This window comes from Schistocerca cancellata, chromosome 1, assembly GCF_023864275.1.
Source record: "Schistocerca cancellata isolate TAMUIC-IGC-003103 chromosome 1, iqSchCanc2.1, whole genome shotgun sequence".
Classification (NCBI taxonomy): Eukaryota; Metazoa; Arthropoda; class Insecta; order Orthoptera; family Acrididae; genus Schistocerca; species Schistocerca cancellata.
In genome coordinates, this window is record NC_064626.1 from 335,588,614 (window position 1) to 335,660,702 (window position 72,089).

The window sequence follows — 72,089 nt, forward strand, 5'->3', positions numbered from 1 at the left end:
GAGCGTATTAGTAACTATATTGAACAAATAAGTTCTCACATTCTGCACCACAAATAACTCCAAGGGCAATGTGGAAAGAGCGCCATGCACCTTGACGTGAGTCGCATAATTGTGTTTAAGACAACAGAGTAGCGTGTGTAAATGAGAACGTCATAATAAATAACATTGTCATCTCGGCCATAAATTTTGTTTTACAACCTATCCCCATTCACATCCACGATGTGCAGTCACATAATGTCAGGGACAATGTACGAATTGGCGTTACATTTAGAGAAGAGCGAACCTGTGGAGAGTTTAGGTCCAATTCAGTCATTTTCGCTTGGACCAACTGCTGTTGTGGGGAGACCTTATTTAAATGCCAACTTCAAAAAACATCATTTTATTCACTTTTTTTACTTACACAAATTGTGTTTTTCTGATCGGAAACCATTTTCTAAATTCTTTCTTTGACCACAGACAACCCATTGCAATGATGGTAAAAGTAAACATGCATTCACAGTGCACTTGACTGGGTGCGCTGTTTCTGACATCGTGAATGGGACAGTACAGCTTCTGTGCGTCGTTGAGTCCATCAGCATGTCTCGAAGAGGCATTTTGTTACTGCACAGCAGGAAGGGTTGCAAGGCGCATTAGCGTACACCACAGAAAGGTCACTAGAACGTTCAGCCGCCGTTGTGAGATTAAAACACTCAAGATCTGGCAAGTGGGCTCATCTGTGGTCAACACTAGCTGACGACCTCTATGTGCGAATTACGGCTCGTAGGCAGCCAGAGGAGACTAAGACGATTGCGCTCCGCGTTTTGGAGGCCAGTAGGAGGGCTGTGGGCCGAGACATTCCGTAACCGTGTCCTCACGATTAGCTGGGCTCCTAACCATCCATTCCAAACTACGGCAGAAACTTCCCAGCGCTGTGTAGAGTGAAGAACGGCGGTAATTCTCCTCCCTGACGATTCAGATTTCTCAGTGCCCGATCAGAGAAGGGTGTTGGAGACCAGGTACAAATGCATGCCTCACACTTGCCATCCGACGACTTCAAGAGGCAGGAAGATGAGTCATGGCCAGCCGCTGTGGCCGAGTGGTTCTAGGCGCTTCAGTCTGGAACCGCGCTGCTGCTACGGTGGCAGGTTCTAATCCTGCCTCGGCCATGGATGTGTGTGATGTCCTTACGTTAGTTAGGTTTAAGTAGTTCTACGTTCTAGGGGACTGTTGACTTCAGATGTTAAGTCCCATAGCGTTCAGAGCCATTTCAACCATTTGATGAGTCCTGTTTGAGGCCAGTATCATCAGTCTGCTGACTGGTTTCATGTCGCCAGCTACGGATTCCTCTCCTGCGTTGACAGCTTCATCTTAGAGAGCTCTTGCGCCCTACTTCCTCAATATTTGCTGCAGCTGCATCTACAGCTGCACCTACAGCTGCATCTACACAGTTACTACACAATCTACAGTACGTCGCGTTGCAGAGGTATTTTATACCAGTACTAGTCATTTCCTTTCATGTTCCACTTGCAAATAGAGAGAGGAGAGAATAAGGACTGTCTACATGCCTCCGTATGAGCCCTAATTTCTCGTATCTTATCTTCGTGGTCCTTACGCGCAATATATGTCGGAGGCAGTAGAAACGTTCTGCAGTCAGCTTCAAATGCCGGTTTTCTAAATTTTCTTAATAGGCTTCCTCAAAAAGGATGTCGCCTTCCCTCCAGGGATTCCCATTTGAGTTCCTGAAGCATGTCTGTAACACTTAAGTGTTGTTTGAACCTACTAGTAACAAATTTAGCAGTCCACCTCTGAATTGCCCCGATGTCTTCATTTAACCCGGCCCAGTACTCAAGAACAGATTACACTAGCGTTCTATGTAGGATCTCCCTTAGGGATGAACCACACTTTCCTAGAATTCTCCCAATAAAGCGTAGTTGACCATTCGCCTTCCCCACATGGTCCTCCCTTTTCATATCGTTTTGCAACTTTTAAACACGTGAATGTGTCAAGCAGGTCCATAATAATGTTATTTCTACATGTAAAGCTAACTGTAAAACATAACAACTGGAAATTTTGTCTAAGTCATCTTCTATCCTCATACATTCAACCTCGAAATGTTACCGCACATCGTGGCGTCATCAACAGAAGATTGCTGCCCACCCTGTCTGCCAAATCGATTATATATATGGAGAATAACAACAGTGTTATCACAGTTTCCTGGGTCACTCCTGAAGGTATCGTTGTCTCTGATGAACACTCGCCGTCGAGGACAACATATTGGGTTCTATAACTTAAGAAGCTTTGGAGCCTCTCTGTATCTGTGAATCTATTCCACATGCTCGTACCCTCTTTTCTTTAACAGCCTGAAATGGGGCACCGTATCAAACGCTTTCCGGATTCCTAGAAATACAGATACCTGCCTGTGGCCATTCATCCACGGTCCGCAGTATACCATGTGAGAAAAGGCAAGCTGAGTTTCGCACTAGCGATGCTTTCTAATATCATGCTGGTTCGTAGACGTAAGATTCTTGGTCTCAAAAAAAAAAAAAAAAAAAAAAAAAATTATATTCGAACGAGAATGTGTTCAAAGATTCTGCAGCAAACCGATGTTAAGGATATTCGTATTTAATTTTGAGGGTCCGTTCTTTTACCTTTCTTATAGACAAGAGTCACCTAAATGTTTATTTCAGTCGCTTCGGCTTTTGCGCTGGGCGACAGATTCGCGGTAAATACAAGCTAGGTAAGGGGCTAATGCTGTACAGTACTTTTTGAAAAATAGAATCGTCATTCCTTCTGGACCTGGTGCCTTATCTGTTTCCAACTCTTTTAGTTGTTTCTCTACGCAAGAGATGCTTAGCTCTAGCACCACTAAGCTCGGATCTGTCGCATGGATGTCTAAGGGGGGCAAAAATTGCCCTCACTTTCTTTTCACTTTTTAACATTTTTTTGTTTGTTTTGTTTGGATTATTTAATGAACTAGGAATCTCTTTCATAGGTTGGAACACAGTTTTCATAGTCATCAGGAACATAATAACATATACAAATGCAATAAATAAATTAATGAATATGAGATATATTATCATATTTTTATCATGAAACTAACACTTTCATATACATCAGACTTATATTATGAAATCATAAAAGAACGTACAATAGCAAACCACAAATAAGAAAACAGAAAATCAAAGTCATAAATTACAATTGAGTTTTTCATTTCTACTCACTTTCACTTTCAATTTCACACCTTTGTAAATGATTGTTTATGCAGAACACCTGCAGCAAACTGTAGACGGTTTAGGCTTTTGTAAACCCATGATATTCTTTGCTCTCTCTTCCACAGCTGGCCTAACGGGCTATTGACCTAATTCTAGCAGATACAGCCTTCTTATATTATGCTTCTTCTTATTCCAGTTTGGGTTGTTTATCATGAAAATTGTTCCAACAATAAGACAAGCAATGTCTATCAAGGTGAAAAAGAGAGATAATGGCCACCTTCTCATCCCTCGTTTTACTGAATGGTGTCGCGTCATTTGATCAACAATGTCTAAGCCCTGTTTGGTTTCATTGTAGTAGAGATTCATGTTTCTCTTTTTTTCTCTGTCAACTCATCCACCTTGTTATCATTGTGTTGTGTGGAAAGAAGTACAAGATTCTTAGTAGGCTTCAGTTTGGAGATGTATGAAACCAAGGTAACTGGTGCGTTGCCTGTTTTCGAATCTGTGAATAAGAACTTAGAGGAATGTAGCTTTCGAACCAGCGTCTTCTTTAGATGTTCTAGTTTGTGTTTTCTGTTACTCTTCAATGTTCCCACCAAAGCTAACTTGTCATTATTGTAAAGCTCCTCGGCTAGGTCTATGGATGTATAATAACGGTCTGTTGTTATATTTCTTCCCATCCTGCCAGCGGATTCACTAGGCGTCTAACCACTGCCTTTGTGCTCCGTTCCTCGGCAGGTCGTACATCCATCCCTGCATAGACCTCCATTTTTAGAACATATTGGGTGTGTGCATGTGATAATATCCTAATCAATATGCCATATTTTCCAGGATTGTCTTTCATAAAGACCTTAAAGGGACATCTTCCTCAAAATAGAGAGAGCATTTTCATCGGCACTTGGTATGTAGTACTTCACAAACATTTCGTCAATTTTGTATAAAACTTCACAACGGGGCAAAACGTACCCCGATTTCGTCATTCGATTCTTGTTTCTTTATCATCAAATCTAATCAGGGACCCAAGTTCTCCACATCGAATACAACTCCTTACAGCTATGTAGATATTCTTTCCCAGCACTTTCCCCCGTAAGTCCTCAAGAGGCAGTCTAGTATCATTATTTGTGCCCACGAGTATCAAAATCCCAATGAAGACGTACATTTCTTCTATGGTTGTAAGGTTTAAGTTGTTATTATAAGCGTCTTGGTTTGTATAATCCACGATAATCTTCATTATTTCTGGAGTTATAAACTTTTTAAAAGATTCTGACACACTAAAGTCAAACCTTCATAAGTCAAACCATCACGAAAATTCACTGTATTTTGTACTGACGTGCGTACTTGCCTTGTAGGTGCAGTAATATGTTCCCTACCGCTTTTTGCTGTAACAATGATGCTGGAAGCAGCTGCATGCTGTTCATCAGGGGATGAACTCCGTGAACTTGACTCATTTTCAATTGCTGTGTCATTATCGTGTGTCACAACTGTATCATCTTCTTCTGGATCACTTTCGTCACCTTCTCTTGCTCCATTTACTACAGCTGACACGTCTTTATCTGTGAGAAACCGCTGATACTGACGAGACATTTTATTAGAACTATGAGTAATGTACACTGCTCGGACAGCTAAGGAGGTTTATTTCAAAACAACAATGGCAGCACAATACAGCAGTACCGACAGTCAGAAACTGCATTTTCTTTTGCCGTATTGAGAATAATTTTAATGACAAAAGTTGACTCACCGATGTCTAAGGGGGGCCAGAAACTGCTCGCATTTAAATCAGATATAATAGGCAGAATTAGATAATTCACAAAAATTATAAAAATATGGCAGCATATACTCTAGATATTTTTTACAACTACCTAAATTCTGGCTTCTTCACTCCAACAAATAGATATATTAGACAAATAAAACAAATAATGCGGGCAATTTTGTCCCCCCTTAGTGGTGCTAGGGTTAATACTATATCGTCTAAGCGGGGATCTGTTCGATGATCAAACGACGGTATGTTTGTATGATTCTCCTGCGTGAACGATTACTTAAACGTGGAACCTAAAACTTCGACTTTCGTCTGAATATTTTCAATTGCCACACCACATTGTTTAACAAGTGACAGGATGGAAGCCTTAGACCCACTTAACGATTTTACGTAGGACTAGAATTTTCTTAGGTTCTCTGCCAAAGTTCTGCTTTGCTCATAGATCTTTTCACAGATGCACGGATCTCTACCAACCTCTGCGTGTCGTCATATGAGCGTTTTCTCTTGAGTCGAGAGTGTAACAGCATCCGCTTTGTCAGCATTTTCCGAATCTCGTTATTAAACCATAAAGAGCCTTTTCCGACCTTAATTCACTTACTAGGCTCAAAATTATCCAGAGCACAATTTATAGTCTTCTTAAACTTTTGGGTCTATTCATATCTCTGTCCATCCCTACCGTTTATACCTTCCGGAACTCCCTCTAGTACCGTGGAGGCTTTTCCCTTATGTCAGATCTCCTATCATCCTGTCCCCTCTCTTTTCCAGTGTTTTCCATATGTTATTTTGGTCACCAGTCCTGCGGTGAACCCCCTCATTCTTCTGTAACACCACGACTGAAACACTTCGATTATCTTCTGAACCTTTTTTTGCATTGTCCAAGTTTCACTACCAGACGTTGCTGTGCTTCAGTCTCAGAAATTTCTTTTTAGATCTAGGAATGTATTTTACAACATTAGACTTCTCTTGATCTTCGTCTGTGATAATCTACTTTTTATATTCTCCTTGCTGAGCCCCTGATGGGTTATTTCGCTCCAAGGTAGTAGAATTCCTTAAATCATCCGCTTCGTGATGGTTAATTTGGATGTTACGTCTTTACATTATCTTTTCCCGATTTACTCTGAATCCATTTGCTGCACTCATTAAACTGTTCATTCCTTTCAACATATACTGTAATATTATGCTTTATTTTCACTAAGAATAGCATGTCATCGGCGAATCTTATCACTGAGTATCTTTTAATTCCATCACTATTTCTTCTATGAACAGTAGGGGCCGAAGACTGCATCCCTGACTTACAAACTTTTTAATCCAGGCGCTTCGTCCTTGGTCTTGCAGTCTTATTGTTCCCTATCTGTTCTTGTACGAGTTGCATATTACTTGTTTCTCCCTATAGGCTACCCCCATTTTTATGAGAATTTTGAGCACGTTCCACCATTTCACATTGTCCACCACTTTTTACAGGACTAAAAATCCTATGAGTGTGTCTTGATTTGTTTTCAACTTGCTTTCGTTATCAACCGCAACGTCGGAACTACCTCTCTGGCGTTTTTACGTATCCTGAAGCAAAACCGATCGTCGTCTGATAGATCCTCAGTTTTCTTTTCCACTCTATTGTATATTATTACCTTCAGAAACATGGATGCATGAGACGTTCAGCTGATTTTGTGATAGTTCCCGCCTTTACCTCTCCCTGCTGTCTCCGGAATTTTGTAGAAGTAATGTTTTCGAAAGTCTGATGGTACACCGCCAGTTTCACATATTTTACACACCATCTTGAACAGTCGTTTGGTTGCCATTTCCCTTAACGGTTTTAGAAATTCTGGTGTAATGCCTCGATTAATCTTACGTTTTCCAAAGCTCTTTTACTTTCTGACTCTTATTGGATTTTCAATGTCTTCAATATCGACTCCAATTTATTCTTCTATATGTCATCAGATGAGTACTTTTACTCGTAGAGACCTTCAATATACTCTTTCCATACATCCGCTCTCTCGTCCACGCTTAGCAGCCTAATTCCAATTGCACTCTTTATGTTATCAAACTTGCTTTTAATTTTCCCGAAGGTTTTTTGGCTTTCCTATATGGTGAGTCAGCCCTCTCGACGGTCATTTCTTTCTAAATTTCTTCGCATCTTTCCTGCAGCCATTTCCCATTGGGTGCCCTACGCTTCAAGGAATTCAGAAGTCTTTAGTTGGAATAGGGTACTTTTTCTAGTCTTCTGAGTTTTTATTTCAGCAAGAAGGCCTCTGTAATCGGTGCTGCCTCTGGAACTGCGGCTTCTCTTTCCAGTGGAACTGTTCTCCTCGAAAAACGGCTGTCTAATTTAAGGAGTAAGCTTGTTTTAAAGTGGTTGCACAGGGTCTGGACAAAAATGTGGGTACACCGAGAGAAATGCATGGTTGCACATCAGTCCAGTCACTAGCCAAACCTACAAGTTGCGCTGTTGTTTTTTTACCAAGAACGGCGCTTGTGCCATGTCCGTATTTCGAATCAAGCGTCAATCTTGGTCAGAACAGTGTTTTGCGTAGTTCCGAGTTCATAATGTTGGCGATAAATAAAGTGTAATGTGGGCAACTGCTTGTTCTGTCAGTGAGGATGGTTTTATGAACAAGGTGTTTTGTGTTTCAAGAAGCACCATATCGAAGATTTGTATGGATAATGGAAAAAAATCATCCACTAAGTCACAGCCTGGACGAAAGTGTGTGTTGAATGAAGAGGTCTATGATGAAACATAAGACAGCATCTGAAAAAGTCGCTGCAAAACTGAATGTTGCATTTGTGATCCCGGCCTGGACGAAAGCAACACGAAGGGTGCTCCATAAACAGGGCATTGCAGGGCTAGCTGGAATTCCAAAACCACTCACCAGTGATGAAAATGGCCGCAACAAGATAACGTGGTGCTTAAACCGTACAACCTGCACTATGCAGCAATGAAAGACAGAAATTTAGTTCGATGAGTTCACACTAACCAAGTTTATGCCGCAAAAGTGAAACATGGCGGAGGTTCGGTGATGATTCTGGTAGCCAATAGTGGTATTCCATGGGCCTCATGGTTACTGCGTAAGGTCGTATTGTTTCGAAGGACAGTGTGACCATATTCGCTGATCAGATCAAATTCATGGTACAGTGTTTGTTCTCCAGTGGGGATGATGTGATCCAAGACGACAGGGTACTTCCTCACGCAACTCGCGTCGTGCAGGGCTGGTTTTGCGTGCACTAAAGTGCGCGTCATTTACGATTGTGGCCGAGTTTAGGTTCGTTCTGCGCATCTGACGTCACAAAACACAGTCAGCAAATGAACAGAGAACGACGTTGCCAGAGCTCGACTGCAGTGCAGAGCACAGACGAGTGTCTTCAGTTTTAGAAATGTTCAGTCATAAATAAAGTAATTGAACAAAAGCAATGTCTTGAGAGCAGACTTCCTTTTATAGAAAGCTTAGAAAAAGCATTCTTTATACCAATTGCTTCATATTCTAGTAATTAATTAAACCAAACAAGCAATAAGCCTCCTAATTCAGGCAATAGCAAGGAAAGGTGTTTCTATCATTCTCACTAAGCACTTTTTCACAATAAAGAACAGCGGTAATTGTTTATTTGCTATTATACGTCGACAAAACATGAGTAACTCATAGTCATACCAACAGTGTTTGTCGGTATTGTGCGTGATATGTTAAAGCCCTCTGGGAGAACTACTGAATGATGAGCTGCATTAGTGTAATGGTTGAAGTATTTGTCTGCTAAGTGAAAGGTTCTGAGTTTAAACCTTGTTTGGTGTTTAATATCTTCTTTATTTAAAAACAATATCGAAGTGTCTTAGTTCATGAATTTTATTCGTTTGAAAGTAATTTTTTGAAATTTGTAGTCGCAACTAAAATCGACCATATGGAAAGTATACGCTATGGACTTTTACCTCTGCAAACTCTTTAAAATTTCGTGCAATGGTTTACTACATCTAATGCTGCACAATAATTGCGTTGAACATCGAAACAAATTTAAGTCATTTATGGGGGGAAGGTATCAGTCAAGAAGATGTGTAAAAATCAAAGTTTTGGGCCAAATAGTTTTTGTGAAATCGAATGATAAAGTGTGTTAAAGCAGTCGAAACACCGTGTGTCTGCACAGGCGAGCAGTGCAGTGATGACAAAATCGCGCACAGTGCAGAATGCGAAGAGCACGTCTCTGTAGCAGCGGAGGAGTTAATGCGGCCGAGATGGCTTTACTTCATGAACTGCGCGCTCCCCCCTAAACGTAAGTTTGCGAACTATACTATGGCGCTGCTTCTCTTGGCGCGTACAACTGGCAACGCAGCGATATCCCGCGTCTGGGCGGGCATGCACGAACCGCCAAGATAAAAGAATTGAACTATAGAATGAATTGTCGCATATCTCATGTCCACCGAAGTCACCAGGTCTGAGCATTTGTGTACTGTTGAGCATTTGTGGTTTTCTGTGGGAAGAAAGGCGTGTGATCGCTATCCTCTTCCATCATCGTTATCTGATCTTGCCGGTATTTTCCACGAAGTTTAGTGTATGATTGCCTTGAAAACAGTACATGGCCTGTATTTTCAGAGACGACTAGAAGCTGTTTCGAATATCAACAGGTTTCCTATACCCTACACCGTATTAGGCATGGAGATGTGTTGTGCAACTGGTGTTTCCATATTTTTTCCAAACCGTGTAGGTTAGACGTTTATCCTCCTCTGCCTCTTCTGCCGCAGTGTAACGGATTGATGGACGTGTGATGTATCTACGGATCTGCACAAAATCGGGATCTTCAGTGTATATTTGTAATGAGTTTTCCTAAATTCGCTTTTCGTGTACAAGATCGCAAAGCCTCAATAGTGGATGCTGGAGGAGAGCGACGAACAAGTAGGTGATCTGTTTCTCTAAACATGAGGATCAGATTAATATTTAGGACTAGTTGTTCCCATCGTTCTTGGAAAAAGAGCTTGATTGTTTTGAGGTTCATCTCTCTCAAAGTGGTTTGGTTGCTCACGGTGCCCTCGGCAAGTGCCCATAGCATACTAAGAAACCTACACAGTCTGATGCATGCTGAAACAGCAGGCGATAGCAGGTGGCATCGCACTGCAAGCGCATGAATTCCTGTTTACACAACTTGAAGTTTTCCAACTGGGAGTCTGTACTGTGGACGAACCACTACGGACCGGCTAATGGTGGTTATTCCGTGCTGTAGTCGCATTATGTGGTTCACTACCTTTAATCGCTGCGTATATCCCTATGGTTGTAATTCAGCCACTTCTGGAGCAATCTGCAGTATGACTTCTTGAATCTTTCTATCGGCTATCTACGCAGTTTGTGTATCTTTGGCAGGGGACCAAGGATTAAATTCGTCAAATGAGATCTTATGTTGTTATTCTGTTTGCTCAGTTATAGTTTTATCTTGTTCAGGTTAACTTTGAACAGTTTCAGAGAAGACTGTAAACATCTGACGAAAATTTCTGTACCTTTTGTGGGAAACCAGTATACACCTGCTTTGTTGCGGCTATTGCCTCTATTAATTCTTTAACAGTGGCACCTTGTTTCAGTACAAGTTCAACAGTTCTGGATGCGATACAATCTTGCTGCTTTTTTAGCTAAGTCAGAAGTGACCACTTCATTCTTTCCCTCCGTTACTTCCAACTTTGCTAATAAAAAAAAACAAAAAAAAAAACAGGAACTAGCGTGTGACTCGACGGCACTACATTGGCTTCACCTCATAAATTGTTCCAGTTGACTGCTTTGTCTGAGACTGTATCTTCGCCATTTGTGAAAGGTTCTCTACCATCACCAAAAACTCTTAAATAAATTTAAAGAAATCTGATTTCCACCAAATAAAAATCAATATTAACGCTGATTAACACTACGTTTTGTATCAAGCAATAATGTTGCTGATGTCTCAATCTATATGCATTTAAAAAAGCAGTCCCATAGTGTTTCTGTAATTATTGCACCCCAGGACAATAAATTAACAATTTACTGAAATTAAACTTTATAGCAGCTGTAGAAGTTGAAACACACTGCTACTGCGACTTATCCTATTGATTGATACAAAAATTCTCTCTGAAAGACTGTAAATGTACTTACGTGATATAGGTGTTCCAACGATGCTTGCCTAATTGGGTCCTTGTGGATTATCTTCGTTAATATACAAGAATTACGGTTATACACAGGTTTTAAGCGTCCTATCATGGTCGCCAAATTAAAGCAACCCTTGTCTTGTGTTACAAATGGAAATGTAAGTGATATATTCTGCCCATCTGGTCTGGTGTTGGGGGTAACTGAATATGAATCTCTATGTACAAAAGTACTAAGACGACGGCTGTCGGAGTAAAAATATAAAGAATTTTATGTGCAGGTACTAACTGTGTCGCCAATTATTATGAAAATTGGAGTTCATTATTAAAATTCGCATCAGACATGGTAATACAAAGTACCCACTTTAATAATTACATACCACAGAAAATACTTCGTTAGGTATTTCACTCATACAATAATCAGAATTGTTTTGTTTCGTAAGTAACTGATTAGTTTGCATAGGATCCCAGGAATTTTTTACTATCTACTAGAATAAAAGCAGAAATTGTATGATATGATATTTATTACAGCATATCATTACATCATACCGTTTATAACAACCATTAGAACAAGACGAAGACCATAAAAGATATATAGAGGAAAAGAGGAAGTGCAAAGAAATAGTGGAAACAGCAAAGAAAAAGGCATGGGAAGAGTTTACAAAAAAACTTGAAGAAGATGTGAAGAGCAATAAGAAAATGTTCTATAAAATGATGAAAAATAAAAGGAAGGCTTCTGAAGTACCAGTAAAGATGGAAACAGAGGACGGTACCATTATTGAAGATCCAGGGAATATAAAATATCTCTGGAAAGAACATTTTAAGAAGCTGTTAAACGCTGAGGATCAGGTACATGAGGAAACAACAAATAATGGAGAAATTGAGAGAAGTTGGGAAGCAGAATTAGGACAAATTACACAGGAAGAATTGGAAAAGCTGTGAATAAGATGAATGGGGGGAAAGCCCCAGGACCTGATGAAGTATCAGTGGACATGATAAGAGTAGCAGGTCCAGTGGGAATGCAGTGGCTGTATAGAGAACTATCAAGCGTGTGGAGAAATAGTAAAATACCTGGCGACAGGAGAACAGGAGACATTGTTCCCATCTTCAAGAAAGGCAATAAAAGACTTTGTAAAAACTACAGAGGAATAACCCTCATGAGTCATACAGCCAAGATTTTTGAAAGAATTTTACTAAATCGAATAGGTGAAAAGATAGAAAACGAGCTGAGTGAAGAACAGCATGGGTTTAGGAAAGGAAGGAGCACAATCGACCTGATATTTTATATCCGTCAACTGATGGAAAAAAGTTGGGAGTATAACAAAAGGGTGATAATGGTTTTTATAGACATAGAAAAGGCATATGACTCAGTTGACAAGGAAAGACTCTGGGAAGAACTGAAGAAGATAGACATAGAAGATGGATACATTAATGTTATAAAGACAATGTACAGAGGCCACAATTGTAGAATTAGAACACCATTGGGGAACTCTGAATACTTCGAAATAAGACAAGGACTTAAGCAAGGAAGTATTCTATCTCCTGCGCTTTTTAATGTTGTGATGGAGGGAATGAATAGGGCAGTTAAAGATATAGTAAAAGAAAAAGACAAAAAGATGATTTTTGCAGATGATATGGCAATATGGGGTGATAAAGAGGTAGATGTACAGTTACAGCTTGATGCGTGGAAGGAAATAATGAAAAGGTATGGATTAAAAATAAATAAAGATAAGAGTGAAGTAATGGTATTTGGAAGAGAGAAAGGAATCAATGGAAATATTACCTTGAATGGAGAACCCCTCAAAGTGGTAGAAAGTTTCACTTATTTAGGGAGTGAAATATCTAGGGATGGAAGAATAACTAACGAAATTAATAGGAGGTTACAGAAGGGAGGCAATTTCTACCAAACAATAAAACATCTGATTTGGAATAATGAAGTTTCAGAAAGAGCAAAACTCCTGATGTATAAGAATTATTACTTCCCTATTGTCACCTATGGTGGAGAAACATGGACAATGAAAGAAAGGGGCTGGAGCAGACTGCAAGCAGGGGAAATGAAATTTCTCAGAGCAGTCAAGGGAAAAACAAGAATGGACAGAGTAAGGACCTCAAACAAGAAAGTATGAGAGAAGAAATTGAAAGAAAGAGATTAAGATGGTATGGGCATGTTAAGAGGATGCATGGGCAGAGACTCCCCAAAATTATGGAAGAACTAAAGATGGATGGGAAAAGACCTAGAGGGCGCCCAAGAACACGGTGGAAAATCGGAGTGAGAATATCTGTTGAAAGGAGAGGTGTGACCTGGCAGCAAGTGGAGGAAGAAAAGTGGTGGGAGGACCGAGCCAAATGGAGAGGACTCGTCAGCACCCAGACGCGGCAGTAGCTGGAGCGGGATTCGGATATAGATAGATTAGAACAAGAGTGAATATTTTACCATACATATCATTATATTATATCTTATGAGAATACAAAGAGTTATTACAAAATCCCACCTAATCGTTCCGTGATTGATTGTCGTATATGGCAAAGGTCATAATTATTGCATACAGTTGTAAGCTTATCAGTCCGTCGCTGACATAGAAGACTGCAAACCTTCTTTCCTTCCCGTCTGGGCAAGCTGTGCAGTGACTAGAGTACATGTACAGCTTACTGGGACAGGGTAAATGCTAGTTACAATGAAGTCGATAATTCGATCGTAATATTGGCATTTTAATTTGCTATTACCCACAACTGACAAAATTTACAAATAAAAGTGAATCTCTTTGTCCACCCACACACGCCTGAGAATGGCACATTAACGATTTGCAATTACGCGCCCCTATTACCGGCAGCTGCGTTAATAAATACTAGGCACCTCGCAAGGATAGCTTCTGGATCGAGAATATTAGGTAAGTTGTTGGAAGTGGTTAGGCGTTGGTGAAAATCTCGCTTCTGAGTGCTCAAAGAGCTCTAACCGCAGAACTCTGCACGGAACACGCGTTGGTGCAATGCTGCAATACAGACCATATATCTCCCTTCGAAGACGATGGCCAAGACGCCGTCTCCAAGTCTGTACCGCTCGATGGCTGAAGGCGATGTTCTTCCACAATTCTCTCGTCTCCCACGCGTACGAAAACGTGGCGGAAGAATACTCAGTTTCGGCCAATGTCGAACGCTCTATCATCGCCGAAATCCCTCCACTGAGATCTACCCAATGATCGAGTACGTCATAACGACCCTAGGCAAACGAAATCCCAGTCTTCGCCACACGTTGCCCAGCGCAGGTGGCACCGGATGCCGGGCTATTCCCAAAAGCTCCGTATTGTCCCGCGTTTTCGGTGACCGCTACCTGCCGCCCACGGCGGCCCGGCGAGCTACGGCCATCTGCAGTCTTTACATTGCACCATCCTCAACTTCCGATACTTTTCACCAACGCTTTAAGTTAGTGGCTCAATCTTGCAGACATGCAGGGAGTACTGCTCGAGAGTGCCTCATATTTGTCATAATTCAATAGATTCATGATCTGATGCCCCTGCGAGTCCCTTTATTATTGATACTAATGTTAGTAAGCTAACGTGTAAGTGCTCATGTCCCGGCACCTTACACAGTGCATGTCTCTCTGTCTTTCTGTCTCTCTCCCTCCCTCTCTCTCTCTCTCTCTCTGTCTCTGTCTCTCTCTCTCTCTTTCTTCTGCACACACACACACTAACACTAACACACTCCATATTATTATCACACATTCACAAATTCTTCTGTAGAGTAGAATGACGACGTGAATTGGACTTTTTTTTTATTTCAGTTTTGTGTTTTTTGCAGTTAAACGGAGTATTCATCTAGTACTATATTTATGAATATTATTGTTGTTTTTGAACTGTGATTGATTGTTGCCAGAAAATTTCATGAGGTAGTGTTCGTACTGTGCGGCTAGTCGGACTGTTTAAAGAGCTACCTACAACAGGTTACAGAGTGGATACAACACATCATTCATTGTGATGAGTTACCTCAAAATATAATGCTACATGAAACTTTCAGTTTTCAGATTTTAATGTTCGTCCTCTGAGTCTAAGATTATGTATAGCGCAAAAGTTACAGAGCCTGGATGGTTAAGATCTATAACAAGTGACACTCAAGTTAACGTTTTCACCAATTTAAAACCAAGTAAATAACATATGATATCACTGCTGCCCAGTACTACACTGTAAGATTTTTTTCCTTTCAGAAGTGGAGTTACCTCAGGAACATGAGGCTACGGAATGCCTCCCTGTAAACGCGGGAAAGTGCGCCTCATTGCGCGCTGGCAGCCGAGTGCTCTGCTGGCCCCTTGGCCTGGCTTGGCTCCCCTGCCCGCTCGCAGCACGTGTATGGCCGCGGGCGGCGGCTGATGGCCGCCACTCAGCCGGCCACGTGTTGCTGCCGCCATTGTGCGCTGCTGAATAAACAATGGCGCGCCAGCAGGCCGCTGCCGTGCCGGTACAGGTGGTCTGACGTCACAGCCGCGACCGCTCTCGTCTCCACGTCTGCGTGCAACATGGCTTGCTGGTTATTACCTTCATCTAAAGCTGAACTACCAATTTTTAGATTCCTGGTCAGTGCGAGTTGTTGTTATACTTCTTGAAATAGAAGTGTAAATAAGAACTCCCAATCCTATGTTGCGGCTCTGAAATGCTGATACTTTTCTTGGTAGAGAGTATTAACTATATTTATATTAGTAAACGTTTTGTCTGTTCTTACTAATTTTGACTTCTGTATCACCAAGCTCTTTGACCTAACATCCATTCGAGTGTTTTATTCATTGTGTATGTCCATTTATGTCGATGTAATTAATCTGCGGACGTAAATTTAAAAGTAATGGTCTGTAAAAGAATGGAAATAATAAGAATTTGCTTGTAATACCGATTCAGGCACAGGACAGTTGGTTTTATAATCATGTAAAACATGGAGAGACGTTCTTCTGCAATTAAACCCGCATAGCGGTAATAGAAAAGGCGATACGGTGGTCGACCTGTAAGGCTGTTCGAGGCAAGAGTTAGTTCGTGGCGAGCATGTACAGTGTGCTGAAGACGGAAGGTGATTAATATAGCCTCGGATGTGAAAGAAGTTTGGCTCATTTTGGTTTGGCATATGTTGGTTAGCTCTGTACTATGAAAATCCGCCGCTAAGCAGAAAATTTTCCGAGCTTGTTATACAGTAAGAGCCATCAATATTTTTGCTACCAGTTCAGCACTGTAAAACGACATGAACAATTTATTTGGTGTCATATCCAAATAGTAATATTGTTTTCTTTAATCTTGGCGTTGAAGACCCATGTTATATCCTTAGCCATTTACCTAGGAATGGTATTATTCCAAACGCTGCGATATTCCCAGGTACCCTATTTTACTGAACTAAAATTAATTGATTTCTTTAACAACATTTAATAACTTTTGTGGAACACTACCATTTAGTGAGTTTCCTTTCTGAAGTATGCCACATACAGCATGGAACTGTAATCAGTCAAAATAGTGACTGTCTAGTCAACTTGAAGGGTCAGCTGAAGGAATAATTAATGTACAGATTTGTGATAATATGTAAATTTCGATGTGCGCTATAATAAGTAACCGGAAATACTATTCAATTTACTGCAGATTCAGGGACCACATGTCTTATTTGCGCTCCATTGAGTATGCAGAAGTAAGATAAGACAAAGAATAATCTGAACAGATTACATAAAGATTTGCATGCAATTTGAAAAACAGTATTTCCCAGTAATTAAACTAATAAATTAATAGTGCTTTAAGCTAGCAGTGCTCCACCGTTAACAACAATTTACTTGTATTTATCCTTAGCTTTTCGATCTAATATACAAAGAGTAAGTGATAGTGAGAGCCAGTTATTGTCGGAAGGTTTTAATACTCCTTCTGTGTTACTCATGGCATACCAGTGTGATGTTGCTTGCAAAATTGTATTAGTGTCTCGTGCTCTACACACAAAAATAGTATTTCAGTATCACGGAAAGTAAATACGAATAGTTACCTTTCTTCACGAACAGTACTAGTAACTGATACAGATCTAATTACGTAGGTGACCGTTTCCTTTTGCGTGATTACATTTTACTTTACTAATAATAGACCATTGTTTCAAGCAAGTCTTGTTTTTTTTCCTTACTTTTTTCAGTAGATATCTTTGGAGAAACGAAATTCAGTCCAAAGAATAATTTGAACCCTCAGGTGCCGGCAGGTGTTGTTGTTATACCTCGATGGGGGCAGTTGAAAATGTGTGCCCCGACCAGGTCTCGAACCCGGGATCTCCTGCTTTGTCAGACGCTCTATCCATCGTTTAAAAAAAATCTTATTTTGTACTATACTGTTCGTCGAATTTGTTAGTGGCGGACGTTTGATGAGACTCGTTCAGGTTGTTCGTTGTTTTGTGCACTCAGTTTTTCTATTACAGAGGATAGCTATGCCCTCCGACCGAACACGCTGAGCTACCCTGCCGGCGTCCATCTGAGCCACCGAGGACACAGATGAATAGCGTGACTGCAGGGACTTATCCCTTGCACGTTTTCCGTGAGACCCACATTCCCATCTGTCCACAATCTACATACGTAATGTACCTAATATATATTTGCCCATCCACTCATTACTCGTGCACACTAAGGTTACGATTCCCGTGAGAGTTCGGGCAACCTGTGCACATTCGCACAGACGAAGGTTAATGGCCGGATAGCCTTTAACTATGTATGAGGATAGTAACTGCTCTCGAAAGAATAGATACCATTGATGACCGAGCAGGATCTCTAGAATAAATGATAATTAATTGGACCCTCAGCTGCCGACAGGTGTTGTTGATATACCTCGATGGGGCGGGCTGAAAATGTGTACCCCGCCCGGGAATCGAACCGGGGATCTCCTGCTTACATGACATTATAATTTGTTCTAGAGAAACTGCACGGTCATCAGTGGTATCTGTTCTTTCGAGAGCAGTTACTGTCTTCATGTAGAAATTCAGTCCGATACCTTATCCATTAAGCACAACCGCGGTCATTTCCAAAACCTTTCACAGGCGTAACATTATGAGTGAACTGACAATTTAGTACTAGCCGGCAGTGCTATATTTGGCTTTTCGCGTGACATGACTATTAGTGATGATGAGGGAGACTGTTATAAGTTTTCGAACTGGTTTAATGCGATAAGCTAGGAAGTCCTCTCTTGTGGCAAGCCGTTCACCTCAGAGAGCCACTTGCACACTACATTCTCAGTTATTTGTTCCCTGCATTTGTCCCCTCTACAGCTCCTTCTGTACCATGGAAGTTAAACCTTGAAGTTTTAACGAATGTCCTGTCTAACATGTACGTATCGATTTCTTCCCTAGCTCGGTTTCAATGACGTAAGCAGTTGTGTCCCGCTCATAACGAGAGGGCGCGGACCGCAAACTGCGAAAACGAGGTCTGATTTTGACTTTTGGTAAGAAAGCGGAACATGCGCTGGTCGGTGACGGAAGCCTGCACTTGTCGGGGCAAGTGCTGGTTTCCACGCCCGAGACAGACCGACAATGGGGCAGGCCACTGCTGACAGAACACACACACACACACTCACACACACCACACACACGAGACTGCAGTGTACTGCTGCTGGTGATTTCCAAAAGAATGTTTGCCTATCGAAGCCGCGGGTGCAAACGGCGTATATCGAACGTGCGATTCTAAATCGATCACGTGACTATGGTGCTGGCGCGATGAGCATGTTTATAATGGTTACTACAGCAATGACGAAAGAGCGTTACTAAAATAGTTGTAATTACAAAGGAAACGACTTATCTCACTCGTCGTCGACGTTGTCGTCATGAGAAAGTGCATTTGATGTGTATGCTGCGGGAAGCATTCCCTTTTTGCCGTAACCTGGGTAGACTCTGCCAATGTCACGCAAAAATATGGATAGAATGTCACATTCCCGACAAAAATTGAAACAATTTTCTACATTGCGTAAGTATGGAATTAAATTCTTCGATGTGAGGCAATCGGCTCGAAGAAACGTTTACAATAAGAAATGGTTCACATGGCTCTGAGCACTATGGGACTTAACTTCTGAGGTCATCAGTCCCCTAGAACTTAGAACTACTTAAACCCAACTAATCTAAGGACACCACACACATACATGCCCGAGGCAGGATTCGAACCTGCGACCGTAGCGGTCGTACGGTTCTAGACTGGAGCGGCTAGAACCGCTCGGCCACGACGGCCGACCGTCTACAATACCAGACATCCCACTCACTACCATCATAAGTCGTTTGGGTTTTGCTAACATCTCACAGATAATTTATCATAACCAAAATCTCCTGATCGATTTAGAATCTCACGTACGATATAAATCGTTTGTAGTCTGCGGCTTCGATATAGCAAACATTTTTGGAAAATACATTGCTGCTGTCCCAACGGGCAGTGGTGCCGGCCATGTAAGACGAACCGTGCTGAGGATTGTAGCCTTGCTTTCATTTCCGCCGTCTGCTTAGCGGTGCGAAGTCTCGGATACTTTGTGTCGAGTAAGGTTTCTCAAGGTCGACTGAACTCTTAAATTCACGTGGCGGTTCGGGTGTCAAAAGTCAATAACTATAGGCTGTTATTTTGAGCTTAGCGTTTTGAACTAAGTTGTTGTTGTTGTGGTCTTCAGTCCTGAGACTGGTCTGATGCAGCTCTCCATGCCACTCTATCCTGTGCAAGCTTCTTCATCTCCCAGTACCTACCGCAACCTACATCCTTCTGAACCTGCTTAGTGTATTGATCTCTTGGTCTCCCTCTACGATTTTTACCCTCCACGCTGCCCTCCAATGCTAAATTTGTGATCCCTCGATGCCTCAGAACATGTCCTACCAACCGATCCCTTCTTCTAGTCAAGTTGTGCCACAAACTTCTCTTCTCCCCAATCCTATTCAATACCTCCTCATTAGTTACGTGATCTACCCACCTTATCTTCAGCATTCTTCTGTAGCACCACATTTCGAAAGCTTCTATTCTCTTCTTGTCCAAACTAGTTATCGTCCATGTCTCACTTCCATACATGGCTACACTCCATACAAATACTTTCAGAAACGACTTCCTGACACCTAAATCTATATTCGATGTTAACAAATTTCTCTTCTTGAGAAACGCTTTCCTTGCCATTGCCAGTCTACATTTTATATCCTCTCTACTTCGACCATCATCGGTTATTTTACTCCCTAAATAGCAAAACTCCTTTACTACTTTAAGTGTCTCATTTCCTAATCTAATTCCATCAGCATCACCCGACTTCATTTGACTACATTCCATTATCCTCGTTTTGCTTTTGTTGATGTTCATCTTATATCCTCCTTTCAAGACACTGTCCATTCCGTTCAACTGCTCTTCCAAGTCCTTTGCTTTCTCTGACAGAATTACAATGTCATCGGCGAACCTCAAAGTTTTTACTTCTTCTCCATGAATTTTAATACCTACTCCGAATTTTTCTTTTGTTTCCTTTACTGCTTGCTCAATATACAGATTGAATAACATCGGGGAGAGGCTACAACCCTGTCTCACTCCTTTCCCAACCACTGCTTCCCTTTCATGCCCCTCGACTCTTATAACTGCCATCTGGTTTCTGTACAAATTGTAAATAGCCTTTCGCTCCCTGTATTTTACCCCTGCCACCTTTAGAATTTGAAAGAGAGTATTCCAGTCAACATTGTCAAAAGCTTTCTCTAAGTCTACAAATGCTAGAAACGTAGGTTTGCCTTGTGGAATTGCATGTTGCGCTTATCGAATACATGGATACGAGCTTGAGCTCTCTGAGCACAGAACTGTAAGTACTCGTTTCCTCTCTCTATGGATTGGGCGTTAAACAATGCGGTGATGATTTTATGAAGAATTAACATTTCTCGCTGCTCGCTTCAGCCATTTGCCTCCCTGACCTAGGCAATACTGTGAATACTTGTGTAAATGATTTGGCTTATTGTAAAATGTAAATTAGTTTTGCTTCTTTTTCTGTTGTAGAATCCTGTCGTTAAGGTGGTCTGTCCCTGGCCGTGGCCACATTAGCGCATTGTACAAGTGGCTCTCTGAGAATGTTTCCTTCAGCCAGGTGTAACACAGTAGACGCTGTTTTCCTTAATGTCTGCCAATCAACCATTGTCTGTACAGCTGGGTAAGAAGCAGCCGTCAGATTTATTTTCAGAAGACCATTGCGTATATTAAAATTGCTGTTCTTCTGCGTGTTTGTTTTTTATTCATTTCTGTTAATTAATGAGAGATTAGTATTTTTTTGAACTGGTAAAAAAAATGGTTCAAATGGCTCTGAGCACTATGGGACTTAACAGCTGTGGTCATCAGTCCCCTAGAACTTAGAACTACTTAAACCTAACTAACCTAAGGACATCACACACATCCATGCCCGAGGCAGGATTCGAACCTGCGACCGTAGCAGTCGCGCGGTTCCGGACTGCGCGCCTAGAACCGCGAGATCACCGCGGCCGGCAAACTGATAAAACTTGATCAGACAGAGTAAAGTAAATTGTGAATGCAAGCCGTGCTTTACACTTATGAGTTTCTTACGTAGTGGGGTGCTAGTTACAGTTCAGGTTTCAAAATTTTGAGTAACTGGATCTTCACCTTAGATAATTTGGCTTAATTTTCTCACTGAAAGCCTACAATATATGTGTCTAGTTCTTTTATAAGAACAAGTATTTTCGTGACTGCTTCAATGCTTAACTATTTTCAGGCCCAAAGCCCATTGTTCCTTGTTAAGATTCGTTTGAAAATTTTTCTTACTATCTAAATTATCACTTGTTTGAGGGCCAAAGTCCGTTGCCCTGTCGCAGGATTTGTTTGAAAACATTAATGATACAATGGAATTATTTGTTCAGTTACCAACGTATGCATAATTTTAACCTTGCTTCTTTGACAATGTTCGGGGTATTACTGCTCAAGGATCCCTGCATCTACACTAACCTGCTCCATAGTTAAGTACCGTCATTCTACTAATCATCCAGTCCTATCTTCTTGACGGTGTTTTCCATTTCTTCCTTTCTTACGTCTTCGGCCTTATGTGAGCCCAACTAGTTTCTAGCGTGTTCTGAAGTTTGCAAGTAATATTAAAAATTTCTCCCGTACTCAGAAACATCGCCTCAATTTCTGCTACAACTTAGCGAAACACCCATGTCAAAACATTTACTCGTTATCGATGTACTTCGGGTGACCAATCTTGACTGTCTCGTCCTGTTTAGGATAACTATAATGAGATACCAACTGGCAAGTACAGAAATACACTACTGGCCATTAAATTTGCTACACTACGAAGATGACGTGCTACAGACGCGAAATTTAACCGACAGCAAGAAGATGCTGTGATATGCAAATTATTAGCTTTTTAGAGCATTCACACAAGCTTGGCGCCGATGGCGACACCTACACCGTGCTGACATGAGGAAAGTTTCCAAGCGATTTCTCATACACAAACAGCACTTGACCGGCGTTGCCTGGTGAAACGTTGTGGTGATGCCTCGTGTAAGGAGGAGAAATGCGTACCATCACGTTTCCGACTTTGATAAAGGTCGGATTGTAGCCTATCGCGATTGCAGTTTATCGTATCGCGACATTGCTGCTCGCGTTGATCGAGATCCAATGACTGTTACCAGAATATGGAATCGGTGGGTTCAGGAGGATAATACAGAACGTCGTGCTGGATCCCAACAGCCTCGTATCACTAGCAGTCGAGATGACAGGCATCTTATCCGCATGGCTGTAACGGATCGTGCAGCCACGTCTCGATACCTGAGTCAACAGATGGGGACGTTTGCAAGACAACAACCATCTGCACGAACAGTTCGACGACGTTTGCAGTAGCATGGACTATCAGCTTGGAGACCATGGCTGCTGTTTCCCTTGACGCTGCATCACAGACAGGAGCGCCTGCGATGGTGTACTCAACGACGAACTTGGGTGCACGAATGGCAAAACGTCAATTTGTCGGATGAATCCAGGTTCTGTTTACAGCACCATGATAGTCGCATCCGTGTTTGGCGACATCGCGTCGAACGTACATTGGAAGCGTGTATTCGTCATCGCCATACTGGCGTATCACCCGGCATGATGGTATGGGGTGCCATTGGTTACACGTCTCGGTCACCTCTTGTTCGCATTGACGGCACTTTGAACAAGTTACATTTCAGATGTGCTACGACCCGTGGCTCTACCCTTCATTCGATCCCAGCGAAACCCTACATTTCAGCAGGATAATGCACCGCCGCATGTTGCATGTCCTGTACGGGCCTTTCTGGATACGGAAAACGTTCGACTGTTGCCCTGGCCAGCACATTCTCCAGATCTCTCACCAATTGAAATCGTCTGGTCAATGGTGGCCGAGCAACTGGCTCGTCACAATATGCCAGTCCCTACTCTTGATGAACTGTGGTATCGTGTTGAAGCTGTATGGGCAGCTGTACCTCTACACGCCATCCGAGCTCTGTTGGACTCAATGCCCAGGCGTATCAAGGACGTTATTACGGCCAGAGTTGGTTGTTCCGGGTACTGATTTCTCAGGGTCTATGCACCCAAATTGCATGAAAATGTAATCACATGTCAGTTCTAGTATAATATATCCGTCCAATGAATATGCGTTTATCATCTGCATTTATTCTTGGTGTAGCAATTTTAATGGCCAGTAGTGTACAAAACGTTTTAAATTTGTGAAAAAAGGTTGTCAAATGGTTTTATGATAGACAGTGAAATGTAACGGCTATTAAATATTAATACCGCAGCCACTTTGCGATGATGACCATCTCTATATGCAACGCACAGTATACAATTGAATTCTATATTAGCTCTCCAGTTGGTTATTAAGTATTATACATAAGTGCAACAAACGCAGTGTTCGCAGCTCCAGTTATCTTCACCTGACTGCGAAATGTCTCCGTACTATCTAACGTCGTAGTTTAGCTACTTTGCTAGCACTGTGTCTAATTGGAAAGTTCCCTTAACGGTTTCGTTACATGTTTCGACAGAATTATTACCCTTCAATTAATACCGGAGTGTGTGAGTTTTTGTATTTGTTCGGAATCAGTCGTCGTACTTGCTCCATTCTAAACACATAAACGTTGTGCAAACTTGTAACCTATTTCTAATGACGAGGGTGTAATTTCCAAATGTGAGAGGATTTTTCTTTTTTTTTTCTTTTTTTTTTTTTTTTTTTTTTTTTTTTTTACAGGAGTTTAGTAACTCAGTCACTCGCTTTTCATTTTGTTTAAGCTCTGTGCGATTTAGGGTAACACGAGCGTAGTAAGGAAATAGCAGGAGAAGCAGTACTGGCTGATACATGTATGACACAATGTCGCGCTGTAGACGGACTGCTGCTTCGGAGTGTGGTTTAGTACTGCAGTGTTGCGACCCGGAGTTTCTTGTAGCGGGTCGCATACTTCCGGTGAGCGATGCGGCAGTCAGCAGGCGAGGCCGCGCCCGCTCGCGCGCTGAACTTGGGGCGATTAACTCTATTGCGTCGCGCGTCGCCTTTGATCGCGCTGTCCCACGGCGTCTTCCCCAAAGACTATAAATGTTTGCCGTTTGTCTGCCGCAGCGGGGTCGGGCAGCACGGGGCGGGGTGGGGGAGGGGGACACTTTTAGTAGGGCCGCCGGAATTCGTGACATCCTCTCAGCCTGGAATGCAATTTGGAACTGCCGCCTGGAAAACTCCACTGAGCCCGACGGCCACACCCTCCTGGCTGAACAGGAATTATCTGGAGGCGACGTCTCTGGGGATTCAGCTGGAAGACACTCATATAGCATCCTTTTCGTGGAGCACTTTTATACTTTGAAAGATTTATCTATTGGAACAATATAATACACAGACCAGCCGGAATGGCAGGCGACTCATTGAAATCTGCAAAAACCATGACCTATTTTTCAGATCAACATATTTCAATAAAAGAGCCTCGAAAACGAAAACTTGGATCTCCTAATCCATTACTAGTTGAATATCAGTTGGATCATGTAATGATCTCCCTCGTAAATACAGTAGAAATCATGAAACTTAAAGTCCTTAATGGAATAGACGTAGATTCCGGCGATTACCCAACGAAATTCTCCCTAGATGTCATTCCAGAAAAAAGAAAATTCTCTAAGAAATCTCTACACCGTAAATATGATGTATAAAATATAAATGGTAATGAACAATTTATAAAAGAAACACGAAATTTAAAACCACAAAATTGGCAACAACTGCAAGCAGGACTTTTAAAAGAAGCTGAAACTGTAGCACCGCAAACAAGAACACGTAAACACCCATGGTGGACAGATGAGTGTGACCAACTGATAAATCTCAGACAACAGGCGTGGAAAAATTGGTTGTGCAACAAAAATCAAAAGACCCTGGAAGATCTCAAAGATACCAGGAAAACAGTCACAAAAGCAATACGAACAGTCCGTAAACAACACGAAGACAAAAAAATGCAAGACAGAAAATGATTTCAAGAAAAACAATTCCCGAAATTTCTATAGAGTATTCAAACAAAAATTAACAAAATACTCTCCTCCATCACTCCAATTCAAAAATGAACATGGGGAAATTGCCCATACCAACACCGAAAACTGTGAAATTCTTGCAAAATACTTTTCTAAATTGTGAGAAGCCTGCAGAAAAATTTGAATTCCATCACACCCAAGAAAACCAGACTCAAAGCCACCAAGTTTTCAGGAGATTAAAGAGATAATTCAGTCACTGAAAAATAACAAAGCATCAGGAGAAGATCAAATCATCGCGGAATTATGGAAAAATGCAGGAGAAAATCTTATTGCAAAACTGAAAGAAATTATACGTGAAATCTGGAAAACTGAAAAAATCCCCACAGATTGGAAGACAGCAATCATACATCCTCTGTAAAAAAAGGGAAGTAAAACAGACCCCAATAACTATCATGGAATCTCTTTATTGTCAATAACATACAAAATTCTGTCTAAAGCCCTACTAAACCGAGCAGAACCTCAGCTGGATTCAAAACTAGGCGAATACCAAGGTGGATTCAGAAAAGGTCGATCATGTGTAGAACAAATCCTTAACTTGAAAAACTCAATGAAATATTTTCATAGTACTTCAAACAAAAGTTATGTCATCACGTTTGACGACATTAAAAAAGCATATGGCAGTATAGACCGAGAATCCGTGTTTGAAGTATTAGCAGAATTTGGACTAGATCAAAAGACAACAAACATCATAAAAGAAACACTCACGGAGGCCAAATCAAAAGTAAAATTTATGGGAGAATTGAGCACAGAATTTGAAATAAACACAGGAGTACGACAAGGGGATGTACTGTCCCCAGTGCTCTTCAATTGTGCTCTTGAAAAACTTGTTAGAGAATGGAGAAAAGCAGGTGCAACAGCACACAGACTGGGACCAAGACGTAAGGGCATAGAATTAGACTGTTTAGCATTTGCCGATGACATGGCACTGATCGCACAAGACATTACCGATGCACAGAAACAGCTAGAATTATTTCAAGAGCAGGCAGCAAAAATAGGATTACAAATGTCACTTGAAAAAACAAAATTTATGACTGACATCAAAGATGCACCTTCTGATCTCAAAATTGGTAATAACTACATCTCTCGAGTAAAAGAATTTAAATATTTAGGTGAATGGATTGAAGAAAATTGTAATGAAAAGAAATCTGTCAGATCAAGAGTCCGGAAAATGGAGACGGCGTTTCAATTAACAAAAAACATTTACAACAAAAAGAGTCTCTCGTGGAACTGCAAAATACGACACTACACAACAGTAATTAAACCCGATGCTCTCTACGCATCTGAGACACTAAACCTTCAACACACAACACTAAAAGAGGAATTAGAAGTGAAAGAACGTAAAATAATGAGGAAAATCCTAGGACCAAGAACTAAAGATGGTGTGCATTATCCAAAGCCCAATGCAGAAATATATAAAAATATCTCCAAAATAACAGACACAATGCGCATGAGAAGAAATCAATTCATGGGGCATTTAGAAAGAATGGACTCAAACAGGTTAACGCACAAAATCCATACATATTTAAAGAGCAAAACTACAAGACCGAACTGCTACAAACAGACAATAAAAGACCTGAGAGAATTAAGGTCTCCAAATCTACACGATAGAAATGAAATCAGAAAAATCACAAGCACACGGGGTTTTGAGGAAGAAGAGGGAAAAACTAACCGACATACAGGGTGTTTCAAAAATGACCGGTATATTTGAAACGGCAATAAAAACTAAACGAGCAGCGATAGAAACACACCGTTTGTTGCAATATGCTTGGGACAACAGTACATTTTCAGGCAGACAAACTTTCGAAATTACAGTAGTTATAATTTTCAACAACAGATGGCGCTGCGATCTGGGAAACTCTATAGTACGATATTTTCCACATATCCATCATGCGTAGCAATAATATGGCGCAGTCTCTGAATGAAATTACCCGAAACCTTTGACAACGTGTCTGGCGCAATGGCTTCACATGCAGATGAGATGTACTGCTTCAGCTGTTCAATTGTTTCTGGATTCTGGCGTTACACCTGGTCTTTCAAGTGTCCCCACAGAAAGAAGTCACAGGGGTTCATGTCTGGCGAATAGGGAGGCCAATCCACGCCGCCTCCTGTATGTTTCGGATAGCCCAAAGCAATCACACGATCATCGAAATATTCATTCAGGAAATTAAAGACGTCGGCCGTGCGATGTGGCCAGGCACCATCTTGCATAAACCACGAGGTGTTCGCAGTGTCGTCTAAGGCAATTTGTACCGCCACAAATTCACGAAGAATGTCCAGATAGCGTGATGCAGTAATCGTTTCGGATCTGAAAAATGGACCAATGATTCCTTTGGAAGAAATGGCGGCCCAGACCAGTACTTTTTGAGGATGCAGGGACGATGGGACTGCAACATGGGGATTTTCTGTTCCCCGTATGCGCCAGTTCTGTTTATTGACGAAGCCGTCCAGGTAAAAATAAGCTTCGTCAGTAAACCAAATGCTGCCCACATGCATATCGCCGTCATCAATCCTGTGCACTATATCGTTAGCGAATGTCTCTCGTGCAGCAATGGTAGCGGCGCTAGGGGTTGCCGCGTTTGAATTTTGTATGGATAGAGGTGTAAACTCTGGCGCATGAGACGATACGTGGACGTTGGCGTCATTTGGACCGCAGCTGCAACACGGCGAACGGAAACCCGAGGCCGCCGTTGGATCACCTGCTGCACTAGCTGCGTGTTGCCCTCTGTGGTTGCTGTACGCGGTCGCCCTACCTTTCCAGCACGTTCATCCGTCACGTTCCCAGTCCGTTGAAATTTTTCAAACAGATCCTTTATTGTATCGCTTTTCGGTCCTTTGGTTACATTAAACCTCCGTTGAAAACTTCGTCTTGTTGCAACAACACTGTGTTCTAGGCGGTGGAATTCCAACACCAGAAAAATCCTCTGTTCTAAAGAATAAACCATGTTGTCTACAGCACACTTGCACGTTGTGAACAGCACACGCTTACAGCAGAAAGACGATGTACAGAATGGCGCACCCACAGACTGCGTTGTCTTCTATATCTTTCACATCACTTGCAGCGCCATCTGTTGTTGAAAATTGTAACTACTGTAATTTCGAAAGTTTGTCCGCCTGAAAATGTACTGTTGTCCCAAGCATATTGCAACAAACGGTATATTTCTATCGCTGCTCGTTTAGTTTTTATTGCCGTTTCAAATATACCGGTCATTTTTGAAACACCCTGTACGTGGTCTACGCAACGAAAGCTAGCCCATTCGTGGTTTATGAAGGAATACTGGGCGAAAAGGAAGGCCAACAAATGTTGATTACGCGTGGTCCTAAGTGATCCATCCGCGAAGAAGAAGAAGAAGAAGAAGATAATGAGAATTTATAAAGTGTGTGGAGGTTCATACTTTTCGTAGAACAACAAATTAGTCTACACAGAGAACGCACTGCCATGAATCCGCCTGATGTCGAAAGTATGACCACATCGAATATCGCTATAAACAAGCGCACCACACAAAAAGTTAGCCAACCCAGGACGCTTCACGACAGTACGGTGTAACGCCGTTTCTAACCTTGATAATCTCCTCAATTAGACAGAACGCTTCCACAATTCATTCCACGTACCATGCGTCCAACCGAAGCTAGTAAGTGATTAGAGCCCAGGAGTTAGTAGATTGTGCGGATATTGATCGTTACTTTTCGGGCGCTGTTCCAAACAGCCCCAGATATTATCTACTGTGAGTCCAAAAACTATTCGTCTAGCTGTAACTTTCTTAAAAAAATAAGTATATGTCACGTGAAAGGAAGGGAACATAAAATGTGAACGTCCAGTCATATGCCACGAATCTTGGTAAGTCACTTTTATTGATGGACAAGGAAATAAATACATCCATAGCGATAACAAATTTGACAAAATGGAGAATATATTCAAGGGCTACTTGAAAAAGTATTCGTCCACTCATATATATTTTTTTAAAATTTACAATCTGAAAATATGATTGAATTACAAAAATTGATATTTCATGGGTTTCACTTTGCAGCTCTTACTGCGTGTAGTCGTCTGGACATCGACTTGACCAAGTTTGCCGCCAGAGAGGCTGGAATTTTGTCCCATTCGTCTTGAAGTACTTCTTTTAGGTCTCTCTTGTTAGGAATGTGTCTCCTCCTGATTCTATCTTCCCGTACATTCCAAATATGTTCAGTAGTATTACTGCCCGGGCTCTGAAGAGGGGTGTTAAGTTGATTTGGGGTATTGTACAGGAGCCACAGCCTTGTATTTAGAGCCTTATGCTTTAGGTCGTTATATTGTTGAAAAATGTAATTTCCTTGCAGACCTAATTTTTCGGCGCTAGGATTCAGATTGTCCTTTAAAATGTTGATATACATCCATTGTATCTTCTATGAAATGTAATTTTCCAAAATCTGCAGCATTCATACATCCCCAAACCATCAGGGAGCCATCACTGTGTTTAGCCGTTGGCACAAGATTGCGTGGCAACATATCCGCATTCTTCTTACGCCACAGCATTAGCCTACCATCTGAACCGAATACGTAATATTTACTCTCATCATAAAATATTACACTATTACAAAAGTCTTCTGTTTTGAATCTATGTTCCATCGTAAAATGAAGATGACTCTTTCGATTCTGTTTACTGACCCAAAATTTCTTGCACGCTATCTGGCCGTGATACCTAAAAATATGAATCGGTAATTGTAAAAACAACACATGTCCACTTTTTGGCAAAAATTAGATATATGCAGAGAAGCCTTCAGGATACTTAGATGCAGCATCTATGCAAAAATCACACTTGTCCTACACAATTTCATGCTTTTACAGGCATACAGTTTTTCGTGTTCTTTGCAGTAACAACATGAGTCCAGGACTTACGTTATTATTGCAAGAAATGGCAGATGGCAGCACCAAACGAACAGACTCGGATCTTTTTCCATGTAGTGAATAGAATGCATGCCGGATGGCAGCATATCTGACGCCTGTGATCTTATTACCTGTGTGCATTGTTGTAGCAGCTGCGTATACATTGCCTATTAGTTTTGTTTATAGAACACGTTTCTTTGGATTATCTATGCACAATGTCGAAGAAGAGAGGTGCGCAACCGGAACTATATAAAAGAAATGTCATAAAAGCTGCCAGAACGAAGGGAATTGGTTACGTGAATCACAATGGAAGAGAAATTCATGCTGTAAAAATAGGACCTGACTGTGGGTGAGTTCAAAGGCTATGTTAATTAATCTCCTGTCTGTGTATTTTTACTTCATAGAGGTTCCCATCTGTTCTAAGTTTTATGGTATGTAAATATCATATGGATAATTTACTCTATCAATAAAAAATAACTGATTTTACGTAAATAATTTTTTTTCAACTCTTTTACAATTACTGACATTGGTATTCGTGTATTAATATGTTTCAGATGTAAGAAACTGTGTTTCAAGAGGATCTCTGAACATGAACAGATAGATATATTCACTAAATTTCACGATTTTGAGAGTAAGAACACACAAGATGGTTACCTTGCAGATGCTGATCGAAAAAGATGCTGGGCGGGTCGAAGTGTGCAAAAAGGCATTTTGTAGCCTTTTTGGCAGTACAAATGAACGTGTGCGACGAATTTGTAACTGTGTGAGAAATAATGTTCGCCCATGTGACAGTAGAGGATGTACTGCTTCAACCAATGCAACACCACAGGAAGTCCTATCGATAATTGAGGAGCATATTAAAACATTCCCTACGAAAATCTCACATTATTCAAGCAAAGAAATGTATTACTTAAATCCTGAATTATCTGTAAAAAGTATGTACGAACTGTTCATGAAGTTATATCCTCATACCAGAGTGTCATATGGAATTTATTTAAGGGTTTTCAATGAGCGTTTTAGCTTACGCTTTGGGCGGCCGCAAATCGATACTTGCTGCTCTTGTGAGTCACTTTCAGTGAAGATTAAGAGTCCATCATTGAACGATACTGCAAAGCGTGTGGCTGTAGCGGAACTCATGGTACATAAAAGAAGCAAAAAATCCTATTTAAGGATGGATGCTGTTAAGGAGAAGTGTGCAGAAAATGAGCATCTGGTAGCATTGTGTTTCGATTATATGCAAAATCTGCAGTTGCCTAAGGTTCCAGTACAGGAAGCTTTTTATTTACGGCAAATTAACGTTAATGCATTCTGTATTACAGACCTAAAGAGCAACAAATCCAAGGTATATATGTACCACGAAGGTACTGCTCACAAAGGACCTAACGAAGTATGCTTGTTTTTGGTTGATTACATCAACACAGATATACCTGATAGTGTTACTGAATTACACCTGTTCTCGGATGCGTGCCCTGTGCAAAATAAGAACAACACAGTGGTTAGGGTAATGAACTACCTTGTAAGTTCTGGCAGATTCAAAGATGTATTCCAGTATTTTCCTGTGCGTGGCCATCTATTTTTACGATGTGATCGTACATTTGCTTCCATAAAGAGGGTGATAAGAAGAAAAGACAGAATATATTCTTTGTATGAGTATGTTCAATGCATGGTGACATCATCCAAAAAACAAAATATTAATGTAAAGCATGTTACCTCGGAAGAGATTTTGGATTACAAAAAATGGTGGCCCAAATTTTATAAGCGATCCTGTTTGTCTGACGACAGTTATGGGACGAATGTGGACAAAAGCAGTAAAGTGAAATTCACAGTGTCCTCATTTATGAGCTTCCATCACAGTAAAATGCTTCCAGGTAAAGTTGACTGTTACTATCATATTGATGGTCTCGTAAAACACCGCTTTTCATTGCGACATTCATTACAGACAGAACCAAAGTTGCCTGCAGAAATTGCATATAATAACAAAGTGGCAATCGATGTCAAAAAATTGAAAGATGTGGGACAATTAATGCAATATATTCCTGATCAGCACAAAACCTTTTATCTGGAATTGACTGAGTGGCCTTCTGTGGACACTCCTGAAGATGATTCATAATACATTTTTGGTATAAAATAACCTGTATGGTGTAGTGTTAATCCTTCATTGTCCTGTTAAGTGAAATAAGAAATTTAATTCCTAATGTCACGATTTACATCGTCATATCTTTAGTCTTTCCATGCAGTGTGTGCATACATTAACAATATTTTTCAATTTCTCTGTAAAACAATATTAGACAATGTACAAGTAATATTGTATATTAAATTTATACAATAAAGTAATTTTTGATAACACAAACAAATGTTGATGTTAAAATGTCAGTCCAAAATGTTCATCCTGCAATAACAACATTAGTCCGTACAATTAAAAAAAATCGTTCATGGAAAGTTATTACATTTAAAATACTTTGTTTTATTGTTAAAGCTTAAAGCATACACAGTCAATATTAAAATTAGTGGATTTAACCTTCTGTCCATTATTTAGCCTGTATACAGTTTTTTGCTTCTCCTGAAAAATTTACTTTTTTGGACTAATGTTGTTTTTACAATTACTGATTCCTATACGTTTTGAAGGTATTTTTGACTTTGTTGGCACATACCTTCTTTCCCCTAAACTCTGACTCCCCAGCCAACTTAGGAGCGCTGATTTTAGGTTTCTTCTTCATTTACTCATGATAAATCTCACGTCTGCACCAGTCAAAGTGTGAGGGCGTCCGGTACGTGGTTGGTTTCTTAATGATTTTGTTGCACAATATCGATCTATTATCGACTGAACCGTCGATCTAGGTCTAACGACTACTTTAGCAATCTCGTAAGAAGATTTGCGCAGAACAAGTTTCCTTTCCATCAGCGTAGTCTCACAACCATTACGGCCCATGGCGCTAATTGCACTATATCGGCGCCGTTCAGAACCACAACAAGCGACAGCGTGGGGCCACGCACGGTTGACTCTAGTGTGCGCCGTGGGTCAGTTTAATCAGTGCGCGCAGAATTTCGGCATATTCAGATGCCGTATGAATACTTTATGAACTACCTCTCGTGTTACATTTTCTATTTTGTTAATCTTGCTGTCGATTTGGATGTATTTCTTTCCTTGCTTTTCAACAAAAATGACCTACCGAGGTACTTCTTACATGACTGGCTCTTTAGATTTTGTATACATTTCTTTTCATGTAAAACAGACTTTGTTTTCTAAGAGGTATACAACTAAACGAATACTTTTTGGACTCACTGTATATGATTAAGATCGGGTGATTTAGCGAGCGAGTCGATTTGCAGCAGAGTGCCTGAGTGTTCGTCAAACCTGAATCGTAAGCGTATAGCTCTATGAACATGGCTGTTTAGTTGAATACGTAAAAAATAAGGGCTTCGCGTGACCATCAAGAACGTTGAAATAAACACTGTTCTTCATGCTGGACGAGATTGTGTGGGGCAAAACCACTGTACGACAAACACCCCCAAAAAGTCATAATATCATATGTGGTGAAATGCCCCCTCTGCACATTATGTGTTAACCCCTTATTGGGTCACAGGCTCGTTGCACGCCTGGCTCCCAACGACTCATCGCATCGCAATACATGACGTCACTCAGCAGTTGTCAACATCTATGTTGTTAGGCTTACTGAAGTCGTGTTTTAAATTTTAAAACGAAAAAAGAATGCACCACAAAGGAATTTTCCGAATAGGATGGAAATAGATAGATGTAATATATATGTGCAAACAAACAAATGATCACAATTCCAGAAAAATTAAACGATTTATTCAAGAGAAAGAGCTTCGCAATTTCAGCAAATCAATATCACGTTGGTCCATGATGATGATGTTTGGTTTGTGGGCCGGTCAACTGCGCGTTCATCAGCGCCCGTACAAACCCCAATCTATACACAGTCCAATCTAGCCACTTTCACGAACGATAATGGAATGGTGAGGACAACACAAACACCCAGTCCCCGAGCAGAGAAAATCACCAACCTGGCCAGAATCGAATCCGGGACCCTGTGATCCAGAGGTAGCAACGTTAGTCACTAGACCACGAGCTGCGGACGTTGGTCCATCTTTGGCCCTTATGAAAGCAGTTATGCGGTTTGTCATTGATTGATAGTTGTTGGATGTCCTCCTGAAGGATCTGTTGTTGTTGTTGTGGTCTTCAGTCATGAGACTGGTTTGATGCAGCTCTCCATGCTACTCTATCCTGTACAAGCTTCTTCATCCCGGAAAAGTGGTGGCCAGTCTAAGCCAAGAGCACTAAATTATCGATATCACGTGGTAACTGGAGATGCGTCCAGCGTGTCCTTTTAAACAGGGTAACTAACATTTTGTCCAGTAAGTTTAGCTGATTGTGGTAAAATTTTTGCGTACAGAACGCTTAACCGTAAACGCCAAGAGCTTCTCAGGATTGAAGATTAAGAGAGTAGAGTCCCGAAGAATCATGAAATAGCCGATTTTCTCCTACTCAGGAAATGGAGGCCATTAAAAGGGCAAAGTAGATGGAAATAAGCCTTTTACTTAGTTTAGTTATATCAAACAACACAAAATATTCGGATCCCAGGTCTGTACATGATCTGTGCCTTTGATAATGTTTCGTGTATCGAAATAAGAGCCTCTAAATATGACGATATGTCACAAAAAAGTAGACCTGTATATACTTCTTGGATACCTCTTTCCTCACAGTTCGTGAAAGCGAGTCTACACACTTCTACAACAGTTTCTGCAGGTTTATGACGACCAAGTTTCCGACGAAAAGATTTTTCATACTTGCTTAGGCTCACAGGGTAGGTGAAACGCGAAGCGAATGCACTCCTCACTGAGGACGCTATCGTCTACAGCGAATTCATTCTTGAATTGTACGCAAATTGAGAAGGAATAAGACTAAATTTCCACCTGCTGTAAGGTATGGTAGATATCTCTAAATGTGGACAAACATAAGATAATTATAACACAGCGGCAGAACCTAACACTATCAGATCAAAAGATTGGCGCTGAACGTCTTGAGCAAATCATATCGTGTATGTAATTTGGTGTAACACTAAGGAGAGATACAAAAGTGGACTGTCATATAAAATCAGAATTAGGGGAACGCGAATAGAAGACTTAGAGCTATTGAAAGAGTTCTGGGAAAGCGCAATACATGCGTAAACAAAATCGCGTACGAGACCCTAATTTGACCAATTCTAGGGTACAGTTCGAGTGTTTGGGGTCCTGAGAAAAAACATGGAACGAATTCAGAGCCGCTTTGATAGGATCATAACAGTTCGATAATGTCTATATAAAATTGTAACAGAAATGCGCTGGAAACTTAAACACAGGCTTACTTGCCAGTCGGAGACATAGTGGTAGCGATATCTTTTGGCTAAAGTTTGAGAACTTCTGTCTAAAGAAGACTTTGCGGCCGTTATTCTATCACCACCGTATGTCTCGTACGCCAATCATCAGAATAAGATATGGTTAGGGCTTGTACAGAGGTATACATACAGTTGTTTCTCCCTCGCTCAATACTTAAATGGAATATCGATGATAGTGTACGATACATCCCCGGTCACGCCCCATTCAGTGGCTTGCGGAGTATACAGGGTGGTCCATTGATCGTGACCGGGCCAAATATCTCACGAAATAAGCGTCAAACGAAAAAACTACAAATAACGAAACTTGTCAAGCTTGAAGGAGGAAAGCAGATGGCGCTATGGTTGGCCCGGTAGATGGCGCTGCCATATGTCAAACGGATATCAACTGCGTTTTTAGAAATAGGAACCCCCATTTTTTATTACATTTTCGTGTAGTACGTAAATAAATATGAATGTTTCAGTTGGACCACTTTTTTCGCTTTGTGATAGATGGCGTTGTAATAGTTACAAACATATGGCTCACAATTTTAGACGAAAAGTTCGTAGCATGTAGGTTTTTTAAATTAAAGTACAGAACCTAGGTGCGTTTGAACATTTTATTTCGGTTGTCCCAATGTGATACGTGTACCTTTGTGAACTTATAATTTCTGAGAACGCATGCTGTTACAGCGTGATTACCTGTAAGTACCACATTAATGCAATAAATGCTCAAAATGATGTCCGTCAACCTCAATACATTTGGCAATACGTGTAACGACATTCCTCTCAACAGCGAGTGGTTCGCCTTTCGTAATGTTCGCACATGCATTGACAATGCGCTGACGCATGTTGTCAGGCGTTGTCGGTGTATCACGATAGCAAATATCCTTCAACTTTCCCCACAGAAAGAAATCCGGGGACCTCAGATCCGGTGAACGTGCGGGCCATGGTATGGTGCTTCGATGACCAGTCCACCTGTCATGAAATCTGCTATTCAATACCGCTTTAACCGCACGCGAGCTATGTGCCGCATGTCCATCATGTTGGAAGTACATCGCCATTCTGTCATGCAGTGAAACATTTTGTAGTAACATCGGTAGAACATTAGGTAGGAAATCAGCATACATTGCACCATTTAGATTGCCATCGATAAAATAGGGGCCAATTATCCTTCCTCCCATAATGCCGCACCATACATTAACCATACATTAACCCGCCAAGATCGCAGATGTTCCGTTTGTCGCAGCCATCGTGGATTTTCCGTTGCCCAATAGTGCCGGTTTACGTTACCGTTGTTGGTGAATAACGCTTCGTCACTAAATAGAACGCTTTCAAAAAATCTGTCATCGCTCCGTAATTTCTCACGTGCCCAGTGGCAGAACTGTACATGACGTTCAAAGTCATCGCCATGCAATTACTGGTGCATAGAAAGATGGTACGGCTGCAATCGATGTTGATTTAGCATTCTGAACACTGACGTTTTTGAGATTCTCGATTCTCGCGCAATTTTTCTGCTACTGACGTGAGGATTAGCAGCTAAAACACCTACTTGGGCATCATCATTTGTTGCAGTTCGTGGTCGACGTTTCACATGTGGATGAACACTTCCTGTTTCCTTCAATAACGTAACTGTCGGGCGAACGGTCCGGACACTTGTATGATGTCATCCAGGACACCGAGCAGCATACATAGCACACGCCCGTTGGGCATTTTGATCACAATAGCCATACATCAACACGATATCTACCTTTTCCGCAATTGGTAAACGCTCCATTTTAACACGAATAATGTATCACGAAGCAAATACCGTCCGCACTGGCGGAATGTTACGTGATACCACGTACTTATACGTTTGTGACTATTCAAATGGCTCTGAGCACTATGGAACTTAATAACATCTGAGGTCATCAGTCCCCTAGAACTTAGACCTACTTAAACCTAATTAACCTAAGGACATCACATTCATCCATGCCCGAGGCAGGATTTGAACCTGCGACCGTAGCGGTCGCGCGGTTCCAGACTGAAGCGCCTAGAACCGCTCAGCCACACCGGCCGGCGTTTGTGACTATTACAGCGCCATCCATCACAAAGCGAAAAAAGTGGTCCAACTAAAATATTCATATTTCTTTACGTATTACACGAATATGCAATAAAAAATGGGGGTTCCTATTTAAAAAAAACGTAGTTGATATCCGTTTGACCTATGGCAGCGCCATATAGAGGACCAACCATAGCGCCATCTGGTTTCCCTCTTCAAGCTAGACGAGTTTCGTTCTTCGTAGTTTTTTCGTTTGATGCTTATTTCGTGAGATATTTGGCCCGGTCTCTATCAATGGACCATCCTGTATATGTAGAGGTAGATGTCAATATATCATTAAACGGCCTTTGCAGCTGTGAGTGTTTCCTTAACGGTTCACACATATAACTAGCAGCATACGTTCATTTTGTACTTTATATTACTATTCAGTTCTTTATAACGTTCAGCAGCAACTCAGTTCATGTTTTTCCGGTTCATCTTTCAGTGATTTAGCAATGAACTACGTTTTATTATCATTTCGTGCTGCACTCTAAGCCTTAAGTTGATGGAACCTCTTCTGACTGCTATATCAATTGTTAGTTTTAAGTTAACTCCTTCGTCAAAGAGAGCCTTCTTCACCTTCTCGTATCATCTTTCGATGGATATTTCACTTCATCTAACTTCACTAAACTTTGTTCACTTCCTCACTGAAATCTGTAACAAGTTTGCTGCTTACCTCGCTGCTGAAGCCCTTTTTTTCTGCTATTCTTCGACATTTTCGTCATCGTTGTAGTATTACTAGCTTTGCGCCCACACCTTAGCTCGCGTAGACTGAATGGGCTGCACAGATTTCTTTTTTCTTTTTTTTCTTTATCGAATAATTATGCTGTACACATATTGCAACACCTTCGGAACTTTTTCACGTTTATGAAGGCCATAGAAGGATAGTATTTAGCTAATTCATTTACTAAGAAACGATTCTGGCAGACAGAGTTAACGATTTTGCGTTCTTATGGTGATATTTCCGAACAAAATTTCATCCCTTAACACATATTTCTTTTTATCTAATCTAAAAGTGAAATACCAATTTTTGTAGAATTAGTTTTATAATTTTTCTGATGTAACGAAATACATTCTTAATAATTTTCAGCCCCTGTTTCTCCCCATTAGGGACTGAATTTACGAAAACAGCAAAACATAGCTCTGAAAATGTTTCCATAATGAATTAATTTCATAAAACATTTCATCCCTTATTTCACCCCTTACGATTGGAATTTCGAAAAACTCCTCCTTAAATGACGTCTTCAGTATAGAATCAATACCATCTGAAAGTTTCAAGTTTTTGTTCTTTGTTGTTTTGGATGGGCGATGATGAGCCATTGAGTGAGTCAGTCGGCACATTGCGTTTCATATGTAGAGATTACGACAGATTATGTACTGAGTAGACCGTCCATACCAATCAATATTTTTTGAAACACTTCTTTAATTTTGGGAGAAAGGGCAATGTCGTCTACAAACCTTTACATTGGTATTTGTCTTCTATGTACTTTTGTTCCTGTTCTGATATTTCCCTCACTTCTTTCACGGGTAGCTTGATAACGAGGAAATAGAAAAATCGGCGACCAACTACAAGTCTCCCTTAATGTTTTTGATATGAATTTATCTTTCTAGAGATTTGAATGTAATTGGTTCAAATGGCTCTGAGCACTATGGGACTTAACTTCTGAGGTCATCAGTCCCCTAGGTCTTAAAACTACTTAAACCTAACTAACCTAAGGACATCACACACATCCATGCCCTAGGCGGGATTCGAACCTGCGACCGTAGCGGTCACGCGGTTCCAGACTGTAGCGCCTAGAACCGCTCGGCCACTCCGGCCGGTTTTAATTTAATTAACTGTAGTTGTTTTCTGTAGTTAAAAATGTTATTTTCATTTCTTGATTTTCTTTTTCCAGCTTTTTCGTGAAGTTGTAGAGATATATTAAGAAAGTTACGTCGTGCGCAGTCTTGTTTCGAGCAAGAATAGTTGGAGAGAAGACTGAATGAAGTTCAATCTTCCCTTGATCTTGATTTAGACGACTACTGGTCAATAAAATAGTGGTAAGAAGAGCTAGGATGTATGCGTTGCGTCAGTTCTGGAACAGAGCCCCAGAATGTGGGTCCACGGTATCTGTTCACTGCAGCAAGCCGAGCCGCTGCTAATAATGTAGCTGCAGACAGGGGGCAGGGCCAGCGGAAGACCAATATCTGCCGATCATACTTGCCCAAGACGGGCCCCTGAATACACTTGGGAAGCTTCAGTTGATGAAACGCGATACGCCGTGACTCAGTGGCGAATATTGCGGGGCAGTCTGGCGGCTGTTTGCGGGAGAGGCAGCCCGCGGCGGATTCCTGCCCCCAGTACTGCCCCCTGCTCTCAGCCGCTACCAGCCGCCTGCTGTAGGGCGCTTCGTGTGTGTGTTCCATGTGGGGGCGGAGGAGCCCGCAGCCTGAGGACCATGCCATCGCAGGGTAATTGAGGACGACAAGCTGAGATTGTGTTCTCATCAGCCAACTCCCACCCAGCGTCGTGCGGGTCCTCTCCGTTTCTGTGGAAGCGAAATTCCTCCCTGCCACAATATTATAGCACATACCGTACCCAGTTCTGTCACTACATTTGTGATTTACTGGCAGAAAAGTCAAAGGTCGAAGCAACTGATGGAGGGTCGCCGAGTAAAACAGGATTAATATGTCGCATTTCCAAGAAAGTTGCTTCTAGTCGATATAAATGATTTAGGAGAGAATAGAAGAAGACCTGTTCGATCTTTCACAGTTGATGCTAACATTTACTGTTCTACAAAATCAACGTAAGGTCCACAGCACAATGATTAAAGGAGATATTTGAAGTGTTGGCAGAAGAGCCAACACTGTGTTGTTAGAGTAGGCCGAAATGCACGCGTTTAATTACACGCTGACTGGCGTGAGGTCTGTAACAGATCAGAGAAATAAGACTAGCAAAACAAGAGTAACCGGTAGAATACTTAACTTTAATCCACAATTGTAGAACATCTCTCTTGATGATACATAATTTGAATCTCAATATAAAATGCTATGGCGCCTTGCTAGGTCGTAGCAAATGACGTAGCTGAAGGCTATGCTAACTATCGTCTCGGCAAATGAGAGCGTATTTGTCAGTGAACCATCTCTGGCTAAGTCGGCTGTACAACTGGGGCGAGTGCTAGTACGTCTCTCTAGACCAGCCGTGTGGCGGCGCTCGGTCTGCCATCACTGACAGTGGCGACATGCGGGTCCGTCGTATACTAGCGGACCGCGGCCGATTTAAAAGCTACCACCTAGCAAGTGTGATGTCTGGCGGTGACACCACAATATTTGTATGGTTTGGAAAGCTGGAAAGTGACTTCAAATGACGTAAAAGTATGACGTTATCCACATGAACAGTTAAAAGAATCCTTCAAATTTTGGTTACACGATAAATCAAGCACATCTAAAGGCTGTCAGTTCAGCCAGATACCTAGCGATTACAGTTGCGAACTACTTAAACTGGATGGATCATTTATATAATGTTGTGGAGAAGGCGAACCAAAGACTGCGTTTTATTGACAGAATGCTTAGGAAATGCGTCTACTAAAGAGACTGCCTGCACTAAGCTTGTCCGTTCTACTCCGGAGTATTCCTGCGGAATGTGGGATTCGCAAGTGTGGGATTCGTACCAGATAGGACTGATTGAGGACAACGAGAAAGTTCAAAGAAAGGGAGCTCTTTTTGTATTACATCAGAATAAAGAAACGTGCCATGGATATGACAGGCGAGTTGGGATGGCAATCATTAAAACAAAGAAAATTCTGTGGCAGCTGGATCTGTTCACGACATTTCAATCACCAACTTTCTCCTCAGAGTGCAAAAATATATTGTTGTTGTCCACCTCCATAAGGAGAAATAATTATCGTAATATAGGGAAACCAGAGCTCTCAAAGAAACATTTAAGTGTTAGGATTTTTCCGGGCACTGTTCGAATGTGTGGAACGGTACAGAATGCGAAGGTGAATCGATGAATCCTCTCACAGGCACTGAAGTGCGAGTCGCAGAATAGGCATGCAGGTGTAGAAGTAGGCCAGTCTTTTGTAAGTAATGGGGAGCAGAAGCGACTGGTCGAATTGGTTGTACATACTTGTTATGCACATGAATTCCATCGAACTCCGGAATACCTCATCTTCCTTGTCGGGAATACAGCAGATTGAATTGAAACAGTGGCTCGCTGCTCTCCGTTTATAAGTTGTTGTGATCAATAGCCATTTATGTATCGCTTTTTAAATGGTTCTGATGGCTCTAAGAACTATGGGACTTAACATCTGAGGCCATCAGTCTCCTAGACTTAGAACTGCTAAAAACCTAACTAACCTAAGGACATCACACACATCCACGCCCGAAGCAGGATCCAACCTGCGACCGTAGCAACAGCGCGGTTCCGGACTGAAGCGCCTGGAACCGCTCGGCCACAGCGGCCGGCTATCGCTTTTTATTTTGCAGCTGATGGGTCTCTCATCGAAGTCTATAAATCGGTGCCACTGAGTAATCTTGACACAAGGGTTGCAGTCCACAAATGAAATGACCTCCCTTTTGTTTCCACCAGTGCCCCACAAACGTCTGGCTGGATTGTAGAAAATTCTAATTGGTCACCTTCTGTATTTTATTCGGTCATTTCAAATTAACTTAATAAAAATGTACTGCTATGGTTAAGTGTCACACAGTTATTTTTATCGCTATGACGTACCTTACAGCATACCTTCTAAAATCGCTTTCTACGAACATAGTCAGCAGCTTCTCTTACTCAGTACAACGGAAAACCAGGTAGAGTTGCAAATTTCACTTTTTATATTTAATTGATTACTGGTTTTGAGCCGAGAACCATTTTCAAATCATCCTACAGGACAGAGAAACAAATTGACAATCGTACGCAACACAGGTATTTCCAAAATTTTAAGCACACGCCAAAAATATGCAATATATCGTTTCAAGATTTACGTACCAGAGAACCAAATAATTTTTCGAGAAACACAAAAATCACGCTAAACATACATTCCTGAAAATTGAAATAAGAACACCGTGAATTCATTGTCCCAGGAAGGGGAAACTTTATTGACACATTCCTCGGGTCAGATACATCACATGATCACACTGACAGAACCACAGGCACATAGACACAGGCAACAGAGCATGCACAATGTCGGCACTAGTACAGTGTATATCCACCTTTCGCAGCAATGCAGGCTGCTATTCTCCCATGGAGACGATCGTAGAGATGCTGGATGTAGTCCTGTGGAACGGCTTGCCATGCCATTTCCACCTGGCGCCTCAGTTGGACCAGCGTTCGTGCTGGACGTGCAGACCGCGTGAGACGACGCTTCATCCAGTCCCAAACATGCTCAATGGGGGACAGATCCGGAGATCTTGCTGGCCAGGGTAGTTGACTTACACCTTCTAGAGCACGTTGGGTGGCACGGGGTACATGCGGACGTGCATTGTCCTGTTGGAACAGCAAGTTCCCTTGCCGGTCTAGGAATGGTAGAACGATGGGTTCGATGACGGTTTGGATGTACGGTGCACTATTCAGTGTCCCCTCGACGATCACCAGTGGTGTACGGCCAGTGTAGGAGATCGCTCCCCACACCATGATGCCGGGTGTTGGCCCTGTGTGCCTCGGTCGTATGCAGTCCTGATTGTGGCGCTCACCTGCACGGCGCCAAACACGCATACGACCATCATTGGCACCAAGGCAGAAGCAACTCCTATCGCTGAAGACGACACGTCTCCATTCGTCCCTCCATTCACGCCTGTCGCGACACCACTGGAGGCGGGCTGCACGATGTTGGGGCGTGAGCGGAAGACGGCCTAACGATGTGCGGGACCGTAGCCCAGCTTCATGGGGACGGTTGCGAATGGTCCTCGCCGATACCCCAGGAGCAACAGTGTCCCTAATTTGCTGGGAAGTGGCGATGCGGTCCCCGACGGCACTGCGTAGGATCCTACGGTCTTGGCGTGCATCCGTGCGTCGCTGCGGTCCGGTCCCAGGTCGACGGGCACGTGCACCTTCCGCCGACCACTGGCGACAACATCGATGTACTGTGGAGACCTCACGCCCCACGTGTTGAGCAATTCGGCGGTACGTCCACCCGGCCTCCCGCATGCCCACTATACGCCCTCGCTCAAAGTCCGTCAACTGCACATACGGTTCACGTCCACGCTGTCGCGGCATGCTACCAGTGTTAAAGAGTGCGATGGAGCTCCGTATGCCACGGCAAACTGGCTGACACTGACGGCGGCGGTGCACAAATGCTGCGCAGCTAGCGCCATTCGACGGCCAACACCGCGGTTCCTGGTGTGTCCGCTGTGCCGTGCGTGTGATCATTGCTTGTACAGCCCTCTCGCAGTGTCCGGAGCAAGTATGGTGGGTCTGACACACCGGTGTCAATGTGTTCTTTTTTCCATTTCCAGGAGTGTATATACGTATTGTGAAGTGCCATTGAACAGTTACAGCGCACACAGATAACGGGCAGTCTTCTTCCGCTGTCGTAAGGAAACGTCATGCAGGGGACGTCATATCAGAATTTGTGTTTATTACAATATTCTGCAACCGTCAAAAATTCAACAATTAACACAATAACAGTACAAGTCAACAATAACATTAATACTTTTAGAATCCTTACCAAAAATAGTCAAATAAATAGTCTTCACGGGTTTGCCGATGGATCACGTTGTGCAAATTCCACAATAATTCCTCGGAGCAATTTTCCAACATCTTCAGGCGGTTGAACATTGCTAGTGGCTAGGTACGATTCACGGTATCCGCACGTCGACGCCCCGTTTCTATAACACGCGCGCGAAGAATGTACAATCGCAGAAATGTCGCATGCGCATGATTTGCAAATAGACGGTGCCACGGATGGAAGGATGAGGAAGGAAATCGGCCGTGCCCTTTCAAAGGAACGATCCTGGCATTTGCCAGAAGAAATTTACAGAAAACCTGAATCAGGATGGCCGGACGCGCGTTTGAAACGTCGTCCACTCGAATACGCGTCCAGTGAATATGTCATTTTAATAAGTTACATTTAAACGTTCCATCAGTTGGTTGGTTGGTTGATTTAAAAGATTAAAATAACTCCACGAGGGTGGCAGTAAAGTAATCGAGACATACAAAACACAGGTGGAAGAAAGGAGGAAACCACAAGAATGACAGAGGGGCAACAAACACTAAAATGGACAATATCATGGCTAGCTGACCATGGGAGTAAAAAGGAGAAGCCAGCTACTCTGCAACACATTAAAACCTCCACCCTAAGAACACTAGGGTGGAGGACACAGAGGGACAAACGTCATGCATTAAAACTTAGATCAAATGATAAACCCCCCTCACGAGTAAAATGTAAAACTGAAGCTGCTGTTGAGACATTGTCACCCAACACCGAATGTACGGTGCTGGGAAAGTTAGAAGTCCGCCGCAGGGCGGTTAAAAGTGGGCATTCCAGCAAGAGGTGGACGATCGTCTTTTGTGAGCGACAGCGACACCGAGTGGGTCCTCGCGATGGAGGAGGTAACCATGCGTTAGCCACTTATGGCCAATGCGGAACCGGCAGAGGACAACTGATTCCCTGCGAGTGGACTGCATGGAAGACTTCAACACATTTGTATCCTCCTGAATGACACGGAGTTTTTTGTGCCTACTGTTATGCCATTCTGTCTCCCAAAGCCGAAAAACCCTGCTGCGTAAGAGAGAAGTGGTTTCCGTGCAGCCTATTTGGCCAGCCTGTCGGCAAGTTCATTGCCTGGGATTCCGACGTGTCCTGGGGTCCACACAAACACCACTAAACGATGGACAGTTCCAGGGCGTAGATGGACTCCCGAATGGACGCTACTAAAGGATGGCGGGGGTAGCATTGGCCGATAGCTTGTAGGCTGCTCAAGGAGTCAGTCCCACGGCAAGAGTGGATGTGCTCAACAGCACGAGACATGGCCGCCAGCTCTGAAGTGGCAACACTGCAGCCATCTGGCAAGGAGTGCTGTTCAATATGTTCTCCATGAATATACGCAAAGCCTACGTGACCATCAGCCATCGAGCTGTCGGTGTAAACCACTTCATGGCCCCGGTGCACGTCGAGAATCGAGACGAAATGATAGCACAGAGCTGCAGGGTTAACGGAGTGCTTAGGGCCATGCGAAAGGTCCAGAAGAATCTGCAGCCTAGGTGAACACCATGGAGGTGTACGTGAATAGACCTCGTGGAGAGGTGGTAACGGAAAGAACTCCAGTTCAGACAGAAGGGACAGGACGCGGACCGCGATCGTGTCGAGTAAACGCACCGCTGAGGGCACCGCCGAACCGTAAACCAGACTCCCATAGTCAAGGCGGGATTGAACAAGGGCTGTGAAGAGCGATCTGCACCGCAGTTGGTGTTGCTCAGGCAGCGGAGGGCATTCAGGTGCTGCCAGCACTTCCGATTAAGCTGACGAAGGTAAGGTAGCGAAGTCAATTGGGCGTCGAAAACCAGTCCTAAGAATCGATAAGTCTCCACTACAATGAGTGGATCGTCATTAAGGTAAAGTTCTGGTTTTGGATGAACGGTGCGACGCCGACAGAAATGCATGACACCCGACTTCGTGGCTGAAAACTGGAATCCATAGGCAAGCATCCATGATTGCGCCTTGTGTATGGCTCTCTGTAGTCGCTGCTCAGCAACACCGGCACTGGAGGAGCAGTACGAAATGCAGAAGTCATCCGCATACAGAGACGGTTAGACCGACGGCCATGCAGCTGCTGCTATACCGTTAACAGCTACTAAAAATAGAGAGAGACTCAATACAGAGCCCTGCGGAACGCCGTTCTTCTAAACACAGGGGGGAGGGGGGGGGGGACTATGGGAGCCACCGACTTGGACACGGAAAGTATGGAGCGACAGAAAGTTTTGGATAAAAATCGGGAACGGGCCCCAGAGACCCCATTCATACAATGTGGCAGGGATATGATGTCACCAGGTCGTGTTATATGCTTTACGTAAGTAAAAAAAGACGGCAACCAGTGTTGGCGTCTGCGGATGGCAGACTTGAGGGAAACTAGATTATCAGTGACAGAGCGACCCTGGCGGAAACCGTCCTGACATGGAGCCAGTAGCCCACGTGAATTCAGAACGCAACACAACCACCGACACAACATACGTTCCATCAGCTTACAAAGAAAGTTGGTGAGGCTGACGGGCCGGTAACTGTCCACATCAAGCGGGTTTTGACCGGGTTTCAGCACCGGAATGATGGCACTCTCCCGCCATTGCGATGGAAAGACACCATCGTACCAGATCCGGTTGAAGATGACGAGGAGATGACTGACTGTGGATCCGATCCGGCTCAGGAACAATATCGGGGCAATGTGTAAGGGCGCTGAGGAGCTCCCACTCTGTAATAGGGCGTTACAGGGTTCACTGTGGCGTTGAGTGAACGAGAGGACTTTCCTTCCCATCCGATGTTTGAGGGTGCTAAAGGCTGGTGGGTAGTTCTCCGACTCAGTGCTCAGCACAGTGCTCGGCAATCGCATCTGCGTCGGTTGATAACACGCCATTGATGTTAATGCTAGGGGACACCTTTGAGGGTCTGGTACCGAAAAAGACGTCTGATCTTCGTCCAGATTTGGTGACGTATAGCACCCAATGGTCGACGCATAACTCTCCCAACACTCCTGTTTCCGTCGTTTTATAAGCTGGCGAATGCGGGCACGGAGCCGCTTAGAGGCTATTAGGTGCTCAAGGGAAGGGTGCCGCTTATGTCGCTGTAGAGCACGCCGACGCTTTGTAATTGCCTCAGCGACTTCCGGCCACCACCAACGGACTGTCTTTCACCGGGGGCACCATAAAGAACGAGGGATCGCGTTTTCCGCCGCAGGAACGATCGTCGTAGTGACCTGCCCAACGGCAACATCGATGGCGCCAGGCGGGGGGAGGTTCAGCGGTGACAGCAAAGGTGTAGGCTTCCCAATCTGACTTGTTTAAAGCCCATCTGGGTAGGCGTCCGTGGGAATGATGCCGGGGGTGTGACAGGAAGATGGGAAAGTGGTCACTACCACACAGGTCGTCATGTGCTCTCCAGTGGAAAGATGGGAGAAGACCAGGAACGCAAACCGAGAGATCAATGGCCGAATATATGCCATGTGCCACACTGAAATGTGGGGGGTAGCTATATTTAAGAGGCAGAGTTCTGATAGTAAATTTTCGACCTCACTACTTCGACCAATAAGCATAGCGCCAAAGCACAAGGGGCTATGCGCGTTAAAATCTCCCAAAAGTAGGAAAGGTTTAGAGAGCTGATCAGTCAGTGCAGCCAATACCTTCAGGGGTACTGCACCATCTGGAGGAAGATGTACATTGCAGACAGTTATTTCCTGCATCGTCCTTATCCTGACAGCCACAGCTTCAAGAGGGGTTTGAAAGGGCACAGGTTCACTACATCATGAGCTCAGGACAAAGACGCTAACTCCACCTGTCTCTCTGTTGTAGTCGCTACCGTTTCTGTAATATCCCTTATAGCCACGGAGGGCAGGGGTCCGCATTGCCAGGAACCAGGTTTCCTGGAGGGCAATGCAAAAGCAGGTCTAATGCTTAACAGCTGCCGTAGCTCAGCCAGGTGGTGGAAAAAACCGTCACAATTCCACTGGAGGATTACGTGATCGTGAGACTGGGAAGGCATGAAACACTCAACGATGCTGTCTACGCCTCACGGTCACCTGATGCCAACAGATGAGCACCTGTGCAATTGACATCCTTCGTGTCTGAGGGCCCAGCGAGATCTAGGTCATTGGACGCCAGAATCTGCACCTCATCCTCAGAGTGGCGGTGCCCTCCACACTTCCCCAAACTTGTCCTCTAAATGCCCCACTAAAAACTGCGGTTCCATTGACAAGAAGGATTCTCCACCAGCTCTGGCACATCTGAGGTTTCGGGATGAATAAGCTCCGCTTCCATCCTTAGCCTGGCGTTGCTCCCATGGTGTGGCCAGGGAGTGGGGGGGGGGGGGGGGCAATTTGGGGCCGTATTTATTAGCACTGAACTCAGACCTTGATCGCTTAGTGACTGCTGGTGTTTGACAACCAGCAAGGGATGACGTACTACACTTCATGGCGTGCCATCCGCCCTGATGCCACCCACTCTGACCAGGGGTCCTGCCCACGGGTGCCACCTAGCTTCAGCAAAGACCACTTGGCAGGATGGCCATTGCCGGGAGTTCAGATGCCCCAGGGTGACGTGCATCTTCCCTTGGCATACGTGGGGAGTTAACGGTGCAGGCGTCAAGCCTGTGTGGTCAGGAGGCTGCAGTCAGCAGGGTACATGGCGGCTAAACCACAACGGACTGGCTACCATGCTGGATATCAGGCGGAAACGAGTTAAGAAGTCCGTTATCGTCGACAGCGCAGAAAGCGATACTGCATACAGGAAAACGCACGCAGGTGGGTGCCTCTCCCAACAGATGGAGAATGAGCAGAAGTGAAGATCCACATCGACGAAGGATGCGAGAGATCTCAGCACATTATGGACACTATGCACATTGTAAGGCGCCCTTTCCCAATTGGCTCGCTCTTATGGAAAATTTTGAAGAATGGAGGTCAAACCCTGCACGGGACCATCACATAATGGCCGAAACGTGAGAAACTCCTTTCAGTCGCCTCTTAGACAGGCAGGAATACCTCGGGCCTATTCTAATCCCCAGACCCGCAGGAGAGGGTGGGGGGAGGGGTGGTGAGACGTTCCATCAATACCCAATAAGGTACTGTATGGCTTTTATCCCTTGTGGAACCGAAAAAATGTTCCCACTGAAATCATGCTTTCTTTCGGATGAAGATATTACCCCAGTTGTATTACTTGATGAAGAAGTACATCCATGCTAGAGGCAGGCGACTATTCAGATTTGGCACAACTTTGAAATGTAGAAAGGTCTTCACTACGCAATTCCTTATTATGCGTTACGCGTTTCAAAATATCCTCATCAAACTGAAGCCGAGGAATAAAGTGTAAAAGAAAATTAACAATAGAAAATGTGTACGTAACAACATAAGTATGCATCTCAGTATTCCACATACAGACAATTCAATTAGTATCGTACTTACATTAGAATCTAACTTTAGCACAAAGTTCACGAAAATGAACACACAGACTCAATACAATACAAATCTCAGACGACATATTTGACAGCGACTTTGCCTATTCTAAGGGAACCAGTGCCACACTGAGTGGGGCTATTAAGCTATCAAGGAAGTAAACGACAGCCAGTATGTGGCGCTAGCATTAACAATACAAAGCGAGTCAAAGAGTAGCTCTTCAAAGAACTATGAGCTTTGATGATACAGTCAGTACCTTGTGAAAAACTTGACAAAGGTGGATTTATGTTACTTCCAAGGAGGAGAAACACAAATACTGACAGCATGAAACAGCGTCGTGTGGTAGCATAGTGAACAATGTTACAGAGCTAGTAGTTTGTCAATAATTAGAACAGAAGACATATTTGCAACCAGTAACTGGTGTGTTACAATATAAGCATAAAATCAATATGGATAAGAAAAAAACTATAAGTCGTGAAGGAATACGTTTACAACCATCACTAATAAAAATGGATCAGCAAATGTACATCTGAATGCAGACTTTACCTGCACATATGGTTGATGCTCTCGGATTTCCAGCCAGGTGATAGTATTTGTGACGTCTCCTGAAAAGTCTTATAAAAATAAAACCGAAGCTATACCAGACGCGTAAAAGTGAGGTTGAAAGAAATTACATAACTGAGTGTATTTCTGTCGATGAAAACAGTAGCTAATACGACAGACATTATAAAACCTATAACTCGTCAAAATTACATTTTTTGTGTTAAAAATGTTAATAAAATACTTACTTTAATATCAAAGAATATCTATACAATGTAAAGTCATTCTTCGTAACCATGGATATCCTATCTCACTATGTTAACAAGACTCGGTTCAAAGATCTAACGCGAGTTTTGTCTATACAGTGAAAGAATAATCAGTTAGCTGTTATGGCGTGCTAAGTATTCTATTTAAGTATTTTCTGTTAGACTATATGTTAAATTGTAAATTTCTTCTGTTCTTATTCAAAACTTCTCCCTCCCGATGGAAATATTTAAGTGAAAATAACTATTTAAAGATTGCCCATCTGCAGTCGTTTTGCCGTAATGACGCGCAAGCGGCCTTACGAAGAACTGAATTAAAATATTAAATACTGGGTTTCATCCCAAACTTAACAAAATAAATTCATTGAATATTGATAATTTTGAAGCATTAATATTTGCGAGGTTGCTTGGATAAATTTAACTGCGTTAGGCAACAAGGCTTAGGCTTGCTTCATGATATCTTTGAATTTGTAATTAAATTTATTTCTCTTAAGTAAATGCTTAACCAAACTGTGAGTGAGATGGAAATGAAGCTATTTATAGTGAGTACAAATCCTTACCCTACATAGGTGATTGTATCGCTTCTCTTTTAGAAACAATTAATTTATCGTGCAATAACAATAATAGTTTAACGCTACTTCTGATTGTCTTTGAGGTATCCGCGAGTTTGGATAACGTAATCAAACCACTGCGAGCAAAACTGTATCTGAAACTTCCTGGCAGATGAAAGTGTCTTTCGGATCGAGACTCGAATTCGGGACCTTCGCCTTTCGCGGGCAAGCGCTCTGTCGACTGAGCTACCAAAGCACGACTCGCGATCCCTTCACAGCTTCCTTTCTGCCAGTACCTCGCCTCCTACGTTTCAAACTTCACAGAAGTTCTGAAATCTGTACCCATTTTTACTAATATTTTTTCTTCGGTAGTAACTCTGAATATTGTCGGCGTATATGTAAGCCTCATTTACGAGTGTACAGAATACACGCGACACCAACAATGTATTAAGTATCGATTACCTTTTGCCAAATCATCTCGACCACATCTTACACTAAAGTCAAAACACTTTAATACCAAAGAAGAGAGACGTTTCGACGAGTGACATACTCACCTTCTGGCGAGCTGCTCATCGAAACGTAGCGGTTTTATAATACTGCCACCCGGCTGGAAACTCTAGAACTTTCCATCAACCACCAAATGTAGCCAAACCACAATAGACGAACATACAACAAGTGACATATAACAGAATCATTTAGGCGAGTTGGGTTGATTTGGTGCAAGAGACCAAACAGCGAGATCATCGGTTTCATCGGATTAGGGAAGGATGGGAAAGGAAATCGGCGGTGCCCTTTCAAAGGAACCATCTCGGTATTTGTCTGAAGCGATTCAGGGAAATTACGGAAAACCTAAATCAGGTTGGCAGGGTGCGGGATTGGACCGTCTTCCACACGAAAGCGAGTCGAGTGTGCTAACCACTGCGCCACCTCGCTCGGCATCGTTTAGGTGAGCCCAGATTGGGGCAACAACATGAAATAAAAGAGAACTATTATACATTAATAAGGATCTTTGTATTTTTTTTAATTTGACAGTATAGTATTAGACCGTATAATTGTTCAGCTGTTATCCGTTTACAATCAACACAAAATGAAATATTACATGACTATGACCTACTGTACGCTTTAGAACGGTCGAACAAATAATGAATGACACACAATATAACCATTTAGGTAAGGCTAGATGAGTGACAACAATTTGAAATAAAACATAAACATATATTACAATTTTTTCTTTATTCATGTCAAAAAACGTAAAACTATAATATCAGGATGTATAACAGCTCAGCTTGAAGTAGATCCGCGAGGACACCTAGAAACCACCTCTGCATATTGTGGTTGACAAAAACTGATACCTAGGTAATCATAATGGTTAAATAGTGGTAATACTATTTCGGAATTAATGGATTCCGTTTTGGCATATAGTTATAAGGAAATGGAATGTGAACGTGTATAACAATGAGGAAAAATAACAAACGAAGTGGTCCGTCGCAACAAGTGCCGGCACGAAGAGGATGACCGCAAGACAAGAGAAGGCTGTGAGACGACGTCAGCCAATAATTCGCTGACTAGGACGGCACCACGACAGGGGCGGCCACTGGCCGAAGAGGATATAAGCGCCGCTCCTGCCCAGCCGCGGCCAGCACTAGAAGAACCGGACAGCAGAAGAGGGGCACTGGAAGAGCCGCCATCCTAACTGTTATACTGAGACTTCTGCCTTGTATTAATTGTTGTATAAAGCGAAGGACATAGATTATTTGTATGTCGCCCATCGCTTGCGATACCATTGTAAACCAAAGTTAAGTATTGTCAATCAACTTTATTGTAATAAAAACCTTTAATGTGATTTGCTTGAGTTGTTGTATAGCTTTCCGAGAACGCAGCGCCCTTTGGGCACCGTATCAGAGTCGAGTGGGCAGCACCCCACAATAAGCTCTTTGAATTCGTAGTGAAATGCAGACTTTCAACTTACGTAAGGTTAACCACAGTAATGTAACTATATTCACTACGAGAAGTTAATCTTACTATTTCCGTGATGTGGAATGCATGACAAGAAAGCATGCGCGTGTTCATTGTTGTAAAGTAAGTTAAACGAGTAGCATGAAGTACTGATGTTGGCGGAGTGAAGACGGGAAGAGTTTTCAGCACTAGATACAGAGAGCACTCATATACCAGTATTGCCAATGCTCTGAAACAGTATTTGAAAATGTACAAGCATGGCTAACTGCCAATAGCCGAAGGACTTGAGGTACGATCAATACTATACAGTTAAATTAAAAAAAATTACAAACTTCCTTATTATTGTTTAATAGTTCTTTTTTATTTCATGTTGTTGTCACTAATCTGGGCTCATGTAAATGATTCTGTTATACGTAATTTTTTATATATTCGTCTATTATGACTACATTTGTGTTGGCTGTAAACTTATTCATTCGCAACCTATATTTTATTTCTTATCTGTATCGGTTTTATGCTTATATTGTAACACAAAAGATACTGGTTACAACACTACAACAGTTACTGGTTGAAAATATGTCTTATGATTACTGACTAGTGACTATTTCTGTAACGTTGTTCACCATGCTACTTAATGTCGCATTTTTTATGCTGCCAGTGTATGAGTTTCTCCATAAAGTAACCTACATCTACCTTTCTCAAGTTGTTCACGAGGCTCTGTCACGTATATTACCGCAATGCATTGTTGTTTGTAAAGTTACTCTTTGACTTCCTTACTGTGGTTAACGCTAGCGCCACCTACTGGCCTTTCTTTACATCCTTGACAGCTTTGTCGCCACACTCAGTTTGGCACTGGTTCTCTTCGAATAGACAGCGGCACAGTCAAACGTGCCTGTGTGGTTGCGGTCTGTATTGTATTCAGTCTATGTCTCACTTTCGTGAGCTTTGTAATAAAGTCTGATTTTTATGTAAGTACGATATTAATTGAATTCTCTGGACATGGAGTACTAAGATGCATATTTGTGTTGTTGTGTTTGTTTTTGCTATCGGTAATTTTCTTGTAGACTTTAGTCCACAGCTTCAGTCTGGTGATGAAGTTTTGAAACGCGTAACGCTTAATAAAGAATTATGCGATCACTACTTTTCTGTATTTCAAAATTATAACCTTAGCTGTATTATAATAGAGCCACATGAGAAAGCATAACAAAGAAATTGGCGTAGCATGTAATAACAATCATATATAAATCAAAATTCTAAATATGAAATGTACGAAAATTTACGGGTAAATATCTGAAGAGTTTAAAAACCGAATATTACTTACATCATGTGAACCAACATGACGAGCGATTTTAGATGTATCCTTTTGACATTTCTCCTCTGAACTGAAATATTAAATGTGAATTGCGAACACGGTTGAAACGTTTGTAACGATACGCAAAATTGGTAACATATCAGAGGACAACCCATAGCATACCAACTATGATTAAAGTACTCCTGTATACAGCTTTGGAAAACATGAACAGAAGACACCGAGAGTGCTCTGGCTGGAGAGTGTATAATTAGGAGGTAGGAAAGAGAGTATCGCCTCAGTGGTTCAAAGGAGGGTGGAAAATTGAACTCCATGACTCTGCTGCTAACTGTGCCAATGGGAAGATACCGTATTGTTTCTTAACTTGACGCGCTCGTACTCCATTGTCTCATAGCTCTGTGGGCACAGAGGTAAAGCTATGCATTTGCATCATAGAATGGGTCTTTGTGCTCAGGTACCTCAATCGTACAATGGATCATTGTGCTCTGTATTTGTACGACAGACACTTCTGTATTTCGAGAATCGTTAATTACGTACATCTCTCAAACACAGAATACAAACTAGATATAAGGTATCTCATATTCATAGATTCTTTTTCTGACTCATCTCTTTTGTTTAAATCTTCGCATGTGAAGTGAGCTGCTACAGGTTTTATAATAGTTTTGGCATTGTGCTGACCTACCGTAATTTTGAATATTACTGGTATACAGTTGTTGATGGCCATTATTTGCATCTATATCATCAATTTCCGGTCACCACAGCTATTTGTTCGTCTCTGTGGACTTACTGTTGATAAATGTAAATACGGTTGATATAATCACATTAAACTCTACGTGGCATTTTTAAACTAACAGTTGACCTTCTCGTCACAAACATTATTGTCTAGCGGTTCAGGCGCTCAGTCTGGAACCGCGCGGCTACTACGGCCGCAGGTTCGAATCCTGCTTCGGGCGTGGATGTGTGTGATGTCCTTAGGTTAGTTAGGTTTAAGTAGTTCTAAGTTCTAGGGGACTGATGACCACAGATGTTAAGTCCCATAGTGCTCAGAGCCATTTGAACCATTTTTTTTCTGAACAAACATTATTACAACATTTTTCCACATACTGCACAAATAGCTCTACATGCTTTTTCCGTTATAACCAAACAACTTGCCATCATTGGTAAACGCATTCTCTGAAAATTACTTTGAGCAGTTAGTTCATGAGCCCACGTGAATAATAAACGGTTGTGAAAACACACTTGACCTCTTAGCAACAAATAATCCTGAGTTAATAACCAGCATCAAAAACGATAAAGAGATTAGTGAACACAGGGTTGTCGTAGCGAGTCTGAATATTGTAATCTCCAAATCCTCGAAAAATAAGCGAAAAATATACCTATTCAAAAAAGCAGATAAAAATTCATTTGACATCTTCCTGAGAGACAATCACCGCTCATTCCAAATTAACAATATAAGTGTAGACCAGATTTGACGTAAGTATTGGAAGCAATTGAGAGGTTTATACCGAATAAACTAAGAAACGACGAAGCTGATCCTCCTTGGTACACAAAACTGGTTAGAATACTGTTGCAGAAACAATGAAACAAACATGCCAATTTTAAACAGACGCAAAATTCCCAAAATTGGCGGTCCATTACAGAACTCGAAACTTAGCGCGGAGTTCAATGCGACACGCCTATAACAGTTTCCACAACGAAACTTTGTCTCGAAACCTGGCATAAAATCCAAAGAGATTCTGGTCGTATGTGAAGTATGTTAGCGGCAAGGAACAAGCAATGTCTTCTTTGCGCGATAGCAATGAAGATACTATCGAAGACAGTGCTTCCAAAGCAGAGTTACTAAACACAGCCTTCCGAAATGCCTTCACAAAAGAAGACGAAGTAAATATTCCAGAATTCGAATTGAGAACAGCTGCCAACATGAGTAAGGTAGAAATAAATATCCTCGGAGTAGTGAAGCAACTCAAATCACTTAATAAAAGCAAGTCTTCTGGTCCAGACTGTATACAAATTAGGTTTCTTTCAGAGTATGCTGATGCATTAGCTCCATACTTAACAATCATATACAACCGTTCGCTCGATGAAATATCCGTACCCAAAGACGCGAAAGTTGCACAGGTCGTACCAATATTCAAGAAAGGTAGCAGGAACAATCCACTAAATTACAGGCCCATACGGTTAACGTCAATATGCAGCAGGATTTTAGAACATATATTGTGTTCGAATATTTTGAATTACCTCGAAGGAAACGGTATATTGACACACCGTCAACATGGCTTTAGAAAACATCGTTCCTGTGAAACACAACTAGCTCTTCATTTACATGAAGTGCTGAGTGCTATTGACAAGGGATTTCAGATCGATTCCTTATTCCTGGATTTCCGGAAGGCTTTTGGCACTGTACCAGACAAGCGGCTCGTAGTGAAATTGTGTGCTTATGGAATATTGTCTCAGTTATGTGACTGGATTTGCGATTTCCTGTCAGAGAGGTCACAGTTCATAGTAATTGACGGAAAGTCATCGAGTAAAACAGAAGTGATTTCAGGCGTTCCCCAAGGTAGTGTTATAGGGAGACAATCTGAGCAGCCGTCTTCGGTTGTTTGCAGATGACGCTGACGTTTATCGACTTATAAATTTATCAGAAGATCAAAACAAACTGCAAAACGATTTAGAGAAAATATCTGAATGGTGCGAAAAGTGGCAGTGACTCTAAATAACGAAAAGTGTGAGGCGATCCGCGTGAGTGTTAAAAAGAACTCAAACATCGGTTACACGATAAATTAGTCTAATCAAAGCAGTAAATTCAACTTAATACCGAGGTGTTACAATTACGAACAACTGAAATTGGAAGGAACACATAGAAAATGTTGTGGGGAAGGCTAACCAAAGGCTGCGTTTTACAGACAGGACACTAAGAAAATGTAACAGACGTACTAAGGAGACTGCCTACACTACGCTTGTCCGTCCTCTTTTAGAATACTGCTGCGCGGTGTGGGATCCCTATCAGGTAGGATTGTCGGAGTACATGAAAAAAGTTCATAGAAAGGCAACACGTTTTGTATTAACGTGAAATATGGGAGAGAGTGTCACAGAAATGCTACATGATTTGGGCTGGAAATCATTAAAAGAAAGGCGTTTTTCGTTGCAAAGGAATCTTCTAACGAAATTCCAATCACCAACTTTCTCCTCCGAATGCGAAAATATTTTGTTGACACCGACCTACATAGGGAGGAACGATCACCACCATAAAATAAGGGAGATCAGAGCTCGTACGGAAAGATATAGGTGTTCATTCTTTCCGCGCGCTATACGAGATTGGAATAATAGAGAATTGCGAAGGTGGTTCGATGTACCCTCTGCCAGGCATTTAAATGTGATTTGCAGAGTATCCATGTAGATGTAGATGTAGATATTTGTGCTATGTATCAAAAAACACAAAATGGTGTAGGAAGGAATATCATGCATATGATGCGTCAGTTGGAGAGGCAATCATTGAAGTAAAGGTCTTTTTCGTTGAGGTGAGAAGTTTTCACATAATTTTAATCACCAACTTTCTCAGGAAGATGTGGAAATATTGTGTTGGCCACACTTACAGGGGGGACATGCCCATCGTAACAAAATAAGAGAAATCAGATTTCGAACTGAAAGATTTGCATGTTCATTTTTGTCAGCTTCCCAACTGTATACGACCAAATTTACTATAATGTACATGAGAAATAAAATGGCAATAACAGCCACTAAACTGTTTCTCTCTATGTATAAAAATAAGTCGATTCAATATTTATTCAGCAGTTACTTTGTTTTTACAGAAATATATTTTAACAATTCAAAACACATTATTATCTATAACTATAATGTTAACATCAAATTACTTCTGCGGTTTGTAGGATATGTTACGAGTTAGAAACGTGGCCTTTACACATGCGAGGCAATCGGCTTCTGCCACGTGGGAGGTGCTTTACAGTTGAGTGATCAAGAAATTTAGGTTTATTTAGACAAAAAGAATGTGTTCGTTCGCATATAGGTATTAACAGAACTTTTTATTGAACAAATTTGAAAATTTATGGTTAGTTATTATGGGGCCAAACTACTGAGCTCATCGGTCCCTAAGCTTACACACTACTCAATCGAACTTAACTTAGCTAAGGACAACACATACACCCATGCCCGAGGGAAGACTCGAATCTCCGACGCGAGGATCTGCGCTGCCACTGTACAGATGAAGCTAAATGAGAGTTAGTGAAATAAATTGTACGTGATGAGGTTCATGCAAATCATTTACGTAATTATGTTTATCCAGAGTCGCAGGATTTATTAATAAGCTTCAGTGGATTGGACTCCAGCCTCCAACGATGGAAACCGCGCGAACCGTAGTAACGCGCCGAAGACCGCGCGGCTCCACTGCGCGGCGAGGGTTTGGGTCTGAAGGATGTCGGAACAACGTCATCTGCCGTTGCATGTACTGCCAAGAGTGAAGTATGGAGGAGATAGTGCTACAGTATTGGGGTGTTCTACGTGTTTAGGATATGGTCTACTTATTGCGCTTAAGGGGCGTTGGCAAAATCGGTCAAGAATGATTAAAAAAAATTGGCACCACAAAGCTCTGTAGCATGTCTCCAATTTTCACAGATTAATTGTAACTGCAAATGATAAAAAAGCTGTCTTGCTTCAATCACTGCGCAGCGCCACGCCTTCTTTTCTAGAAGACACTTCTTGTTTGCAATGTTTTATTACTTCCTGTTGTCACAAAAGCATCGGAAGAGAATAGAACGGTGTGGACCCGCTATCGTCGCCTTCCTCTAGCTATCTTCGGCAGCTGTTATTGTCTGTGATACAGAAATGCAAACATTTCAGTTTTGCTGTTAGTGTGAGAATTACGACTGCGTTCAAGCTTTTTTTTTTTGGTAGCATTTACCGATTAAAAAGTAAATTCAAATGGCTGTAATCACTATGGGACTTAACATCTCAGGTCATCAGCCCCCTTGACTTAGAACTAATTAAACCTAACTAACCTAAGGCCATCACACAGATCCATGCCCGAGGCAGGATTTAAACCTGCGACCGTAGCAGCAGCGCAGTTCCGGACTGCAGCACCTAGAACCGCTCGGCCACAGTGGCCGGCTAAAAAGTAAAGTAATTTTTGTGAAACTTTGCTTGTGTGATAGCATGTGTTGCGAAAATTTTCAACTACGCCATGATCAAATTTTTCGAGAAACTTTTTTTAAAAAATTCCAGAATGTAGCCCATAACAGAATTACCTCTTTCAAACACCAAAAACTGTGTTAGATTATGTAAACACATCAATTTTCTCCTAAGTCCCCCTTAAGAAAACGCTGAATGTTGAAGGATATTAAATTATTTTACGACATTATTTTACAGCTTTTACAGCATTATTTTACATCAGTAGAGGAATAATTATAAGACGGCGATTGTACCAACATTTCTGTGAACGCTTTCATAAAGCAGTATATCTGAGGCAGTATCGTGTTTGAAAAGAAATGATCTGCCCAGAGTTTCGATCTGAAGCCAATCGATCGCCTTCGGGAAGAATTAGAATGTCAACTTCGCTTTGGTTTCGGCTGTGGAGGAAGAAGGGGCTTCCTTTAGTCTACAGTCATCCACAAACCTTTTAGAAGCAAAATTCAAGCCATCGTGAATGCGAAGTGTGGACACACCCCATATTTGTAACCACTAATAAGTGTCGGCCTGTTTTTGATAAGATAGTGTGTTCTTGTGCCCCTGTGCCAATGCTGACGCTGAGTGTTCCTGGCAAGCAGTCACGCGTGAGTGCGTAGAGCCGTGAGTGCACGGTGCCTCGCTTGATGCCTGTGGTGTGCGCTATCAGCTGGGCCCGGCAGCCGTGCGAGCCAACCTCCGCCGCGCCGCCGCCTACGGCCCTATCGAGATGAGGGCGGCGTCCACGGCCAGCGCCGCTGAGGGCTCAGGAGGCGGATGGCTGCGCACCGCGGCTGCTGAGCCGCTCTGAGCTGCTTACACCGCGCCACTCCACGCCACGCCACGCCACACCGCACCGCAGAGCGAGGCAACGCTTGCCGTAGACACTGCTACACGGCAGGTGAGCCGTCGCCGATCTCTGGCTCTGTCAGTTATCTCTGCCACAAGGGGTTTCACTTTACACACAGTTGAGGTAGTTGCTGCGGAATACCTTAAAAGTATCTGTTTTAAACCTCGGAACTAACTGAAAATCCTGCCAGAAGTAGCAAAGAGGAAGGTAAATATGTTAGTGTACGATTTAATATTTAGCGATCTGGGCAGTGAATGTCAAATGATATTTTCTTCTCGCTAATTATCTTGTTGGACTGTTCTTGTATACTACTGGCTATTAAAATTGCTACACCAAGAACAAATGAAGATGATATACGTGTATTGGTTCAAATGGCTCTGAGCATGATGAGATTTAACATCTATGGTCATCACTCCCCTAGAACTTAGAACTACTTAAACCTAACTAACCTAAGGACAGCACACAACACCCAGTCATCACGAGGCAGAGAAAATCCCTGATCCCACAGGGAATCGAACGCGGGAACCCGGGCGCGGGAAGCGAGAACGCTACCGCATGACCACGAGCTGCAGACGATAAGCGGGTATTCATTGGACAAATGTATTATACTAGAACTGACATGTGATTACATTTTCACGCAATTTGGGTGCATAGATCCTGAGAAATCAGTACCCGGAACAACCATCTCTGGCTGTAATAACGGCCTTGATATGCCTGAGCATTGGGTCAAACAGAGCTTGGATGGCGCGTAAAGGTACAGCTGCCCATGCAGCTTCAACACGATACCACACTTCATCAAGAGTTATGACTGGCGTATTGTGACGAGCCAGTTGCTTGGCCACCCTTGACCAGACGTTTTCAGTTAGTGAGAGATCTTGAGAATGTGCTGGCCAGGGCAGCAGGCGAACATTTTCTGTATCCAGTACACGACCTGTAACATGCGGTCGTGCATTATCGTGCTGAAATATAGGGTTTTGCAAGGATCGAATGAAGGGTGGAGCCGCGGATCGTAAAACATCTGAAATGTAACGTCCACTGTTCAAAGTGCCGTCAGTGCGAACAAGAGGGGACCGAGACGTGTAGCCAATGGGACCACATACTATCACGCCATGTGATACACCAGTATGACGATGACGAATACACTCTTCCAATGTGCGTTCACCGCAATGTCGCCAAACACAGATGCGACCATCATCATGCTGTAAACGGAACCTGGATTGATCCGAAAAAATGACGTTTAGCCATTCGTGCACCCAGGTTCGTCGTTGAGTACACCATTGCATGCGCTCCTGTCTGTGATGCAGCGTCAAGGGTAACCGCAGCCATAGCCTCCGAGCTGATAGTTCATGTTGCTTCATACGTCTTCGAACTGTTCGTGCAGATGGTTGTTGTCTTGCAAAGGTCCCCATCTTTTGACTCAGGGATCGAGACGTGGCTCCACGATCCGTTACAGCCATGCCGATAAGATGCCTGTCATCTCGACTGCTAATGATACGAGGCCATTGGGATCCAGCACGGCGCTCCGTATTACTCTCCTGAATCCACCGATTTCATATTCTGTTAACAGTCATTGGATCTCGACCATAGCGAGCAGCATCGCAATACGATAAACTGCAGTCGCGATAGGCTATAATCCGACCTTTATCAAAGTCGGAAACGTGATGGTACGCATTTCTCCTCCTTACACGAGGCATCACAACAACGTTTCACCAGGCAACGCCGGTCAACTGCTGTTTGTGTATGAGAAATCGATTGGAAACTTTCAAAAAATGGTTCAAATGGCTCTGAGCACTATGGGACTTAACATCTGAGGTCACCAGTCCACTAGAACTTAGAAATACTTAAGCCTAACTAACCTACGGACATCACACACATCGATGCCCGAGGCAGGATTCGAACCTGCGACTGTAGCGGTTGCGCGTTTCCAGACTGTAGCGCCTAGAACCGCTCGGCCACTTCGGCCGGCTTGGAAACTTTCCTCATGTCAGTACGTCGTAGGTGTCGCCACCGGCGCCAGCCTTGTGTGAATGCTCTGAAAACTAATCATTTGCATATCACAGCAACTTCTTCCTCTCGGTTAAATTTCGCGTCTGTGGCATGTCATCTTCATGGTGTAGCAACTTTAATGGCCAGTAGTGTAGTACTCGTAATAGTGGAGATTGAATAAAGTAATTGTGGAGGAACGCTGGCAGCATCTACTATATGACTACACGGCAAATTGGACATCCCTAGCCGGAACAGGTCGAAAAATTACACAAAAGTATTTATACATTTTTGGCTGTCTCCACAGGCCTTAACTGATTTCCACTAATGACTCACACAATGACTTGTACTGCACATGGTCGCCGCTTGTTTAGATTACTCCAATGACGCTGAAAATCACAAAACAAAACACAGTGCTTTGCTGCCTCAGGAGGTAGTAGCAAAGACTGCACACTTAGAATACTGAGGGCTTGACATGTGCTTCTGATTGTTTGTACTAATGGATAATGATGGTGCGGTATCGTCCAAAGATCGCGGTGCCATACCAAAGTCGGTGTCGCACATCGATACCACAGATGTCTCACTGCAATCGGCAAGACAAACGGAGAGGCTGAAGACGACACGCCCTCTCTCTCAGGAGAGCAGTGCCCTCACACGAAGGTGAATATAGAGTCGAGCGTGGAAGCACTCTGCCACAGTTCGTGACCTCTCCTGAAGTAGTCAGTAATATCGAGTAAGATTAAAGAGTTACTGAGGTCTCAGAGGAAAATCTAATTTTGTAGATGTTGGACAATTTACCTGAAGACAACAGTTTATTTATTAGTGCATGAAGTGATCTTTTCACAGTCAATAAAATTTTTAATTAATAAAGCACTTCTGCGTCAAAGGATTCTATCAGGTTGAGTAAATATTTCCTGATGAGCCATCTCCCAGAGCTCTCAAAGCACCAGCGGTTATGACAGGACAATTGCAGTTTCGTCGGGTCATAACAGAGAAGATATCATTATGGCTCCACAGAAAATTACCCATGAGGGCTAAATTAATTTTCACGTACCTATTATTCTTAAAAAGCAGCATTTAAACAAGTACTGATGGTGCTGTGTCTAAACAGCAACGGAAGTATCATGAACTAAACAGGATGCTTTCATCCAATATTCAGAGTTTAAACATTCAAAAATATTACGAAAATTACATCACTATGTTTACATTAATGCTTCGAAGAATGCACGTATAGTAAGGAAAGCCAGCTTGCAGTTTACGTTACCTTTGACCATGGGAAACAAAAAAAATACAAAGCCTTCTGGAAATCTAAAAATGTGGGATAAATTCAAGATCAACTTTCAATATCACTCATTACTTCGTGAGAATAAAGTTCTAGTTGTGTTTCACAAGAACGATATTTTCAGAATCCGTGCTGACTGTTTGTCAATGAATCGTTTACTTACAGCTAATTCACAATGTTGGAACACAGCACATTTTCCAAAAGCCTACCGCAAATCGACCTTAGTATTATGGGTTTGTTATCAGCTGATTTCTCCTATTTCCTTTTTTGATTATTGGTGTGTCTTGTGCAGATTTCCTGTCTTCAAGTACGGATCTTTAGACGAACGAGAGATTGCATAGGACTGCTAAGTATGGAGCTGTTGTATTAGCATACTCTGAAAGGAATTTGACTGATGTACAATCTGGGCCCGAGGCCTTGCCTTTTGCTCATGTTGGCAGTCGTCCTAGAATCGAATTCTGGAACATTTGTGTTTCATCTTCGTTGGTGCAGGAGCTTCAAAAAACTGTGTCGTACCTTGCTTTAATGGCACTGTCATTGGTGAGATTACAGTTGTTTTCGAACTGTTAAGATATTGATAGTGTCGTACTGCTGGTGCACTTTACTTATTACCAGGATCTCTTTAGACTTTCTGCCAGATTTCAAGGCAGTTTTGTTGTGGAAACTATTGATAGTATCTCACATTGAAATTCGCGCTAAATTTCGAGCTTCTGTAAAATTTCACCAATCTTGGGGATTTTGCATTCTTTTAAAATTGGCAAGCTATTTTTGTTGCTTCTGCAACAGCATTCAGTTCTATTTTGTGCACCATGGGGGACCAATACCATCTCTTAGTAATTTATTTGGTATATATCTCTCACTGGCCGTCGATACTATGTATTTCAGTTCAAACCCCATCAGGTCTACGCGTATATAGTCAGATCGTAAGCCGTGGATACTGTCTCTTAAAAAGGTTTCAAGCGAATTTTTTATCTACTTTTTGAAATAGATGTACTTTGGGCTGATTTTTGGTGGGTTTCGTTGTTAATGTATTCAGTCTCGCTACAACAACGTTGTCGTGACTAATCCCTGTATCGGTCACGATGCTCTCTATTTGCTCTGGATCACTTGTTACTAAGAGGGTAAGTATGTTCTCGCAAACATTTACGCTTCAAGTGGGTTCCTAAACTAACTGTTCAAAACAATTTTCTGGGGAAGCATGCATTACGATTTCGGACGATATTTTATGCCTACCACCGACTTTAAACAAGTACTTTCGCCAGCATATGGAGGGTACATTGAAGTCGCCACCAACTATAATTCTGTGAGCGGGTTGCCTATTTGAAATGACACTCCAGTTTTCTTTGAACTGTTCAGCAGCTGTGTCATCTGAGACAAGGGGTCGTAAAAAGAAACTAATTATTAATTTATTCCGGTTGCTCTAACTAACACTAAGTCACAGGAACCGTCTACTTCTTTTTCAATACAAGATAAACTACTTTCGATAGCAATAAACACTCCACCACCAATTGTATTTAATCCTTCCTTTCTGAACAGGATTAGTTTCTTGGTAGAAATTTCTGCTGAAGTTATTTTAGACTTCAGGCATCTTTCCAGACCTAAAACGATATGAGATTCAGTGTTTTTTTATCATCGCTTGTATCGCTTGTATCGCTGGCCCACCTTAGCTAGGACAATTTAAAATCACAATACCGATTGATGCTAAGCTTACATTCCCGTGTTTGCCCAGCACCCTTTTAGAGTGACGCACTTTCTGTAGTTTCTCGAGACCCTCCTTCCTAAAAAAAACCGCCCAGTCCCCTCCACAGAGTCCCCGATACCCGTGTAGCTGCCTACTGTGTGTAGTGGACCCTTGAATCCAGAAACCCGCAACCCGACGGCGATAGTCGAAGAATCTGCAGCCTACACTGTCGCAGTAACGGCCGAGCCTGTTGTTTGGAACTTGTCAGGGAGGACTGTCTCTCAACTGTTTCGGCTGGTTGCTGATGTCCGAGGCACAGATACAGGAACGGAGTATGTCCCAGCGGGTCCCACATATGTTCAATCGGGACAGATTGGGCAACTTGCAGGTCAAGTGACTACCTCAACACTACGCAGACACTTCATAGAGAGACTTGCTTTGTGTGGACGGACATTGTCCTGTTGCAAAACGGCAACTCGGAACCGTCATCTCAGTGGTAACTCACGGGGTAGCAGGTTGTCCACGACGTACCATTGTACCGCCAGAGTTCCCTTAGCCACTACCAGCCGTGACCTGAAGTTACACGCGATGGCACCTCAAAGAATGGTGACTGCAGCAACACCCTTGACCCTTGTACCTCTACAAATCATTGGAAGAGTGGGACCTCTCCATAGCTTGCCGCCATACTCGTCGATTGTGGTAGTGCAGTGCCGCAACTGGTACTGAACCCATTGTGATGCCATTCATCAGTAGTATGCTCACGAACACTCCAGACACAGCCGTCTCGGTTGTTGTGTTAACGGTGGCCAACTAACTGAGCATCAGTTTCCTAACCCATCTGCTGCTAGTCTCTGACAATTGGTGATGGTTGTCATAGAACGTTGGATAGAGTCCATTTCTTCTTCTTCTCGGATTGGAGGCACAGATGTGAAAGAATTACCGTATCCTTTGTGCACTAAACATCATCCTCACTTATTGTGGTCATACGTGGTGTACTGGAACCTAGGCGAAGAGTATGCCTGTCCTCAAGTTCCCATGAGTCCAACAATGGTATCTCACAAATCTGGATATGGCACGATCCGACCAGACTAACAAATGGAGACCCACAGTGAAGTCTCTTATAAATTGTGGCACCTGCTGATAGCGCTATCTCACGCGAGTACGCGGCATAACCGAGTACTTAACACTAATCACTCTACACCTGACCCTGTTCACACCCCTTATATGCCATACCATATGTGACAACAACACTAAATACGAACAACACTAACGTATCCATTTTGTAAGTCCCACAGACTTTACTAGCTCCTTCATTGTCTTAACTGATTATGGTGACTCCTTCAAACGTTGATCGTGTACAGAAAGAACAGTAAAGATAGAGCTACTGACAGAAATGAGACTGTGGGATTAAATCGTAGACAGAACGCGAATAAGTCAGTCGGTAAGATAAGTACTCGCAGTATGAAAGATTTCGAGTTCGGACTCCGATGCTGGATACAGTTTGAGTTCTCAAGAAGATTCTTATCGATTTATAACTTTTTTCCTCCACAGTAGGTGTCTTACTTTCTCCGTATCACGCTTCACGGCAGCTATTCTTAATTTCACAGACCTTCTATGTGCTTGTTTCATCTGTGTGCTCTTATTTCTGCATTAAGCAGTGGTTTCGCAGCAGCTGATCTTAGTTTAACACTTTTAATTGTCATTTATTTAGTTTCCTGTCACAGTTGCTTAAACTTTCCGTTGTCTGCACCTTTTTTCGTGTGGTTGCAAAAAAGTTCATGTGTAATTTATATATAAGTTTCCTTCTATTATTACAATATACATTCGAACTACGTATTTTTAACACATTTGACATCCATAGACCAGGTCAGTTTAGTAGATGTATATGTAGGTCAAGACAGACAATGTGAATGTGCGAGGTGCGATCAAAATAAGAGGAATTTTTAATTTCGTGGGCCTTACACACGCGATTTTCCATTTTTTTATGTTGTCAGTACACATGTCCCTAACATATATTTTCATTCTCATTTGTTCTGAATATTTAGTTTACTGTTGAGAGTCTAAAACGTTACACAACTTTTCGAGTGCTCCGAGAATTCTTACTTCCGAGAAGGATGGATCAAAAAATTTGCATTAAATTTTACCTGAAAATGAAATAAATCAAGACTTCGAATGTGGCTTTGGTGCATGTGCTATGAGTAAGACAGAAGCTTAAGACTGGTAAGAGTGTTTCAAAGAGGGTCGGGAAGGCGCTAGAAATAGCGATCGCCCTGGAAGCAATAGGGCACGAACTACTGACGTATGTGTGGAAGAAGTAAAGAAAATGGTTCTGGATAATAGTCGAATCAACATCAGAGAGGTTGCCGATGATTTCAGCATTTCCTTCGCCTCATGCCAAGCAATTTTTTCGGATTTTTTGGGTGTGAAAGGTGTAGCAGCAAAGTTTGTTTCGAAATTCTTTAATTTCGACCTAAAGCGACGTCGTGTAGACATAACTCAAGAATTGTTGAATGTAGTCGACAACGATACAAAACTTCGAAAGAAGTTTATAAAAGGTGACTAAACATAGGTATACGGGTATAACGTCGAAACCAAGATCAGTCGTCTCAATGGAAACCGTCTCAAGAGCAAAGGAAGGAAAAAATTTTGACAAGTTCGATCACATTTGAAGATTCGTCTATCGGTTTTATTCGATTACAATGGAATAGGGCAACATGAGTTCCTGCGTTATGGCCGTATGTTCAATAAGGAGTACTACCTGGAAATGATGCGGCGTCCGCGCGAAGAAATGGGAAGAAAACGATCAGAACTGTGGCAAAATCGTTCTTGAAAATGAACGATAATGCTCCCGCTCAGATTTAAATGCTTGCTCGAGACTTTTTGGCAAAAAACGAAACCTTTATGTTGCCTCAGCCACCGTATCCGACGAAATACCTTCCTGTAACTTTTTTCTATTCTCGTGGCTGAAGAGAGCCGTGAAAGAAAGTAGCTTTGCCAACACTGATGACATAAAAACAGAATCGCTGAAAAAGATGAACATCATAACGAAAAGTTAGTTGCAGAAGTGCTTCCAAGAGTGGAAAAACCGCTGGCACAAATCTGTTGTATGTGACGGAGCCGGCCGAGGTGGCCAAGCGGTATTAGGCGCTACGGTCTGGAACCGCGCGACCGCTACAGTCGCAGGTTCGAATCCTGCCTCGGACATGGATGTGTGTGATGTCCTTAGGTTTAAGTAGTTCTAAGATCTAGGGGACTGATGACCAAAGAAGTCAAGTCCCATTGTGCTCAGAGCCATTTCTTATGTGACGGAGATTATTTTCAAGGGGGCTTAGTTCATTTTGTAAAAGATTCTTTAAGAAAATCCAAAATTCCCGTTACTTTTTTTATCACACCTACAACGAATTAAGAACAGAATAAAACTTGTTGTATGTTACACTGGAATTATTTTACAATCAGATGATAAAGGCGTGAGCTAGGATTTGGAAATAACCGGACTTCTTCGAAAGTAACAAAATGTATAGTACTGTGACAGGGTACTATATAAGTAGTAAAATATAGTTGCTGGTCTGTGAATAAAATGTAGTTACTGGTCTTTTCTGCCAACGCAATGCTGGAACTGTACTTTTACTAATGTTTTTGCCTCCTACTACCATTTCATTCGCAAATTCCTTTCACCTTGTCTCCGCCATTCCGATTTACCTTATATGCACGTACTGATACAAATGAGAGGTCACAAACTTAAGCTATGAAGTAAAATTGCACCAGCACCGGACTGCAGCGTGGTTCTAAATGAAGCAAAGCCCTGCAGCCCCCGTGATGCGCCTGCTTCGGGCGCCGGTTCCACCCTCCGCCTGATGATGCCGCGTCCGTCGTTACAGCCGCCTTCCACGTCGTTAAGCAGCCGCCTCGTAAACATTCGAGAATGCTTCTGCGCCCGCCTTAATTATTGATTGGAATTAGCTCCGGCTACCGCCACATCGAACCGTTCGTTTACATGTACATGCTCCATCCTTGGCTTTATTTTTTTTCCCTTCTTTTCATCAAGCATGCGCAAACGTGGTTCGCCACTAGGGTGGATTTCCTTTTTCGAATGCTGGTTTCTAAATGTCATATCCGAAACACAAATGACGGTATAAAACATGGAAACGTTTGTTACTTTCGAGTTACTTTCGAATATGTGACTAGCGGTGCATGAGGCCACCAAAAAACACAATCAGAGAACGGCCAATAATGAAGCAATGACTCTTGAATTAAATAAATAAATAAATAAATAAAAATAAAAAAGAATGTCGAATTCCTGTTATTACTGTTCAGTTTAAGAAGAATCCGCCTCCTGAGTGGTCCTCGCAAACTGGGTGTTGTGTAGTCCTCATCGTCATTTCAACATCATCGACACGCAAGTCGCCCAATGTGGCGTGAAGTGAAAACGCGCGCACGCACACACACACACACACACACATATACACACACACACATACAAACAAAGCTTTTTGACGACAATGGGTGACACAGGTATAAATTAAAAAAACTGCAGTCACCCGCTTGGAACCAAGGTATTCCAGAGTTTTACCTCGGTTACCAAGCAAATGATCCGCTTTCGTAGATGAGTGGTTCCAAGTGTAGGTATATCGTTCATTTCACGGTACTGCCACGAATATTTCTTGATGGGAGGACTTGAATAGGGCGCACTTAGCCTCATAACGTTTATTGAGGAGGTACTAGTGAGAAGCAGCGACTCCAAGGTCTGGGAAACTGACAACTAATATTCACATTTGGATGCCATCTGCCCCACTCTCAACCTTCTGGGATATTTAACTGAAAAGAACAGATCTTGTTTTACAAATGTCCGCCAAACTCACTGGAATAGGGAATGAAAGGAAAAGAAAGTGGATTACATTAACACTGCGGCTTTTTCTGAGTTGAAGCAACACAAGCTGCATCTATATCTACGTACATTTTCTGCAAACCACCGTACTGTGAGTGGCGGAGGGCAGTCTGTACCTCTACTAGTCATGTCCTTTCCTGCTCGGCTCGCAAGCGGACCGAGGGAAATACGACTGTCTGCATGCTTGTGTATAAACCCTAATTTCTTGTATCTTTACTTCGTCGTCCTTACGCGATGTACATGCCAGTGGTAGTAAAATCACGTTGAAATCAGCCTCAAATTCCAGTTCTTAAATTTTTTCTCGCCTTCCTTCCAGGAGTCCCCGAGCATCTCCGCAGTACTTGCGTGTTATTCAGACCTGCTGCCAACAAATATAGCACCCCGCCTCTGAACTGCTTCAGCCCTTAATCCAACCTGGTGCGGATCCCAAACATTCGAGCAATACGCTTACATTCGTCTCACTAATGCCATATACGCGGTGTGCTTACAGGTTGCAGAATTGCAGAATTGCAGAATTCTCCCAATGAATCAGACTGGACCATTCGGTCTTCATGTTACAATTTTTACTTGCTTGTTTCGTTTATAAATAGCCTTGAAACGTTACGCACAGTATTTAAATGACGTTAGAGTGTCAAGAAGGACGCTATTAATGCTGTGTCCGAATGTTACGGGTTTGTTTTTATACTCATCCACGTTAACATAATTTTTCTACATTTAGAGCCAGCTGTCATTCAGCACTAAACATTTGATCTAAGTCATCTTGTATTCACGCAAGTTAGACGCCTTCCCGTACACCGCAGCATCAGCCCACCCAGTCCGCCTGATCATGCTTGTATACAGGAATGCTTAAAGAAACGGTATAGAAACCGCATTCTAACCTTTTCCCGTTCTGCAGTAACAGGTTTATGGCAAATATATTGTGATCCACAGACAGTTCGCAAGTGACGCAGAGACAATGTACTTCCGGACTCTTATCTGCACTTAATACAAAATGTTTGTACGCGCATTACTTAGAGGAAACTCAAACATAACTTTAGCTACTGCTAGCCACAAAAATCCGATAAGGCATAAAGCGTGGACTGGTTCGCTAAAAAGTTTAAGGGTCCCCGCAACCAACGATAAGAACAACGTCCTTCGTTGCCATGCCGAGGGAAGTGGTACACTGGTAAGATAAGGGAGTCACGAAAGGGAGGACCGATGCTTAATAGTCCATCCGGGCATCTAAATTTTTTGTTACCCTTCGTTTCCCTAAATTACCTAAGGTAATTTCCTAGTTGATTACCCTGGAAAAGGCCTATCGTAACGCATCCATGTACAATCCTAGCTTCTTGGCCGTTCCGAATGACCTCGTCGTCGGAGTGACATTAAAGCATCGGTCTGAGAACCTGTACATCACTGAATGCGATTTTTTACAGAGAACTTGGCACATACTGAGAAATAATGGTGCTCCATAGTTATGAGAAATATTTCCTCTTCCAAGTGTTTTTCTGTATCAGCGACGAGAGTCAGAAGCGGTAAGTGAGATGTAATGCATACTGTTTAAATAAGTGAAGGTACAAAATTAAATTTTAAAATACGCGAAAATACTTACCTTTTGGCGCTGATTTGATAATAAAGACCTCATTTTGTCTACTGTGATATGAACTTAGAACAAATTACTGATACCTTGAAAACAGGTGATCTAGGGATAACGTTTTTGATTGGTAATGAAAATGTTCTCGGTCCCAGGTTCG